General features: G+C 39.4%; 2 protein-coding genes, 1 long non-coding RNA gene and 1 pseudogene across 9 annotated transcripts in view; 1 reads left to right on the top strand and 3 right to left on the bottom strand.

Moving 5' to 3' along the window:
• The first annotated feature begins 1,617 nt into the window (after positions 1–1,617).
• SETD9 (SET domain containing 9) lies at positions 1,618–8,671 on the top strand. 3 transcript variants are annotated; one of them, XM_035014451.1, is made up of 6 exons: positions 1,618–1,745; positions 3,192–3,619; positions 4,764–4,887; positions 5,156–5,271; positions 6,381–6,486; positions 8,182–8,671. In XM_035014451.1, the coding sequence occupies exons 1-6, from the start codon at positions 1,648–1,650 to the stop codon at positions 8,267–8,269; spliced, it is 960 nt and encodes a 319-aa protein (XP_034870342.1). In that variant the 5' UTR covers positions 1,618–1,647; the 3' UTR covers positions 8,270–8,671. The 3 variants fall into 3 exon arrangements, with proteins under 3 accessions (XP_034870342.1, XP_034870343.1, XP_034870344.1); XM_035014452.1 differs by having other exon boundaries at positions 3,192–3,559; XM_035014453.1 differs by lacking the exon at positions 6,381–6,486.
• A 4,824-nt stretch (positions 8,672–13,495) lies between these two features.
• MIER3 (MIER family member 3) lies at positions 13,496–52,069 on the bottom strand. 5 transcript variants are annotated; one of them, XM_035014455.1, is made up of 13 exons: positions 51,995–52,069; positions 42,003–42,027; positions 38,637–38,782; positions 30,728–30,862; positions 29,348–29,468; positions 28,313–28,398; positions 28,047–28,119; positions 25,704–25,855; positions 23,340–23,421; positions 21,610–21,701; positions 16,461–16,588; positions 16,235–16,377; positions 13,496–16,129 (listed from the first exon to the last, which is right to left on the bottom strand). In XM_035014455.1, the coding sequence occupies exons 1-13, from the start codon at positions 52,052–52,054 to the stop codon at positions 15,672–15,674; spliced, it is 1,701 nt and encodes a 566-aa protein (XP_034870346.1). In that variant the 5' UTR covers positions 52,055–52,069; the 3' UTR covers positions 13,496–15,671. The 5 variants fall into 5 exon arrangements, with proteins under 5 accessions (XP_034870346.1, XP_034870345.1, XP_034870348.1 ...); XM_035014454.1 differs by having other exon boundaries at positions 21,610–21,704; XM_035014457.1 differs by lacking the exon at positions 51,995–52,069 and adding an exon at positions 43,481–43,533.
• A 7,165-nt stretch (positions 52,070–59,234) lies between these two features.
• LOC118016802 lies at positions 59,235–61,090 on the bottom strand (annotated as a pseudogene).
• Positions 61,091–63,349: 2,259 nt separating this feature from the next.
• The window catches only part of LOC118016804, an 11,046-nt gene continuing 2,306 nt past the window's right edge, over positions 63,350–72,089 (bottom strand). The window contains exons 2-3 of the long non-coding RNA XR_004680916.1: positions 63,563–63,682; positions 63,350–63,385 (exon numbers count right to left, since the gene is read on the bottom strand). This is a non-coding gene — a long non-coding RNA (uncharacterized LOC118016804). The remainder of the gene's footprint in view (positions 63,386–63,562; positions 63,683–72,089) is intronic.

The raw sequence follows: 72,089 nt of genomic DNA on the forward strand, positions 1-72,089 counted from the left end.
TGCTTGCGTGCTCTCTTGCTCTCTCACTCTCTGACAAATAAATAAATAAAATCTTCTAAAAAAATTAAAAACAGACCTACTATATGATCCAGGAATTCTACAGCTGGGTATTTATCCAAAGAAAATGAGAACACTTACTAGAAAAGATATATGCACCCCTATGTTCACTGCAACACTATTTACAACAGGCACAACATGGAAACCACTGAAGTGTCCATCAATGGATGAATGGATAAAGAAATCATGGTGTGTATATATGTATACACACACACACACACACACATATAGACACATACAAGGGAATATTACTCAGTCATTAAAAAGGAAACCTTGCCATTTGAGACAACAAAGATGAACCCTGAGGGTATCATGCTAAGGGAAAGAAGACAGAGAAAGGCAAATACCGTATGATTTCATTTATATGTGGAATCTAAAAAACAAAACAAAATAAAACAAGCTCATAGAGAACAGATTGATGGTTGCCAAAGGTTGCCAGGGGCTGGAGGGTAGGGGTTGGTTATAAGATAAGTAAGATCTGGGGATGTAATGTATAGTGTGGTGACTATAGGTAACAATACTGTATATATGAAAGTTGCTAAAAGAGTAGATCTTAGAAGTCCTCATCACAAGAAAAAAAAAATGTAACTATGTATGGTGACCAATGTTAAATAGATTCATTGTGGTGATCATTCTGCAATATATACAAATATAGAATCATTATGTTGCACATGTAAAACTAATATAAGTCATTATACATCAATCAATAATAAATAGGGTCTACGCAAAGTGGTCCCTTGTACTGGATGGACAACAAAGATGATTACACTACATGATAAAAATTTTAAAAACACTGGAAATATATATAAAAACTTTTTTTAAAGTATATTATTATAGGTAAATATTTTACTAGTTCTTTTGTGCCTTTTAAGTTTAGAGACCATAAAATCACTTTCTTTGAATGCCATTTATTAATACATCCTGGGACTGATTTGACCCCATTTAGCATATCAGGTAAATCTGCAGGATGCCAATTGTTTACCAACATCCTGTATTATATTAGAGTGAAATAGAGACTTTGGCAGATATTCTTTCTCTCCTTGTATTCCTTTTTGGAATTGAACAAATTAGTCCTAAAGCCACCTGCCTTTACCTGAATTTTCACTAGGTCCCACCTGTTTTCTTTAGACTTTTGGTTAGGATTTCACCTTCACTCTCAGGAAAAGAAGCGGAGAGCAGTCTCCGGCCTGAGGAAATGGCACCAACACATTTCTTAATAAACACTTAGGGATGTGAAGATACTTGCAAGGTCCTTGTAGTTTGCATCCACTGGAACTAAGCGGGGTCTAAACTTGTCCTAAGCGGGTGTGGGTGTAAATACACGAGCGAATGGAGAAAGTAAAGGGGAAGACAGGGCTTCCCCCAGCTCTACGCACCTCTGATTCAGCCAGCTGGGGTCAAAAGGGAGCAGCACGGACGCCGCCGGCAACAGGCTCCAGCGGAGTACCAGGGCCCCGGAGCACCGAACTGAAGGCGGAGAGCGAGGAGGGGCGGGACGGCGTGGCCTCCGCTCCTCCCCGGGCCGGGGCGGGCCCGAGACCGCGACCCACCTCTCCCGCGCTGCCTTCGTCACAGCGCCGCGGGACAGCCATGCTCGGCCGCCTGCTGCGGGGCCTGTGGCAGCGATGGCGCCGTTACAAGTACCGCTTCGTTCCTTGGATCGCGCTGAACCTAAACCACAACCCGAGGTGAGAGGGCGAGACCGGCAGAGCAGGGCCACCTTCTTTCAGCCCCACGACGCCACCCGGGCCGCTGGATCGGAGGCGAGAGGGCCCTCGGTGGGCGGAGCCTCCGGCGAGCGGAGCTTCGAGCGGACCGAGCTTCAGGCGGGCGGAGCTTCTGGCGGCCCGGGGGCCCGAGGCGGGCGGGCCCGCGGTGGGTGGAACCCGAAGGGGGCGGGGCCCGAAGTGGGCGAGGCCGAGGTTGGTGGAGTCCGAAGAGAGCTGGGATACTGACGAGGGCGGGGGGCCTTAGGAGGGTGGGGCCTGTGGCCTAATCTCCCATGGTACCCCGCGCTGCCAGACTTGCGAGGCGGGCGTTGCCCGCGGGCGGAGGCGCGTGTTCTCTTTTGGAGGTCGGTGCTGACCCGGGCTTCTGTCCCGGCAAAAAAGAAGAGGCTTTTGAAAAAGAACAAAGCTCTTAGGGCGTGAGAGTGCGTGGTCTTCTCTCCGCTAGGGCATAGTTAGGAGCTTGAAATTCCTTAGAGAAGCCAAACCGAGGTTTATCTGGTGAAAGCAGCCCAGCCTGGCTGTGAGGATAGCAGCTTGGACTGACGCATAAAAAGGAGCAAAATGCCACTGAAAGCACGTGGGCGTGTTGGGTTTAGAATAGTCTTTGCCTGAAGACCGGGACCTAGCTGCGTGGGTGGCCGGGGAGTCAGTGTCGTTGCCGGCTCTAGTAAGTGGCGTGCTAGTGATCTGGAAGAAGTTCGCGTAATGCTCGCTGAAATGGGCACACTAGCGCCACTGAAAGCCAGTTAATAACCAGAGAGCTTTTCCAAAGTTTCATTCGGCGGAAAAATGAACTCAGGGCCATCCTTACTATAGAATTGTGAGGCGGGAATTGCTTTCTTCTTGTTAAGAATTAAAAAAATACCATTATGCAAATAAAAATGATGCAGCCATTAAAGAAGTAGGTACTCCCTGGAGAGAATGTGACAAAGTGTATAATGTTAAATTTGTCTTTGAAATTACACACCTATAAAAAGAGCCATTCCAATATGAGGATTCTTACGTGATGTTCACATAATGGCTCTGTATGTAGTGGGAAAATACTAGCTCTGTTTCAAACGGCTTATGGCTCTCCCACTTAACAGCTTTAGGATGTTGGGCAAGCTCCCCAACATCTCCAAGCCTCAGTTTCCCTGTCTGCAAAAAGGAGATAGTGAATGTAAGGACCCAACAGCATTTGGTACACTTAGAGCTTTCACAAATGTTGGCTATTGTTAACATGGGTAGGTATTGTCCGGAGTTAGGTCACTAGAACTACCCCCAAACAACTCTTTTCTGAACGTCTTAGTTTCATCGTATTCAGACACGGGAGAATAATCATCATTAAGGCCAGTGACTCAGAAGGCATGAAGCCTGGCTTTTGTCAGTTGAAGGGTAGTGAACAGAAACTTTTCCTGTTTTCAGGACCCTCCGATATGTTCCAGAGGAATCCAAAGACAAAGTTATCTCAGATGAAGATGTCCTAGGAACATTACTGAAAGTTTTCCAGGCTCTATTCATAAATGATTTCAATAAGCAATCAGATATCTTGACTATGCTTCCAGAAACTGTTAAATCAAAATATCACGACCTACTGTCAGTTCAACATCCAAGGGTGAAACCGCTTGAATACAGACATGAACAGCAAAATACCTTTAAACCAGAAGAAATTCTTTATAAGACATTGGGTTTCAGTGTTGCCCAAGCAACTAGCTCATTGATTTCTGCGGGAAAAGGTGTCTTCGTTACCAGAGGATTGGTACCAAAAGGCGCGGTTGTATCTATGTATCCTGGTAATGGCACAGTTAGTGCTTTGCCAAGAGTTTCCTATTTATCGACTAATATAAGTTCAAGTAAATACATGGTCCTGTAATCCTTCGAGTAAGGGGTTGAATTGGAAACTCAGATTTCCACAGATTTTTAAATCCTGATTTGGAAATTAACCATAAATTATTTTATGTGTTAGAAAGCATCCTTGAGTATTTGTTGGGATAAATGCACTTTTAAGGAAATTTTTGTAGTTAATGTTTAAATGTGGACTATAGTATGGCCTACTTTGATAAGATTAATTACTTGGAAAGCACTAGAGAATAAGTCAGTTGGCTTACATAATTGGTAACTAAAGGTAAAAATAGTATGGGTTAAAACAGGAAAGACAGAATTTAAACCCATAAATCACTGGACAAAGACCTTCCTGCCATTTCTACACTTTGAAAGTAAAGCAGCTTCTTTGCAAAAAGGTCATTGACTAGAATGTTCAGGAGAATATGTTATTTGTTAAACTAATGATATTATTTGGTGTAGTACAAAAATGTGTGAATGTTTAAGTCAGACCTATATTTTCAAAAAGTCATTCTGCTATTTTCTAATTTTACATCCTTAAGCAAGAAAGTTGGTTTTCTCCTACACAACTAACCTAACTCTGTAAAGACTAAATAGAACAAGCCAGCAACAAATGAATACTGAAACAAATTTCATAAAATAGCATGCCTGGAACATAGGACAGGCCCAGCAAATATTTATTTTGTCCTTTAGTCCATTGCCAGTGAAAGGAGAAACAACCTGAATGTCAGACTCATTTATTCCCATTCTGTCTGCATTATTTTATCGGTTATTAACAAAATACATTTCTTAAAAGGCTTTTTAATAGATGTCAAATCACAGCCTACTTTAAAAAGCAAAACCAAACCAAAACAAAAAAACCCCGCAACTTTGTAAAACTGAACCTCAAATGTGGTGTTCACATTTTAATTAACCAAGATAGTCACATTTTATTTTGCTGTGTGAACAAGTTGGTCCTCCGCTCCTTACTATTGAGCACTCTTCAAAGGAGGAAAGTAGCCAAAGAGAATGTGATAATCTAGACTGGAGGTGAAATATTAGAAAAAAGGTAGAGAAATTAAATTTCTTTCATGTTATATATATGTTCCAGAGAAAGGTCCTTATGATGTTTATGATTTTTACATGTTGCTGTGTCTTTATCTTATTGTATAATAGGTACAGTATATCAGAAGTATGAGCCAATCTTTTTCCAATCCATTGGAAATCCATTTATTTTTAGATGCTTGGATGGGGTACTCATTGATGGAAATGACAAAGGAATATCAAAAGTTGTATACAGGTAAGTTAGTGCCCATGTTCAAATTTAATAGAGGACCACAGCAAAATGTTTATGACCACTAGCCTTTTTATTTTCAATAAAAATCTGTTTAAGCAGTTGCTAAGTAGCCACTCAGTTGCCCTATTGACTAGATAAAACTTCTTTAAGAAAAAAAAACTTTTTTAAAGAGAAACTGGACTTGTCAGTTCTAGGGTTAATTTTGTACTCTTGGATTTTATTGTAAGATATAAAAGAATAATCCCTTAGCTAATTCTTTCACCTGTTTCAGATCTTGCAATGGAAGGGATCGACTTGGTCCTTTCAAAATGAGTGATAGTACATGGCTAACATCAGAAATTTGTAATCCACTGGCTGTAGGACAGTATGTCAACAATTGTTCAAATGGTAAGTTGGCATCATGGGTCTGTGAAACAAGATATAAATACAACAGTGGTAATTTTCCTCTTTTGCCCTATGACTGAGTGCGAGAGGCAGTTAAATTTAACATCTCAGCTATTCAAAGCCCATAAGTAAACTATAACATTGTGGGAGCAGATATCAAAGAACCTGGGGAAGTAGTGATACACATTAGTTGAATAACTTAGTGTTTTTCTTCTGGTTTTGCAATAAATATAGGCAATTGATAACTGCTCTTCTGATCATCATTATTTTAGCATTTTTTTTTTTTTAAAGATTTTATTTATTTATTTGACAGAGAGACAGCGAGAGAGGGAACACAAGCAGGGGGAGTGGGAGAGGGAGAAGCAGGCTTCCCACCGAGCAGGGAGCCCGATGCACGGCTCAATCCCAGGACCCTGGGATCATGACCTGAGCCGAAAGCAGCCGCTTAACCGACTGAGCCACCCAGGCGCCCCTATTTTAGCATTTTTTAAATAGTTAACTTAGAAACCATTCTGTCAGTGCCTCGGTAGAGCCTAATAGGTTAAACTAGGCTGGTATCCCCTTTCTGTTGCTGTGTGCCTGAGTCACTTACCTTCCCATAGGGCTTGACTTGCCCAAAAGTTTAAATTTGATCTGGCTACATTTAGCATAGGTTTTGGTGTTAGGGAGTTGTGAACTTGAAACCTGACTCTTCTACTTAACCTTTAACCTTTCTGAGCCTCTGTTAATAATAGGGGCACCTGGGTGGTCAGTCCGTTGAGCATCCGACTCCTGATTTCAGCTCAGGTCATGATCTCAGGGTTGTGATATCGAGCCCCAAGTCGAACCCTGAGCTGGGCTCTGAGCTAGGCAGGCAGTCCGCTTGAGATTCTCTCCCTCTGCCCCTCCCCCCACTCACACATGTGCGCTCTCTAAAATAAATTTTTCAAAAAGTAAATAATAAAATACATATATTATATATATATATAATCTAGTAATGCCTGGAACATAATAGTGATTATTTGAGCATGTTCTTCTAATTTAGAAAACTACACATCAAGTGACGTAATTCAGTACTGTTTTCCACGACCTTATAAAATGACTGTTACTAAAAATTATATACTTATTCCTAGACAGAGCAGCTAATGTCTGCTATCAGGAATTTGACGTGCCTGCAATTTTTCCTGTAGAGCTGAAGCAATATCTTCCGAACATTGCATACAGCTGTGACAAACAAAGGTTCGTTTTTTTTCCTCTCTCCTGTCTTATGCTGTACTTAAAAAAACACATATTTTCTAGGGTGCCCGAGTGGTTCAGTCAGTTACCGACTCTTGGTTTTGGCTCAGGTCATGATCTCAGGGTCCTGGGATCGAGCCCTGTGTGGGGCTTCACGCTCAGCTGCTCGGCGAGGAGTCTGCTTGTCCCTCTCCCTCCCCCCTCTGCTCCTCCCCCAGCTCCCGGGCCTCTCTCTCTTTCTCAAATAAATAAGTAAACCTTTAAAAAAAACACAACTTGGGTAATTTTTTTAGTGAAAAATTATGACTTAAATTTTGATTTTCATCATACCTGAATGTGTTAATGTAGGCTTATTTGAAATTTAAAATTTTCCATTAACCTAGCTCATTCTGCTTCTTATTACCCATTTTTATTCTGTGTGGTACTTAAAAGAATCAACCTTAAAATTTTTTTCAAGTGATTCTGTTATTTTTCTCCTTACAAAATCTTCAAATACATTTTTACTTTAATCATTTTAAGGATCATGTTCTTCATTTCACTTGAGAGTACCCAGTTGAACAAAAAAGGCCAAATTACACTATTAGTTCTTTTGCCTATTTCACTATTAGGCTTGGAAACTTAACAATGAAAACAAGGTAAATATTCAGAAGATACATATTTGTAATGTAAGGTTTATTTTCTGCTCATTAAGTGGAAAGTCTACTGAAAGTATTCAAGTAACAATTTCTACATAAAAGTACTTCTGTAGAGTTCTTTATCAGCAGGGCTATAAGAAGGTATAATCATTATGTTAGGACAGTTACTAGCAAACTGTACTTTGTATGGGCCCCATTAAATCGTCCTTTTAAGATGAATGAGATTTAAAACTTAGACTGTTTTCTTTACTTAAAACTTGAGAACTTCTCTGTCTCTATTCATGTGTGTTCCTATAGCTAACAGTTGGGGGTTTTTAGCCGTATACTCTGGAGTATAGTGTCGTTACTGTTCAAGTATAGGAAACGTTAACTGAGTAGGAACATTGAAGGTTACATATGTCTTACAGTGTCCATAAAAGTATTTTTTTTAATTCCAATTTTTTTCTTTTTTTTGAGAGGGAGAGAAAGAGAGATAGAGGATGGGGAGAGGGAGAGAGAGAATCATAAGCAGGCTCCATGCCCAGTGTGGAGTCCAACACGGGGCTCGAACTGACAACCCAGAGATTAAGACCTGAGCAGAAATCAAGGGTCAGATGCATTTAACCGACTGAGCCACCCAGGTGCCCCAAAATTCCAATTAATTTTAAGTAATGTTTCCAGCTTTGCAGAATCCAAAGATACAAATTAATTTTAAAATGTTAAGCTATAATAAATGTCATTTTAAAATGCTTTTTGTGATACCAGTTTTGGGAGCCTGAACATAAAAACAACATATTCAGAAGAACTCGTCAGTTGTATAAAGTTAACTGATTTGTGCTCTTTTTAAATGATATGGAATAGACATAATGTACTTTACCTCATCAGGGAAAATAAATAAATAAATAAATAATAAAATAACTCCATCAGGGATAAGAGCTATTTCCTCATAGAAGGCAAGTAACTAGGACAGTAGTAAGAAATTTGAGTAAAATTGTGTCTATAAAATCTATATTGGTTATATTAAAAAATGAGCTTGGATCTGTTAATACTTACACATTTTCTATATTTTTCTTTTTGTTTTCAGCCCACTTCGATGTGTCATTCTTGTAGCGCTCAGGGACATCAAACAAGGAGAAGAGCTTTTCTCAAACTACTATACAATTGTCAGCTAACTATGAACTAGAAATTAGGTTTTCTGCTATTGAGTTCATTCTAAATGTTTTTTGTTCATCATATCTCTGAGTTCTACCTATACAACAAATATTTTGAGGCCTAATTGGAGTGGGAATTTTTTGTTTTTATTGATACTGTTTTTATGATAAAAGCTCTTTGCTTCATTACAATTTCAAATTGTCATACAATTCCGATCTTAATTGGCTTTCCCCTAAATATACAGTAGCTTATTAAATTAAAACCTACTGCCTGAACTTAAAATTTCAAATGTTCTTTTATTTTGTATATCTCTGTGGTGGTTTATAAAATTCCAGCCAAGCCATCATCATTTCTTGCACTGTTGATTTGTACAAACTTCTGTAAAAACTGTATTTTTATGTAATAAACTAAAGCAAAAAATATGTTGTGTTGTCATGAATTGTGTGTGTGTGTGTGTGTGTGTGTGATTTAAGGATTGTTTTAGCTAGGTAAGGGGGAATTGGAATTTACTCTTACTTGAACATTCACACACATACACAAAGTTTAAAAGAGTGAGAGAGATGGTTTTAGCATGGAAATAAAAGATAGTGGTGGTGGGAAAGACACGGATTCCCATTCTCTTATTTCAGTGGGGAGTGCTGACATTAGTGATGCTCCTGGCCTCTCTCTCCATCTGTTGGAGGAAGAGTGATTTCATGAGATTCTCTTTGGAGAAGAACTAGGCACCCATGGCCCAGACCCCTCTAGTTCCTTCTCTGTGGGCTGCCTGCCCAGCCAATGACAGTGAGTCTATTCAGAGGTGGAGTATTAGTGAGCTGACCTGGCCACAGCTCTGAAGCCACCTTTCCCAAAGAGTTTCACTCATAATACTTACTTTGATCTCCATCAACCTGACTCCTGCATCTAATTCTCAGTTCCAAACTTGGATGGAGAGGAGGGTGTTATTTATTGGACTCCTCAAATCCTAATGTGGAACCTCTATAGCCAGATTTTAACCACCTAAACTGCTACATTAACAGCTTTTCTCACTTCATTTATTGCAATTTCAGTAGTCTCCTAATTGCCTTACCTGTTTCCACTCCTGCTGCCTTTACAGAATGGATCACCAAGAAGGGTTCTTGTAAATGTAACTCAGATCTTGACCCGCCTCTGCTCAAAACCCTCTTATTACTCCTCATACAGTGGAAGAAATGCCCAAGTGCTTCACATATATGATAGAGCCACTCACTACCTTTTTTTTTAAAGATGTTTTATTTATTTATTTGAGAGGAAGAGAACACAAGTGGGGTGAGGGTCAGAGGGAGAAGTAGACTCCCCACCGAGCAGGGAGCCCAATGCGGGATTCAATGCAGGACTCGATCCCGGGACTCCAGGATCATGACCTGATCCGAAGGCAGACGCTTAACAACTGAGCCACCCAGGCGCCCCACTCACTACCTCTCATCTCCTGCTTATTCTACCCCAGGCGAATCTGCCTCCTAACCACTCCTGGAACCTGCTGGGCACACTCGCAATTCAGGCTTCTGTTCTAGTTCTCTGTGCATGCTGAGGTCTTCCCCCAGAGAGTCACATGGTTCATTCCCTCCCTCTGTCACCTTGCCCCACCAGCCTACTGAAATTTACAATCCCCAACTGCCAGCCCTTAAAATTCCCATTACACTTTCCTTTTCCTCTATCAGATTTATCATGTATGGATAGTAAATGTACATTTGTGACAGAATCCAATTCCTTTTCTCAGCCTCACTTGTCCTTTATTTGTGTCACCAAGATCCTGGGAAAACAGGGAAACTAATCTTATTAAAAAAAAAAAAAGCCAATCTGCTTAACCACTTGACCAAGAAGATCCTGTTACCCAGAACCTTAAGTAAAATACAGAAATACCTACTCCTGTGGACGTATTTGATGGGCTAAGGTATTTAGGATTGAACTCTTGCAATGTAAATAAATTTAAAACTAGTTCAGGAAAAAAAAAATGTACGTTATATAGAAAAAGATCAAATATGATAAAATGTCAATTGCTCAATCTGGATTTTTCTTTATTCTGTTAACTTTTGTCTTAAAAAGTTTTTCTTTTAAAGCTAGGGGCAATGGGGATTAACATAAGAATAAAAACAAAAAAACAAAAAAATACAAAGGGTGACGCCTGTGCACCCACCCAGGATAGCATAGAAGGGGAGTTGGGAAAAGTGTGGTCATCTCCAGGATTGGGGGTTGGTACAAATGTGAATATTAGTTTAATTAATAATAAAAAATAGTTATTTTTTAAAAACAAAAAACAAACAAAAAAATAAAGCTAGGGGCAAAGTCACCATTAGCTGAAGGGTAATTTATGTCTTCAAGCTTTTAGGGAATACCTACTATGTGAAGGGCCCTGGGAGAGTCAAAGAATAAAATATGTTCCTGCTCATAAAATGCTCGTGGTGGAATATAAAGCTTTCCTAGTATCATGATTTGGTCTGCACTGGAAGGGCGAAAAAATTTTTTTAATGTAACATAGATATTTTACAACAGAACCATCTTTCTTACTAGATTAACTGTTTAGATTTATAAATGGCTGATTTCATTTCTGACATCCTGAAATGCTTTTATGAGTTCTATACCAGAAAACAACTCCGTGAAGAAAGGCCTTACCTCTGTATAAACATCTCATCAAAACCGAGTTAACACAACAGCCTGTGTGTCTCTCGAAAATGAATGTAAACTAGTGTAGTAAACCTAGGAACACATGAGCACTCCTGATCTAGAACCACAAATTCCGTGCCCGTGCCCGTGCCCAGCTTTGTCAGAGAGTCTCCACAGACACACAGAGGAAAAGGATCAGAGAACACCTACCTGGATGGGAAATGGTAAACAGCGATACGTCCTAGGGATGAGGACATAGTGTATATAATGAAAAATCCAACCTACAGATTCTTTGAGAAATCAGAGAAGCAGCAAGCTCAAAGCCTATCATTGATGGCAATTATGGCCAACAAGGGTAAGGCCTACAAGTCACGAGAAGCTCTGCTCCCACAAGGCTCTCCTCCCTCCCCTAAAAGCCTCAAGTACTCCGCAGGTCTCACACGGTACGAGGCTGCTCTCTTGGCTAGAGCTAAAACGCTGGTGCTTGTCCCCACCTGAAGGCACTTCTGTGTATGTGTCCACCACAGAGGCCTGCACATTAAGGTTCTGTGGGGTCTGTGCATGAAGGAATGTAGTTTTAGACAAGTAACCAAAGCAGAGGAGTCAGAGTATTTGCTTTCATTTTATCCTCTTCGTGTCCTTGTATAAAATCTGGACCTTATATGCAATCTGATCACTGCATATTAAGAATGGACTAGATTCTCTCTCCCCCTTCTTCTGCCCCTCCCCCAATAAATAAATCTTACCAAAAAAAAAAAAAAAAAAATGGACTAGATAAAGCTCTGCTCAGAGCAAATGAAATATGGGGACAAACTTGTGAAACTAGGCTAAGACGAGATTGTCAGCTTCAAAAGATGAAGGTTTAAAGGTATTTCTAGAGTCTACTAAACTATGAATACTATGGAGAAGACTAGTTTACCATAAATATATTCTGTCAAATAATAACATCCGATCAAATTTCAGATAACATGTCTTCCTAAAAGACAAAGTTACCTAGAAGAGTGTTTAAACATAAAAGACATTGAATAAATATTTACTGAATTAAACTAAAAGTGTAACAAGCCTCACTTTGGGACAGCTGTTTTAGTACAGATGAAAATCTGTTGTAGAGGATTTAAAGAAAATTTATCTACCAACTTTGTCACTTACCTATCTTATTTACAATAGCAAAATCCAATTGAAAAGTGGTTAAGTATCTACCCATGTGTTATAGCTTAAGATTTATTTAATAAGTATCCAATTATGACAAATACTCACACGAACCAAGAAAAAAAAAGATTTCCAGATTTTTATTTCTGGAACTGTACACCAGGTATTAAAGTACAACAAATACAAAATAATGCTCAAAAAAATCAGTGTTTATGTACAAATATTAAAATCAATGCAACAATAGCAACTTCCTCTTGAACATCTGATACTAAAACTTGTTGTGATTGTCACTAATTAATCTCATACTCACAGGGTACTTATTTCAAACTGGGACAACTGGAATCACTGGTCATCTAAGAGGAATTTTAATATCTACCATATTTAACAATAAAACTAATAGTTTCCTCCTTTTAGTGAAAAAATTAAGAACTTTTTAAAAAACATAGTAATGTCAATATTTTTATAAATTATTTCAATTTCCATTTGTAGGCAATGTGCTTTGAAACTCTGGGCAAACAATCTCCTTGGTGGTCAGGTTTATTCATTAGTTTACATTCAAAGTTGAAATATTCACTAGAGACTTTGGTTAAATTAAATGGTATCACTATGCTCTATTAGATCTGATGTTCTCAAATATTTATGACCCTCAATTTTAAAATTAAAAAGGAAACAATTGCACAATTCTTTGACCTAATTGTACACACTTTAGTATTGTTTAAACAGTATTCTACATCCTTCAAGTAAATTCAGCAATTGACCATGACAAGAGGAAAACTAAACATTTAAAAAGCTAGCATGGAAAAGATGAAGTACGACTAACAAAAGTAAAGTATTGCTATAATCACAGCACCAGTTACACTTCTAAATGAATCCGCTGTCCTCTTCAAATTCCCTGTACATAAAAGATACATCAGCCAACAATGCAACAGCTCACCATGGATTTTTGGTTTGTTCATAAGAAAATAATGCGGCAAAAGAAAAAAAGAATTTATCACAGTTTGTTATAAGAATTGTGCTTAACACTTGATAATAAAGGCATTATTGTTTCTTCATGAAATTGCAAATCAGTAATTTTCATGCTCTCAAACGCAATTCTTCTAATAAACAGTAACAAATTCTCTGTTAAGATGCTTAACTGGAGGAAAAAAACAACCCAGTAAACCCAGCGTTCAAAAGAAAATTCAATAAATAGCTATTTTACATGGATAAAGTCATAGTGGTACAATTTATGAATGTCACATCAAACATGCACAAAAATGGTATTTATACATGGCAGAAGCAGTCAGAAAATATTGAATTAGATCTAAAAAGATATGAAGAATTTACATATATATACAAAAATCTTGCAAATTATTGCCTCATTTTAACAAGGAATTAAAAGTAAACGTTACCAGCTAGTTAGCACTCTCTAAGAGGCTAAAATCAGAATGACATTTAAAAATCTATTTAGCTGGAATTTATTTTTCTCTCATATCATTTTCTGGATTTTGGTCAAAAATCTTTATTTAAATAACTAAAGTGTCCATTCAACTTGCTGATAATCAAAACTTTAGATAAGAAACACTGTTTCCATCTTATATCAAGATCCCAGCAATGCATAGATAAACTGAATATGTTACTGCATCAGCTACTGAGAATGGGCATGTTCATTTAAGTGCAACTGGTATTAGCATTCAGTCATCTTTGTGTAAATTACTTTAGACAAACCAGCCACTGTAAACCCAGAGTGAAAATCAAAGTTATAACAATGGAAGATTATGGCCAGTATCTTACTAAATTATAAAAGGTATACTGATTTTTAACAGAAGAAATAAGGTTCAAAGTTTAGCACAACACCACAGCAATAAGAAGCTGAGAACTTGGATAAAAATATCTGAAAGCAACACAGAGCCCAGGCTACCCATTATTTACTGTGTGCATACAGGAATGCTAGACTTTAGATGTATAAATTAGAGACTGATTTTAAGTTATTAATTTAACTACTTTTGTCCACTGTGCTAAACTAAATTTTATAGTAAATATACTACTGCGTAAACACTTCAAAGCAATCTTCATTAAAACGCTGCAAAGAAAAAATAAGAATACACATCATCCAAAACTAAGGATGTCATTGCAGTTCACAGTTTGTATAATAAATACCCTCCCTTTCCATCACTACTAAGGTCACTACAACCTATCTACTCGTCAGCACAACCTTGAAGCGACTTATTCTTACAAATATGAGCAATGCAGCCAAACATTTAAGTTTTTTGCAAAGCAAGACAACTAGTAGAAATTGGAAATTAAGACGGTGCCCCCCCCCAAAAAAAACCCAAAGCAAAATTGTCTTAACTGAACTATAAAAGCAAACCTTATTACACCCTAATACTGTATTACGTATTGTTTGAATTCACCTTTTAACTTAAAGATGCATATCTAGAGAGCAAAAATGGCCAAAGCTTAGGACAATGGCTTCTCATTCATGATGTCTGGAATAAAAATAAAACTGAGTTTGAGATGCATCTGAACGTCTATCTCTTTTTAAAACTTAAAGTGGTAAAGTACCATTCTATTTCAGATAGAAACTCACATTTTTCTCACCAACTGTTCAAGCTAAACAAAAAAGTTTAAATATACTTCAAGGTTCTACTGCATTAAGTGTAAAATCTAGAAGTCCCTCCAAAATATTAACACTTTGAACTGCAGTGCTACAAACAACTTAAGAAATGTCCCAAAATGTAAACCATTGAGTGGCAACATCCTAGGCTTTGTGAGTCAGTTGCCTCAGGATAAACTAAATTATCAATGACCAGTATGATTTTCACAATTATAATCTTGACAATGGTGGACAAAACCCCAACTGAATACCACATCTTCAAATGCCAAATTTTTAGCCAATAAACGAAGGTACACAGAACTCTTCCCACAGTAAAATGACCGATTCTGTGTAAGGTAGCCCTGGTCTAGAATTTTAAAACAGGATCCAAGCAAGCGTCTTCATAATTTGCACGCAGTTCCTCGTGCTGGCTTCCATAAAGATGGACTTGCTGTTTTGTAAACTGAAGTGCTCTAGTTGAATAACATGAGAGAAGTTTCCGTTTTAAAAAAATCCTTGCATGTTTGTGCAGTTTAAAGAAACCTACCCCTGCTTTTATTTAATTAAGAAAATAAAACCAAAAAATGCTACATTGAGCAGGGATTGGGATCGGTACCTGTAAACATTGTTATTCCACTGCATCCATTACGGCAAAAGGAATTTACAGAAAAGAAGCCACTCCATTCAGTTCAGAACATCTGTGCTGGTTTTGAGCTGGTGGCCTCTGTCTACAGGTTTTAAAACTGGGAGTGAGGGCAGTGGGGAACAGAAAAGAATAGAAAAAGAAGGGAGTGGAGAAGAGGTACTGGGGGATGAGGAAGAGATAAGCAGAGCTTAAAGCTGCACCACAGAGTTCAATCTTAGTTCCCAACTCTGCTGATCATAGTTCATTTCCACATTTATGGATTGAAAAATGAAAATACTCTTGATAAATCAAGATATAGTTCTATACATACTGACATCACTGATGTCATAGTGAAAAGGTTCAAACTTCCAGTGAAAGACTAAGCAGACCTGACCCTTTCCTCAAGTTTATTGGTACTGCACACCCACTGCTTCTGGGCCCCCCGCTCCCGTCACTCAGAGGGAAGAGCGGCATGCTGATGCAGAGCATGGGCACTGATGAAACCATTGGTCTCGCTGGCAGACAGACTGCCAAAGTCAGCCACAGAGACGGCCATTTTGGCACTGGTGATGTGATGTGTGTGGTTTTCAAAGTCCACACCCAAATTATTTACAGAAACCTCATTCATAAAGGATTCAGGAACAGCAATGCCCATTTTCAATCTCTTTGCCGGTCTTTCTGACTCTTCACTGCATATGTTCATGGGGTTTAGCTCCGAGTGATAAAATCCAGTCTCAAATAAATTAAAACAATCACTTTCCCCATTGCTCGGCAGGGTGAGTAACTCCTCTGTTACGACAGGCACATGATTGACTTGTCCACGGGGTGTGTTGCCCAGTGGAGGAAAGCTATCATCCAAACAATTCACATCTGGGGGGTTGCAGACGGTTGCCACACTGTTGGTCAGAGCTAAAAAGAAATGGAAAATGGTTTAAGGAAGTGGTCCCATGTCATGAAACAAAGATGACACAATTTTGCCGTAGGCTAACAAACACAAAAAGATGCTCATTTTACCTGTCAAGTCACTGGCAGTGAAAGAGTTGAGAATGTTCAGCTGTTGATCAGGAAGAGGCTCAGGTCGATTAGAAGTTAAGGCTGAAGAATTTACTGTCGAACCCAGAGCTTCTGTTTCATCTACCAAACGATCCATATAGTCCCTGAAAAACATACCCCAGTAACTTCAAGACTGCCTATCACAGTTAAAAACAGAAGTCTCTAAAGTCAACCCCACAGTACTTACGTAACTCCAGGGTGATGGTTATATCGTTTCTTTCCAAATCTTGTCTGTTGAGCAAAGTAATCATAACGTTCAGATTTCTTCCACATATAGTAGAATGCTACACATTCAGCAACTGTTCTAGTTCTCACCTAACAAAAAAAAAAGTTAAAATTTTAAATAGAAACCAATAGACCCAACCCATTTTTCAGTAACTTCTTTTTTTAAAGATTTTGTTTATTTGACAGAGAGGGCGCGTGCGCACCCACACAAGCAGGGGGAGCTGCAGAGGTAGAGGGAGAAGCGGACTCCCCAGTGAGCAGGGAGCCCAATCGGCCTCGATCCCAGGACCCTGGGATCATGACCTGAGCCGAAGGCAGATGCTTAACAACTGAGCCACCCGGGCGCCCCACCTTTTTTTTTTTTTTTTTTTAACAACACTGTAGTTTCAATCCATGGGTCTTATTTTCTATCCTCCCAATTATAAATTCTGAACATTTAATAGTCAAATGTCATTACATTTACATTTTCAATAATAAGGATACCTTCAAAAGTTCAAGGTTTGTTATTTAAATCAGAATCTATTCATTTATAAAATGTGTATCCAGAAATGATCTTACACCTTTACTGAAAATCTTGAAACAGTGGCAACCTTTACTTTTCCTCACTGAACTCTCACTGTGATTCTGACAGCAGCAGCGTCCCTCTTAACCCTGAGGGGTCCACAAATGGGATTCACTGGCATCTATTAAATCCCAAAATTATATGCAGGTATACTTTTCTGGGGAGAAGGGCTGCAGCTTCATCAGATTATCAAAGGGTTCCATAATGCAAGAGAGATGCAGAACCCTTAGAAAAGGGAGCCGCACGCAACTGCATCTGCAGTTTAAGATGATTTGTTACCTAACGGCAGGGTGTTTTCCTTCAACATGGGTTTGGTTCACCACTCCAACAGAGTTTGGTAAAAACAACAACAAAACCATAAAATCTGAGCCTTGCCAACGTGGCTCCACATCCAGACTAGGGCTGCTCAAACTATATACAGCTACAGGTATGAGTTCAGACATACAGACAAAATTCTGTATCCTTATCTAATAAATACTTTCTCCACTACTTAATCAGTATCCAATAAAGAAGTTTCAGAGTCTCTATCCTGATTAGTGAGCATGACATGAGTTCATAACATAAGGAACAAGCTTTTTAAGCCAAGAAATAAAGTATACATTTCAATAAACATCATACAGTTTAAGTCTTTGTGGCAAACACAGGCTTTCTGGGGACAGAGACCTTTCCTGTCTTATTCACTGATGTACCTCTAGCACTTAAAACGTCTGGTAAATGGGAGAACTTAATTATTTAGGAAATGAATAGATTTCATAAGTCATTTTTGCGCAAAACTTATGTTTTATTTTGATTTGAACAACCCAGACTTCTTGAAAAATGTTTTATCTACTCATTAAATTAAATACTTCATCTCATCTTTGAGAAAACACTAGGTTTTCATACATACAAAAAGGCACTAAACTATTCAACATCTTACTGGAAGGTCTAGCAAATGCAGCAAGACAAGAAAAAAATAAAAGGTATACAAGTTGAGAAGGAAGAAATAAAACTGTCTCTGTTCACAGATGACATGATTGTCTAAATAGAAAATTCCAAGAATCAGCAAAACATTCATGGAACTAATAAATGATTATAGCTAGGTTGCAGGATACAAGGTTAATATGCAAAAGTCAATTGCTTGCCTATATACCAACAGTGAAAAACCAATACTGAAATTAAAAAATACAATACCATTCACATTAGCACCCAAAAATGAAATATTTAGGTACAAATCTAACAAACTACATGCAAGACATACATGAGGAAAACTATAAAACCATGATTAAAGAAATCAGAGATCTAAATAAATGGAGAAATATTCCACATTCATGGGTAGGAAGACTCATGGCTGTTAAGATGTCAGTTCTTCCCAACTCAACCTACAGCTTCAGGGCAATCCCAATCAAAATCCCAGCAAGTTACTGGGTAAGTAGTGACAAACTAATTCTAAAGTTTATATGGAAAGGCAAAAAAACAGAGTAGCCAACACAATATTGAGAGAGAAGTACAAAGTTGGAGGAATGACACTACCCAACTTCAAGACTTACTATAAAGTTATGGTAGTCAAGACAGCGGTCTACTGGCAAAAAAAGAGACAGATTAACGCAAGAGAATGGAGAGCCCAGAAATAGAACCACACAAATGCAGTCAACTAACTTTAATAAAGAGTAAAGGCGATGCAACGAAGGATAGCCTTCTAAACAAATGGTGTTAGAACAACTGGACATCCGTATGCAAAAACAAAAAAAAGAAAGAAAGAAAGAAAAAGAAAGAGAAAGAAGCTAGACACAGATCTTAACAACTTTCACAAAAATAAACTAAAAATGGAATATAGACATAAATGTGAAATGCAAAACTATAAAGCTCCTAGGAGAGAACATAGGAGAAAAGCTAGATGACTTTGGGGATGACAATGACTTTTTAGATGTAACACTAAAAGCATGATCGGTAAAAAAAAATCTGATTAGTTGAAATTCACTAAAATTAAAACCTTCTACTTTGCAAAAGACACTGTTAGGAGAATGAAGAGCCATATAGAGGGAGAAAATAGTTGCAAGACACACATGTGATAAAGGACTATTATCCAAAATGTGTAAAGAGCACTTAAAACTTTACAGTAAGGCAACAAACCACTCAATTAAAAAATAGGCTAAAGGCCTTACCAGACACCTCACAAAGAAGAGACACAGATGGCAAATAAGCAAATGAAAAGATAGTCCACATCTTATGTCATCAGAGAAATGCAAATGAAAACAACAAGATACACTACACAACTATTATTAACAGCCAAAATCTAAAACCCTGACAACACCAAATGCTGGAAGGATATGGAGCAAGAGGAACTCGCAGTGCTGGTGGGAATGCAAAATGGTAAAGCCACTTGAGCAGACATTGTGAAGGTTTTCTAAAAAACCAAACATACTCTCACCATAGAATCCAGCAATCCCACTCATTGGCATTTAGCCAAAGGAGCTGAAAGTCCATGCAAAAACCTTCACACCAGGTGTTTATAGCAGCTTGTAACTATCAAAACTTGAACGGGACCACGATGTGCCTCAAGCGGTGAATGGATAAACTGGTATATCCATACAATGGAGTAAAAAGAAATGTGATAAGACATGCACTATTATCAAGCCATGAAATGACACGAAGAAACCCTTAAATGCATAAGTCAAAGAAGCCAATTGTATTAAAAAATACAATACCATTCACATTAGCACCCCAAAAATGAAATATTTAGGTGTTTAGCCAAAGAAGCAATAAAGGCTACATAGTATATGATTCCAACCATATGACATTCTGAAATGGCAAAAGCATAGAGACAGTAAAAAGCCAGGTGTTGGGGTAGGGCTGGAGGAAGGGAGAGAGGAATAGAATGGAATTGGTTGTAGTACAAGGCATTTTTAGGACTGTGAAACTATTCTGTATGATACTATGTAATGGTACAAATCATTACACACTTGTCAGAACCATACAACACAAAAAGTGAACCATGGACTTCAGTTAATAATAATATATCAATATTGGTTCATTAATTATAACAAATGTATCACACTAATGTAAAATATTAATAATAGTGGAAGCTGTGTATATGGGGGAAAGGGGGCATATGGGAATCCTATGTACTTTCTGATCTATTTTTCTGTAAACCATAAATTACTCTAAAAAATAAAGTCTATTAATGAAAAAGAAAAAGGAATAAAATATTGACCTACCCACCTAAATACTTCAGAATCTTATGTTCCTTTAGGATGAAAAAAGATAATAATAAACCATACTCTAATGAAACTTAATTATTCCAAACTATTGGAATATACACATTCACACACACTTTTTAAAAAACTCACTTTACTTTTTAGAACAGTTTTAGGTTCACAGCTGATGTGAGCAGAAAGTACAGAGTTCCCACATACCATCTTCTGCTCCCAAATATGCACAGCTTCCTCCACTATCAATTTCCCACCACAGTGGTACATGTTACAATCGATGAATCTACACCCACACATCTTTATTACCCAAAGTCCATCATTTACATTAGGGTTCACTCAGGTATTATACATCATATAGGTAATGACAAATATATATTGACATATATCCACCATTAGAGTATCATACAAAATAGTTCCACTGCCCTAAAAATCCTCTGTACTGTGCCTATTCATCCCTCCCTCTATGATAAACCTTGAAACCACTGATCTATTTACTGTCTCCACAGTTTTGCCTTTTCCAGAATGTCATATAGTTGAAATCACACAGGAGATAACCTTTCCAGATTGGCTTCCTTGACTTAACAATATGCATTTAAAGGTCACCTCATGTCTTTTTGTGGCTTAATAGCTCATTCCTTTTAGAACTGAATTATATGCCAGTGTTTGGATGTGTCACAATGTATTTATCCATCCACCTCAAAGGACACCTTACTTGTCTCCAAGTTCTGGCAATTATGATTAAATGTGCTATTAACATTTTGTGTGGATATAAATTTTCAACTCTTTTGTGTAAATACCAATGAGTACAACCATTGGATCATATGTTAAGAGTATGGTTAGCTTTGTAAGAAAATGCCAAACTGTCTTCTAAAGGTGCCATACTATTTTGCATTCCCATCAGTAATGAATGAGAGTTCCTGTTGCTCCACATTCTTGCCAGCATTTGATGTTATTAGAACACTTATAGTTGGTTTTAGTATCAATGTTTCTTCTTTCAGCAACTGCAGTTCTGGCTGCTAAAGAGAAACATTTCTGAGGCCACAAACATCTGAATAGCTTAGAAAGAAATCAAAGTCAAGGAAAACGGGCGAAAAGTAAGACTACCTAGAAAACAGTCAATCCATTCTCCATGAGTACAGTGTAACAACTACGTATGTCAAAAGGTAGGTGAGTCCTCTATCAGCCACCCCACAAGCAGGCCGGGGCCAATCCCAGTCACGTGTAAAGCAATATAAGAAATGCTAACGTCAGGAAAGCATTAACAAATTCTTCCTTTTTTTTCCCTACCCAAGTGACTTAAAACTTATGTGCTTCTATTCACTGTCATTATTAAGCAATCTGTACTACTCTGCCTAACTTACCTTATTCTTCTGTATAAGATGAAAATCTTTTCCAAAAAGCATGAGTGCATGTTCAAAGCTCCGGCATTCTTCTTCTGTCCACGCAGTCATTCCTTCTAAAGAAATTAAAGAAACTTCATTGGCCTCAGAGCTCTTTTATATGAATTGCTAGTTTACTTTCAGTATGTTTCCCCTATAAAAGGCCGTTAACTATCCCTCTCTCACAAACACACGCGCGTGCACACACACACACACACACACACAGTTCTGTATGCAGGGGATTTCCGTTAGGATTACCAAAAGTAAGCACAATACAATCTTATTTAAAAATCAACAATACCAAAATATAAACACTGGGGTTTTCTCCTCTACATGGAAGGATAAGAATGTAATGTTTTTCTATAATTTATACGCATTGTTTTTCTGACTTTTTTAAACAATGAGCATATATTTTTTCAAATTAAAAAAAAGGTTATTTCCTTTATGACAGAAAAAAAAGCCTCATTTTGATATTATATCAAAACCATAGTGCTTTTAATTAAAGACCATAAATAATCAATACATATGTATTTAAAGTCAGTTTGCAGAGTACTACACTCTGGAAATCCAGTGGGAATAAGAAACAGCCCATGCTCTCAAGACTAAATCCCGTTTAACTTCTCAGAAGACGCTAATGTGAGTGACCTCAAATCTGTTTGGGGCAGAGGAAACCTGAAGTCCTTCATTCGAAGACAATGGGGACCAGGTCCCCATCAAGAGTAGTCCACCACAGGGTCGCCAGGGTGGCTCAGTCATTAAGCGTCTGCCTTCAGCTCGGGTCATGATCCCAGGGTCCTGGGATCGAGCCCCGCATTGGGCTCCCTGCTCAGCGAGAGGCCTGCTTCTCCCTCTCCCACTCCCCCTACTTGTGTTCCTGCTCTCCTGTGCCTCTGTCAAATAAATAAATAAAATCTTAAAAAAAAAAAAAAGAGTAGTCCACCATAAAGATAAAACATAGTTTGAACTAAAGTAAAAACCAGTATTTAGTTTTTGAGATTAGGAGAGCTTAAAAATAATTTTCTCAAAAAAGCAACTTTTATAAGAAAACATTTCAACAGGCTATCTCAACCTACAAGTTTAAATGTGCTGTTTTCAGCTTTTCTATTTTTCCAAATCACTTATATACTATTACTGAGTATTATTTCACTCTATATATACTTAATGAAAGCTATGGTGCATGCAATTATTTATATAATGACAAAACTACTGAAATTAAAGTTAACCATTTTCCCCGACACACACAAAACAAAGCCTAAGTATCGTAAAAATTTTATTACATGATTACTAAAAATACCTTCCTTGTAATAAATTCAATGGAATATATTATAATACATGTTTTTTATCTTTAATCTCCTTTTCATTTCCTGTTTGGTTTAAAAAAAAGAAAAAACAACTTTTCTTTTCAATGAAATCATAAAATCGTTCTTTTTAATTACTTTGGATATATTGTCATCTCTGGGGTCTGCTTTGTTCTGTAACTATTTCTTCAAGAAAGTGGAGGTGACAGGGGGGTAACTAATTTGTATTTGAACAATCTCTGGTACGTCTAAAAATAGAGGGCAAGAAAAGGAAAAAATTATTGGCTATGAAGATGAACAAAGATCTTACAAAAGTGTAATAGGACTGCTCCATCCTTTATAATACTTTGTTATTCTAATCCCCAAATGAGCATCCCCTTTCATTTCCCTCTCTTGATCCCAAGAGTTCCTCACCTTGAGATGCCTTTCCGTTGCAGCAGTACCTTTCAATTGCTTCCTTTATATTATGGTTACACTTGAGAAGTTCATATAATGCCTACAAGATAAAGAAAAAAAAAAAACACCTATCCAATAAAAATTACCAGAAATTCACACTTAACAACAGCATTAAAAGAAACAGACAAAAAAACACCAGGACTAGTAAGAGTCTTGACAAATACTGTCTGAAATGCTCTCTAAATGCAAGACATTTAGGGGTATGCTTGCCGAAACATTTAGTCTACTTAACTGTCCTGGTGATGGACTCTGGTATCCCAGGAGTTTGTTCATTTTCACTCTACCCCTCAGAAGTCATCTACCAGTATCGTTCCTTTTTTTTTTTTTTTTTTTTTTGCCAGGTCATCTGAGCTGGGCAATTTCCCTATTTTAGATGATTTTTTTCTAGTTGGGAAAAATTAGAACTATGGTCTTATTTCTTGGTATCACCTACTCCCTGTCTTTTAGAGTGTTAATAAGAGGGAACAGCAGCAGGCCTAGAATAGAAGGATGGGTACCTGCCTGAGTGACTAGGGTTTATAATGGTCTCATGGTCTACTATGAAGAGTGTCATTTTCTTAAAATTGGGATTTCTTCTCATTAAATCTGTTTGGAATTACAAATATACTAAATAGCAGTGGAGAGAACTTAACTGGAAGTTATTTAATAATCCACCTTCCCAAGTAATTTCCAAGAAAGGCAAAGATGGCTCAATATTAGTAAATCTATTAATACATCAATAGGCTAATAATCAGAACATAATCATTAAAAAACAATCCAGCTGCTAAAAAAGCATCTGATAAATCAGTATCCATTTCTAATTTTAAAAAGACAAAAACCATAATAAGTGTAAGTGGATGATTACTACCTTAGTATAATAAAGACAGCCTATATCAAACCAAGCACTGGTATTATTCTTAATGTAAAAACCTTAGATATATTACCTCCCATCAAAAGCAGGCGTCAAATCACTACCACTACCAAAAGTCTCTGAGAGTTATGGCTAATGCAGTAAGATAGTAATAGGAGTAAGAGATATAATAAATGGTAAGGAAGGAACCAAGGTATAATTCAATAATGACTTTAAGACTAGAAAGCCTGATAAAAACAACTGAAAAATTACTAGTTTCACTAGCTTGAGAAAAATTAAATTTTTAAAAAATTGGTATTTCTCTGTATTAACCGTATATAATTATTATAGATCCCATTAACAAAAGTATTAAATACACATAAATATTTAAGATATTGACAAATTAAGTTAATTAGATGCATGTGATGTCCAAACAAACAAAAACACTGAGTGATTAAAAAAGTCAAATACACAGAGAGTCAGATCATGTTCTTGAACTGGAAGGTTTAATGTTTTAAAGGTACTAATTCTTCCAAAATTAATTTACAGTTTAATGGACTATCAGTACAAAAACCCAGTGGGGATTCTTTTTGACAGCTGCAAAGCTACTCTGAAATTCAACTACTATGACTTCTGTATGTTACTTGGGAATTCAAGTCTGAATCCAACTATCTCTGGATATTCATTTCAGTTAGGATCATTGAGGCTAAAGATACAGAGTGAAAAGTATACGAGAGGGGCAAAATGATGTCAGAAGGCAAAACCAGGGGCATCCAAAAAAAAACCCTTAGTAGGCAATACTTCCAGCCCCATCCCACATACAATCAAGAGTATCCTGCAACTATAGGTACACAGTGCTTAACAAATGCTCCTAAAGCAAATTTATACAATCTTAATAGGCAATACTTTTCAACACTTCCTGAACAGAGTTCAAGAATAATCCAAAAAATACCTTTATTATAAAATCTAAAGTCCAACCATAGAGAATGTTTAAATAAGTGATATTACAGCTACAGGATGGACTATTCCGTCATCAGGAACGAGATAGTAAAGAATTCTCAGTGCCAAGGAAAATAAGTGATTCAAATTAAGATATGTGCATACACAGAGAAGAAAGGACCAGAAGAGAAAACGTGAAACAATATGGAGTAGTTATCACTAGGTCTTGGGACTTTTCTTAACCAGTGTTTTCCAAGTTTTAAAAATCTATAGAAAGAGAGATATCCAGTTCACACGTAAGAAATACCTGAATCACATATAAGAAAATCAAGAACGGTGCCTAGGTGGCTTAGTCGGTCAAGCATCTGACTCCTGATTTCGGCTCAGATCATGATCTTAGGGTTGTAAGATTAAGCCCCTCGTCACGCTCTGGGCTGGCGTGGAGCCTGCTTAAGATTCTCTCTGATCCCCACCCCCGTTCCCCCCCCCCCCCAAAAAAAGGAAAATCAAGAAGAGATTAGTTAGCTGCTGTTTCAACAGAAGTTAAAGTATACCTGTTCATTGTCCCTTGTGTGTGTTCCTGCAGATATCCTATCCATTATTTTTTCATTTCCAGTTCTTAATGAGGTCTCAACAAGGTACTCCTTAACTTTGCTCTCCAAAACCACACCAGGACGCCAAAGTAACTGGTCTTCATTTTCAGACACTGATAAAGAAAATCCCATTAACACATTAAAAATAGTGAACATACTCCTAGATGCATACAAACTGCTCTTCCTCTTCTTTGATACGCTATACACTGGGACAACTAACTTTGACGACAGCAGCAATTTGATTGTCTCGCGACCCACTGGTAAAGGTATAATTTTTTTTTTTTAACTTTATTAAGGGCCAAGTGGTCCAGGGGCTACAGCAAGCAGCTTTCTCACTGGCTGATTTACTATCCAATCAGAAGGCTTTCTATGCCTAGTGAAATCTAATGTAAAACCCAGAAGGGTGTTTTATATTCTCCTAATGAGGGGGTAAAAATAACCTGTATAAATTCTTTAATAGCCTCTTGAACTCTGCCTCTATGATGTGTATACAGGTTAAAAACTGCAAACAAATAAAACACACAAAAATAAATAAAAGCCAAAATATCTGCCAATGATGAAATACCTAAGAAAGGTAGATTTTTACTTTACTAATTTCCTCCCAAAGGGTGAATTTTAAAGGAGGATGCACATTCATCAAAAATGGAAAAGAATGATTAACAGTAAGAGAAGTAAACTTTCCAAAATCTCTTAAAGAGGTTGATACATTAATAAGCAGAGTGTCACTAAAACAAGATATATATATTATTAATGCACACATTGCCACCATACTTAAAGCTTCTACTTCACACACTAAAGTAACACAGATGGCCCAAATATTTATCCCATTGCTTCAAGTGCAATGCATTCTTCAAGTGTAGGATAAGTACTAAATATAGCTAATAAAATAATTTACTGAAAGCTCCCTATGTACCAGGGACCAGGATCAGTGCTTTATATTCACAATTGTGTGAGGCAGGCATTATCGCTCCCGGTGAGCAGGAAAGGTAAAAATAAAATGTGCCTATGAACCAGTAAGACTGACTTTTGATGTAAATTCCTCTCCTCCTTGTCATAACTGAAATAGGTAAAACAGTTTGGGTCTATCCCCTCTAAGGATAGAGAAGGTAGAGCTTCCCTCCTGAATGTGTACAAGTGAGAGAGGATTACATCCATTATGTTTAATCTAAGAACTGACGTGGCTGAGCATGTTCTGATGTCAAGGGTGTGTGTCATTTGGGTGGGGGGATGGAGAGGCTGGGTCATCTGAATATCAGCCACTGTTTTGCTTCCCTGGGACAACATCATTTCGAAAGCAGTTTAGGAAAACATTGTTATTAGGGGCTGCCAATGCTAACAACCCTAGGGTAGCCACTCTCCCCTTCCTTTAAATGGAAGATGACCTAACAGGGCAAAGGAAAAAAGAAAAACTCAGGAAGGGCTGTGTCGCTGTGCTGTGTTGGCCCCACGATGTCACAGGGACAAATCGACTCCTTAGGGAAAAGGTCAAATGCACACGGCCAAATCTATATGCTTCCCAAGTTCAGCTAGGGAAAGATACCTGTATTTTTACTTTCCACCACATTTTCGAGACCAGCTATAACTGGGATCTACCAAAAATGCGAAGAAAAACTGATTACACTTAAGTAGGGGTGTACAAAAAAAGAAAGGGAATCCTTGTGTTCTACCACCTTCTCTTTCAGGGCTTACACAGGAGAATTTCTTCTAGAGTCTTTATTCATCAAGAATTTTCTTTCCAAGAGATTTTATCTCTAATGTGCTCATTATCTCAGGTTATAAGATTCTACCCACTTCTACTAGAGTGGGATGTAGGTCAAGCAGATGCACCTGCAGAGGCGTTCCACTACCCTACCTGGTGCCTTAGCATACCCGTAAGGCTAAGAAGCACTGTACAGAGACAGAAGTGGTTCTCTGAGTCTCAGCGTTAATTCTGATATATTATTCCTGAGTCAGGCCCAAACTTTCGCTGACTCCAACTCTATCTTTATTCTGCCAAGGTTGATGGGCACCTGGGTGGCTCAGCTGGCTAAGCATCTGCCTTTGGCTCAGGTTATGATCCCAGCATTCTGGGATCGAGCCCTGCATTGGGCTCTCTGCTTGGTGGGGAGTCGGCTACTCCCCCTCCTTCTGCAGCTCCCCCTGCTTTAAAATCTTTCAAAAAAAAAATTAATGTATAATTACTTTATGTATAATGTATAATTAATGTATACTGCCAAGGTTGGTATGTAATCAAATAATTAAACTATTAAGGGATAACTTGGCCTACCATATATTATCAAAATCAAAACCAAAAATCTTACTTACCTTTCTCATCACCAACATACTCTCCAAGGTAAGGGGGAATCTCTGCCTGATACTGTAAACCAATCATTATTTCCTACAAGAAAATTTAGAAGTAAAAACAACTTATAAAAATATACTAAAAAACAAGTTCCAACTCATTGAATTACTACAAGTCAAAAGAAATTTCATCTTACAACAGCAACATTATCTTAAATTACTTCAGAAATGAAAAAAGCTACTTTAGTCCAAACTGTCTACTAAGTTATTATGATAGTAACTCAACTTACTTTCCTCAAATCTTCAGGTGAGTTACCACTGTCTGTTTCAACATCTTCAACTTCTGATTCCTTATCTCCATCACATGTAGTATTTGCTTAAAAAAAGAAAATTAAATTTTAAAAAGGTTTTTATTGCCTATTTTTGCAGCACGTGCCTGGCATGTGGCATTTTATAAAAAATCATTTGAATGAATGAGATTAGCACAAATATACTCAACTTCTTGTACTATTCTCACATTTTAACACTAGTCAAAACAAGAAACTGAAAATACTAAGGAAGTGTATGGTACCTTAAAATTTTTTGTTCTACGGTCAAATAGTTTGGGAAGGCAAAAGGAAAACCACTATGGTCACCTTAAAAAAGAACAGAAAGCAATAGAGTTCTTATTATGCTAACCCAGAATGGGACAAAGAGGTGTACATTAACTCCATCAAAATTATGTTTTTGCACACATACACCTGTATGTGTATTTGCATTTGTTAAGTGAATAGTTCTTCTATGACCAAAATACCTAAAAAATAAGCAAGGCTGCAGATAAGAAATTATTTCACTTCAAAGACCTTTTAAATATTACCGATATACATTAAGGGATAACACCAAGAACTAAAAAGAAAAAGAGAATTAAATAAATCACTAAAGACATAAAAAAATAGTTACTGAGCATCTGATGGTTTTCAAAACCAGGAGAGTAAAGGACCTTTTAAAACAAGTCCAAAAAATGTCCATAAAATTTCATGGCTGAAGAACTATGATTGGTTACGATAGCAACAGATGAATCTTGGGAAAGAAAATAGCCTTGCAAAACTAACCAAATGTTTTAGGTTTTAAAACGACATGTTGGTTCACCTCTATCCCAATAAAAAGTTATAGTCGTTATCAGGATTGTAATAGAACTGTATTTCCATTAAGTAAAACACTTAGAATATTCTGACGAACGATTTGTTTTGTTTTGTTTTAAGTCTGATGAGCTAGCGAATGCCATAAAATGCACTGGAGCCAGAGTATCAGTGTTACTACTCATCAGTAATGACTGAGCTTCTTACATCGTAAAGGCCTAGGGAAGAAATCGGAAGTTTCATGGGAAGTCACAGACGGTGTCAGATCATCTGCAGAAGACTGAGTTTCCTCATCATCACCCGACAACAGGTCTTTTGCTATTTCCTCCTGTAAGAATAAGAATGCAATGCTAGAGTTAGAAATTACTACATCTCATAAAAAAATTTTTTACTTAATAAAAGGAAATTAGACTTCATCAATTTCTTATTATTCATAAACATACAATGTATTATGATACAATTAAGAACTGTTGAAGGCCCCTTTTGAGAGAAGTAAATCTGAAATGCTCCTATAATTTACTTCATATACATATTTAATAACAATATTTAATTACATATAATATTTAATAACTATATTATACACTTAAAAAATCTGCCTAACTTATGCATAAGCAGAAAGCTTATCTGAACCTGCAAGCTAATTTTTAGCGAATTTACAACAAAAATAATCTTATGTCTAAGTGATTAACAATTAAACTCACTTTCTACCAACGTAAATAAATAAAACCAAAAAATGCCCCGAACTCTTCTCTTCCAATAATTAAAAAAATCTAACCAATGAAAAACTCTGACTAGAGATATAATTTTAAAAGCAAGACGTTTGAATTAACTTTTATCTAAGTACAGAGTCATCTGTGTGCCTGGTACATAGGCACTCAGTATTTGCCGAGTGACTACAGTCATTAAAGGTGTGGTACGTTAATACCACATCTGACTGAAAAGGGGAAACAACAAAACTCACAGGAAGAGGTGCCAAGATATGGATTCCTCTCCCTGTCTGAGAGTCCCTTTCCAGAGACCACAGAAAGCTAGCAGAGACTGTGGCTGTGTGAACTGCCCTCAGCAGGGACTATGCCTTCCCCACAACCAACAATGTGACAGATGTGTCACCAAGGCCTTGGCTGCTGTGGCTGCCTTCACTCACAGAGCCCAAGAAAACAGAACTTCTCCCCAACCACTCCACATCTAAGCCAGCTTGGATTGAAGGCTTCTGGGGGATTTATTAATCAATGCATTCAAGTGTTCAGAGGATCAAAAAAAGTTAGGGCAAAATCTAAGTTTAGATACTGTATGTCAACATAGTAAAGAAAAACTTTATGGGAGAACGCTCAAACATACAAAGTATGTTTACTTACTTAATTACTTACTTACTTAATTAATACAAAGTATTAAGAAGCTACTGGTACTTTTAAAGCAGTGTAATCAAAGCCAAACAATATTTAAATCGGTCACCAAAATGATAAAGAGCAATGGGTCAATAAGAAATTTACATTTCAGAAATACAAAATGCTTTTAATGAAAAGGAAACTAATAAAAACAGCCAATGGTAATGGATTTGGAATTTTTCTTTTAAATGCTTGTACTCACTTTGTCTAGTGTCATGTCTGGTAGTTCATCAGCAAGTTCACTTGGGGAGCTATTTGTACTGGAATTTGCCACTGCCGGAATTGCAGGTTCATAGCCATAGAACGCCAGTAAATCTTCTAAAGGCATGTTTCCTTCCTATTCAAGCCAGGGCACAAACATAAACTCAGTACATGTCACAATACAGAAGCACAGATAAACTGTGATGCCCTTAATGTTCATAAAACACATTATAAAAAAGCAGTATCAAATCAAAGCCAAGTTTTAGTTTTTCTTTTTGTACTACTGCTAGAAAATAGGCTCAAACAGTCAGAGCTATTATTAACTTATTAACAAAAGCCTAATGATTAACATCTTCATTTTTATTTCCAGCATCACTTCACTCTTTAAAAAATTCCTCAAATATTTAGTGATTTTTTTTGGTAAGCATTCAACATTAGTATAAAGATTTACCCTGAAAGAACTTACAAGTAATCAATCAATAACTTCATATAATACTCAGTGTGTTTCCTTGGATTTAACAGTTGAAGACCACTTGGTTTAATTCTTCATGTTAATTGGATGACAGCCAAAGGGCAACCACTTTTAGTATATGTGCTGCTGAAGCGAGCACCGAAGGGCAACTACTAACACCAATAATATTTATGTATTACTCTTCAAAATTATCCTTTCTATTACTAGCACCATATCTGTATTCTGTACAATTGTTTTAGGTTTCTCTTCCATAAACACCTACTGAAGTTTATTATCATTACGGCCATCTTACAGGTGACAAAATGGAGGCTTAGTTCTGGGTTCAAATTCCAGTACCACCAGTTCACTTACTGGCAGCGATGCTTTGATAAAAGTACATACTTTGGCTGCAATGTTTCCTATGTTATGAATACCTACGCTATGCCACATTTTGGCACCCTTTTCCCCCAACTAATCCATCTGGAAATACGTGGTGTATTTCCTTTTTAAAAATATCTTAATTCAACTACTACTATTTACAACTATTCAAATATATAAATACAAAATAATATATCTACAGACTAGTTAATTTGCTCAATATTTTAGAGATGTTTATGCTCATCTATTAAGAAATTCATTAAGCTTGCTTATAGGTTTCGTTTTCCCTTTAAGGCAAAATGCCTCAGTCATGAAGCAAAAGCATGAAAATGCTAAAACATGTCCTCAGCTGATCACAAAGTGAGCTGAAATGAGCCAGTGATGATTTCTAGAAAGCCGCTGTCAGGCTCAGAGGGGTGCCCAAGAATCTGGCCTTCTTCACCTTTACAGGTCTAGAACTTATATTTTTCACTGTGCCTGCTTCAAACAGATTCATGCTAAATGAGCTCTATAGAAAAGGTTTATGACAGAATGTGACTTTGTAAATTTGCAGGAGACATGTGCCTTTCCAGTGACCATACCAATCACGTCACTCATGAAATCCTTTCAGCTTGGGATTGGAATCCGTTAAAAAGCTGCTTTGGTAGCATGGAGTCAGCACAAATGGAGTTGGATGGTCAGGATGGACAGAAGTTCACCCATACCATGGGGAAACCTCGTGAATTCTTCTTCTCCCAAATCAAAGAACAGAACCCCTCAAATGTGCCCAGAACCAGATTCAGAGTCTCTCTAGTCCTGTTCCTTGCAGATTCCATGCAGCCCATTCCCTTTGGCTCATATTGGTTCTAAGAGGAGACTGGGTTGAAGCTTTTGCAAACCACCTGTCTGTATTATTTCTTCAAAACCTCATAGTTTCAGATTCTCTCCATGAGCTGGGGAGATGTCAATTTTCATGCATCATACACTAATAATCCACCTTTCCATCAATACAGCATTTACTGGGTCCTAGGTACTATGCAGAGGTTGCTAGCTGTAGATACAGAAATTTACAGAAAGTCCCTGCTCTGAATGAGTTCAAGTCTTAATGGAAGAAACTGGTAAGTTAACAATTATAATACAATGTGTTGATTGCAAAAATCAATTCCAGAAATGGTAGTATACACTGGTAGGTACAGAGAAGGGAAGAACTAAACTCTAGGAATAATGGCATGCGTGAGGTTAGGGAGGTGCCACATAGGGTGCAAAGACTGAGCTAAGTCTCGACAGATGAAGAGGTATTTGACAGATGAGGGCTGTGTACTAGGGACTTGTGGTGTGTCATAAGAAACACTGACTGAGCAGTTACTGGGTGCCAGTAGGCCACTGTGCCAAGTGCCAGTATGAAAAATAGGTCTTGCCCTTCTACAGAGTACAGTCTAGAGGGCGGAGGGGAGGGAGAATAATCACAATACACAAATATAAAACTGCCAATTACAATGAATGCAAAGGAAATAAATAGGGTCCAGAATAATGTAGAGAGTCTACTTTCTCAGGGTCAAAGGGAAGACAGAGCGTGTCCTTTACTCCCAGTGTAATGGGAAGTGAATGGAGACTAAAAAAAAAAGTGTGGGGGGGATGAAGGGGGAGTGCCATGACTTTATTTCTTCTTAAATGTTGGGCAACTACATAAAGAAAAGTTTGAGGAGGTGGAGAGACAAGAGAAAAGCAGGGAGACCACCTAAGGGTTTCATGCTGGATTAAGGTAGTGATATAAACATGGAGAGAAGTTAATAGATGATATATATTCTAAGGTGGAATCAAATGGGTTCCTGGATGTGGGAGTGAAAGGGAGAGAAATGTCTCTCCAGATTTCTATTTGAGCGACTGCCTATATGGTGGTAACTTTTACTGAGATAGAAAGGACTGAAGTCAGTTAAGCATCTGCCTTCGGCTCAGGTCATGATCCCAGGGTCCTGGGATCAAGTCCCACATCGGGCTCCCTGCTAGGCGGGGAGCCTGCTTCTCCTTCTCCCTCTGCTTGCTGCTCCCCCTGCTTGTGCTCTGTCAAAAAAATAAATAAAATCTTTAAAAAAAAAATAAAAAGAAGAAAGGACTGAGGATGGGTTTCTGAAGGAAACAAAAGTTCTGCAGAAGACACAAGTTAAGTCTGAGAGGACTATGAGACATCTAAGTAGAAGAGTCAAGTTGGCCAGCAGCCTGGTGTTCATTGAGGATCAGGCTGGGCTAAAGATATACATCTGGCATTCGTTAGCATCTAGATGATATCTAAAGCCAAAGAAGGCAAGAGGATACAAAGAAAAGAGAAGGGAATATATGCTTTATTAGAAGAACTTCCAGATATATTACCCTACAGGCAATGGGAGATGTCTGGAAAATTTTAAGCACAATATGCATTTTGAAAATAACATTCTAGGGGGAGTAGAAGAAGGAGAGCCTCAACTAAGGAAGGGAATTATCTGAGCAAAATTAAGAGAAAAGAATGTATTTCTTGACCTACTTGATAAAGTAAATGAAAGTGACAGAGGAGTCTAAAAGGATTGCCTGTTTCTGGCCTGCAAAGGCTAAATACCTATAGAACCGTTATGAGACAGAAACATCAGAAAACTTGAAGGTGGACAGTGGGGTAGTAAATGATAATTCAAGGCAAAAGCTGAAGCAATGGGCTTGAATGAGATCATCCAGAAAAGGCATACAGAGTGAGAAGACAAAAGCTAGAACTCTGGGAAATGCCATCAATTAAAATGTGGGCAAAGAAAGAATGGCCCATAAATACCAGAGAGCAGAACTAAGAGAAAGCAGAATTACATAAGCTAAGGAAGAAGCAAGTGTGGAGAGACCAGAGATAGTCATTTTAGGCCAAATATCAAAGAGAAATCAAGCGAAATAGAGAGAGGAATTCTCTGTACCTGTCAAGCAGGAATTACTGGTGATCCTACAGCCTACTGGGAGAAACAAAGCTGAATCGATGGAGGAAAGTACATGAATGAACTGAATAGAGGGGAGAGAATACATACAGTATAAAAAGAGAATCACTAAGGGCAACACAGGGTTAAAACAATTTCTCCCAAATTTAGGAAACATGAGTAGGATTCTCTATGCTGATTTTAAAAAATAAGTGGGAAGGAAAGACTTAGGGCAGGAGGGATGGAATTAGGAGTTAGCTTAGGATGTGGCATATACTCTTGGGACAGTAGGGAGAGAAGAATGAGTATAAAAGTTAAGTTTGTATGTGTGGGGCACATAGGAGATTCCAGGTAGTCACTCATGAAAACCCCACTTTCTCTATAAAGACACAAGTACAATCATCTGTTGAGGAAGAAGGTGACTATCTTAGTGGAACTTCATCAACACATTCAAGGAATGACACTAGTTACCTAAAGGGAGCTGATGATAAAATACAGAAATTACTTGTACTAAAAACTTGTATAGCAAAACCAGAAAAGGTGAATCTAATCTCTGAAGCACTTCACAAGTGAGCTATTAGACCTATTAATAAAGGACTGTTCTCTGAAGCACAAAATAAGTTTTTAAAAAAATCAAATGAGTAAATCTCAGTCTCTGAGATCTGTGGTGGCTAGATCAGCGTAGAAGTTTGATCCAGCACCTTATCACAGGTAGAGAATTTTTCTCTTCTTTTTCTCAGGTATTTTGTTGACCCTATTTAAATTTTAAGGGGCATATTTGAGTCTAGTCATACTTATAAATGAACTATTTTCTAACTCAAAGGTTTTATATCAGGAAGAACATAAAATCTAGAGGCAGAGGACTCATTAACTGCTAACCATTACTGTAGGCAAATCACCTAACTCCCCTCACCTACATTTCTTCATCTGTAAATAGAAAAGTATCATAATTTCCTTGATCCTATGATGCATAACCTCACGTGCCAGAAATTCGGATGCATCCCATTATCAATGTACACATTTCCCATAGTACTGTTCTTCCCTGACTCCATCTATATTACTTCTTTAAATCTATGGTACATTTCACAATCAACAAGGACTCTTAACCAAGGAAATAATGCTAATACTCATCCAATACACCTGATGGTGCTCCTGCATTGATCAACAGAAATTGTCCGAGTGAAGTGTAGGACAATTTTCATATGACACCAGTCTGATATCTTAAAATATGCATTGCAAAACAGTATACATATAGTTTTAAAAAATTTAAAAAAAACAAACAAACCGGGGCGCCTGGGTGGCTCAGTTGGTTAAGCAACTGCCTTCGGCTCAGGTCATGATCCTGGAGTCCCGGGATCGAGTCCCGCATTGGACTCCCTGCTCAGCGGGGAGTCTGCTTCTCCCTCTGATCCTCCCCCTCTCATGCTCTCTGTCTCCCACTCTCTCTCTCAGATAAATAAATAAAAAATCTTTAAAAACAAACAAACAAACAAACCCACAAAACAGGAAGAATCTATACCAAAGTGTAAGTGGTAGAAAAGGTGATTTTTACTTTCTCATTCCACAATGAATATCATCAAGGGAGAAATCTACGTATTATTGTAAAGAACTTCTCTAAAAGTTATAGCTGGAGACTATTAAATTAAAACCTCACAAAACAATAACATGAATAAACTATAGTAAGACACAATGTAAACCTTATTTTATACATTTAATAACATAAATCTAGTCACATAATGTATTCTCTATACCAAAGTTCTACTATACAAAAACTGTTTTTATCTCTTATTTTTAATACATACTGTACTAAAAATTTGTAAGCACTAAAATACAGGCCATATTTATAGCCTATAAACTATCCAGTTTACTATGAGTATAAAAACTTACTGTAATTTCTAAAAACAAACATTAACATCAAGCCCCTAAAACTGTGAACATTTACAAATACCTAAATCAAAGTTCCAATAATAAAAGGTGAACAGAGTACATTAAATGATATAGAAATAATTTTAAATTTCCTCTATAAACGATTTTTACTCTTTATATTTGTGTCTCTATCTGCTATTTTGTATTCAGTGTCATGTTTCATTAAATATCAACAAAGAATAGAGACCACATCTACATAGTTAAGCTTTACTACAGATAAGAATTATAGTTCGGGGGGCGCCTGGGTGGCTCAGTCGTTAAGCGTCTGCCTTCGGCTCAGGTCATGATCCCAGGGTCCTGGGATCGAGCCCCGCATCGGGCTCCCTGCTCCGCGGGAATCCTGCTTCTCCCTCTCCCACTCCCCCTGCTTGTGTTCCCTCTCTTGCTGTGTCTCTCTCTGTCAAATAAATAAAATCTTTAAAAAAAAAAAAAAAAAGAATTATAGTTCGGAGGAAGTGGGCAGTCAGTCACTCTTAGAAATAGCTCCTCTTACCAATTGTTCAGTGAGAGAAAGATTAGGCTTCTAAGTGGAGATACAGTTCTTAGGTCTTCCCTAGAATCTGTTTAAAGATCACCTGTAGTTTTCTGTCCCAATTTCCAAGAATGTCATAAAATACCAAGAAGCAAAACTGTCCAAGTACAGAGAAGTTGAAATATTTAAAGACCTCTAATTTTTCTGAATCTTCAAATTAGTGATAGATATCATTACAAAGCAAAAAATTAATTACCAGTGTTTATTTTTTTAAGATTTTTATTTATTTGACAGAGAGATAATGTTAGCTGGATTATATAATTCTCAATTATTCTAGGCTACCCATTCATAAGAGGTAGGAAGAAGTGCCCGAATAAAGCCAAGCAGAACTCAAGACTCTTGGACATCTTTTATCAAAAGGCAGTATTTTATCAAGACCCCTGAAAGGATCAATACCTAAAGCTTTTCTTAAGTATTTCCCAACCATTTTATCTCTATATTCTCAAATCTGTTTGGCTATAAGTTGGTTTTGTTTTTTTGGTTTTTTTTTTTAATGATTAAATCTAACAGCAATTGTGTTGGATTAATTTGTCAAGTGAATGAACATGTTTAGAAATTTTCAGGTCTACCAAAGTAAGCCTGGAGTCTAGATCCTGAAGACTGCCTCTGTTTCCCTGTATATTAACATGAAGGGAGAAATGCAATAAGAATTCATCTCTGCCTCACAAAGATAGCAGAAGAGATTATGTAAGAATGTGTCTTGTCTCTTTGAAGAAAAAGAGGTATAAAAACTCAAAGGATTATTATTATTATTATTCCTGAAAGCTTTCGTTATTCTGGGCTGATCAGAAATGTGCAAATAAGGTTAATTTATAGATAAGTATAATCCTACATTTTTCAAGTGACCCCAATGGAGACCTCTCTCTGTAGTCCTGGTATAAATATGTGTTTAAAATCCAGTTCATTTCCATTTCTATTGATTGTGGGTTAAAGAAGTTATAAACTACATTTACTCTTGCCAACTTTTTAAAAGATGGCTGAGGGGTGGAAAATGGGACATTACTGTTTTACAATTAAAAACAGAGTAAAACTTTTTCACTTTCAATGTTCTTTTAGTATTCTACCAGATTACAAGTTATTTAAAGGAAAAGACTTCTCCCTGTATCTACTGCAGTGTTTACTTAAACTCAAGTGTGATGCTAAGTAGAATAGTGTGGTATAATGCACTGGGCTGGGCTACGATTCAGAACCAAGTTTAGGGCCCACAGTTCTCTATATCTCATTATTCTCATCTGTAAGATGACCACATGTACCTACTTCACTGTGCTCCAAACACTTAAAAATTAGATTAAGAGATATAAAATAATTTTGAAAAATTAAATAAAAATCTACTTATTAGGCTTTCCTTCAAAATAATGAGAAGATCAGTGACAGTACATAAAAGTTAGGTCAAAAACAAAGATCCTGATCCTGTTTTTATTTCAGACAGATTGTAAAATAATTTATAATAGAATTTCAAAATCTTGGGCGCCTGGGTGGCTCAGTCGGTTGAGCGACTGCCTTCGGCTCAGGTCATGATCCTGGAGTCCCGGGATCGAGTCCCGCATCGGGCTCCCTGCTCGGCAGGGAGTCTGCTTCTCCCTCTGACCCTCCTCCCTCTCATGCTCTCTGTCTCTCATTCTCTCTCTCAAATAAATAAATAAAAAATCTTTAAAAAAAAAAAAAATTCAAAATCTTTACTGTAAGTTTGCTATTAAAATATGAAAGTAAAATCCTTTACCTTTTCTAAGTCTTCAATTTCAGAACTGAAGTTTTTACCCTCATCCATCATTTCCTCTTCTTCAAGAGTTCTTTCATCATCATAGTCATGGACCAACATCTCAGCAGTGGGGTCAAAATCATGATCCTCAGAAGACAAAGACCCAACTGGAATGAAACAAACAATCACTTTACACATTCACAACGTTACTTACGAGAAAATAATTTGTGTTCTTTTGCCAGTTCCTTTTAATGTTTATATGTGAGCTTTATTAAATGCATTTACTATATACTTTTTTTTTTTAAGATTTTATTTATTTATTTGACAGAGAGACACAGTGAGAGAGGGAACACAAGCAGGGGGAGTGAGAGAGGGAGAAGCAGGCTTCCCACTGAGCAGGGAGCCCGATGCGGGACTCGATCCCAGGACCCTGGGACCATGACCTGAGCCGAAGGCAGTTGCTCAACAACTGAGCCACCCTGGCGCCCCGCATTTACTATATACTTAACAGGTTATAAGGACCATACAGTTCTGAAAAGATATCTAAATCAGCAAAAGAACAAGGCAGAGTAATTTAAAAACTTTAATAAGAAGTCCAGTCCATGAGAACAGAACTTATAATGGCAACAAAGTGATTTAAACGGAGGAGTCCTAAAAAAATGTTCTAAGATAAAAGTCAAACTTGTTTGTCAGTTAGTTTAATGCATTTGTCTAAAAGCAACAGAAAAATGAAAGAAGGATTATTAATGGAAGATTTCAAAAGAATCTGTTATCCACTAAAGCTCAACACTTCAGGCAAAGAGAATACATTATGTTACCCAACTTGCAACCCTCAAAGGTACAAAACACAATAGAAATCTGGTTCATGAAAAAATACAAGTTTTTGTGAAGCAACTATACAGCAAGTCAGTCTCTAAAAGTAGTATGTCACTTTTCATGTCCATAACTATATTTCAAGCTCTCCGCACAGGCATTAAATTGTAAGAGCATGCTTTTCTTTGTACGACTAATAAGGTAATTAGTTTTTAAGATTATGTGAAGGAAATATAGAAAAATCATATCTGCAGGTTTTTGGAAGATGTATCCTGCTGCAAGTTGTTTTGGCCAATTCATACTGGTTTATAAAATTGTAATGCTTTTTATAAGCAAATGTGAAGTCAACAGGATACTCTGAAAACAAAGTTGAAAAATGAGTAAGATTCATAATCCCAAGAGAATGAAATCGAATCTATGAAAAACAGAATTTTCTGTTTTACTCTAGTATCTAATTCAATTAGACCAGTAACTCTCGAAGCAGGGAAGCAAAGAAGTACCAGAATCTTGGAGTAGAGGAAGGGTGAAGTGGAAGGAAGTACATTTAACATAAAAAGTTTGGTCTGTTTTTAGTAAAGCTATTTAGTATTTTAAATTTCAAACACTTAAGGACAGCATGAGATCATTACCAAAACACTGACCTACACCAAGGATTTTTCACTATGAGAAAAAATACAGACATCATTCAATGATTTTGATTCTGAGTTTGGAGAACTCTAATCATTAGTCCTAAAAATAACACAATTTCTATGGAACTTAATTCTTTAGGAAGCTTACATTATGATGTTATTTTTTTAATGTTGAAAGATATTATCTGTTCATTTTAAAACCTGTTGAAATACAGATGGTTTAACTTATTTTTAAGGAGAAAAATGAATATTTATTAAAGAGCTCAAAAGCACAACATCCACTATTATCAATTTCCTATTTTGAGGAATTCCTGGAAACCTCTGTGGTATATAAAGTGTCAGGGATGAAACAGATGGTAACTTTTCCACCTCTTTAAGGCAGAGCTCTGTCCTCTTTTGTAATCCCCACATCACTGGTCACAGTGCTCTTCCCTCTTAAAGTGGAAGGTATTCAGTTAAGGGCCAGAAATCAAAGGGCCTATGGGTCTACTCCTGGCTTTGTCCCTGGCCTGCTGAGACCTGAGGCAAGTCATTTAAACTTTCTGGGCCCAGGTCCAGTTTTTCATTTGTAAAATGCATAGTGTTGGCTGAGATGACCTCAAGAGCCTCTTCTAAGCTCTAATATTTTCTTTAAAATTGGCTAAGTGATTAAAAACAGGTTATAAAAGTTTTTTAAAACACCAAAGCCACGATGTCTTCTTGCTCTTTATTTAGATTGCAACTTCTTAAAAGCAGACAGTGATGCAAAATGGAAAAATTCCATTATCATCCAGATGTTTGGCATCATGTATATAAATATTCTGTTCCTGAAATCAGTTATGACAAAGAAATGTTTGTCTCAAAATTACAAAAACTTCTTAAAACAATTTTTTAAATGTAAAGATGTAGACAGCTATCTGAAAAATAACCACAAATTTCTTCTACTTGGTGACTATTTTATAATACCTTGAAGGATAATCAAGTGAGACCTTAAAAGTCAACTAAATGCACAAAATAGTATGCAAGGAAATGGGCTGTTCACTCTAAGGCAACATGTTGCAACGGAGAATTTGGGAGCTTTTTCAGGCTCTATTAATTAGGTGACTCTCAGTAGAGAAAAAGTCTTATCAAGTGTAAAATAAGGGACCTGGAGTAGTTCAGAGGTACTTTTCCTGTAGACTATCAGAGGGAAAAGAGACAGCCAAAAAAGGGCTGGAAAGGGGGTGAGAAATTGAAACCAAACTGTCCTCTCATGAAGGGACTCAGGGGAGCCAGAAACCCCAAACTGTATGCAATGATGCATACGTGGAGAGTTCAGGAGACAGTCCCCTGCGTTCATCAGAACCTGACAAGTGTTTCCCATTTCAAAAAGGTTAATCACTACTCGATGATCTAAGGCTGCCTCACCTCAAAATTTTGTATTATCACTTTCCTGTGACAAACTTGGAATTCTGTTTCTTTTAGGTAGCTTTACTGGAAAATTGAAACTCTCAAGTTCCAATTTTAATACAATCTATAGTCATTTCTCAATTGTGAAAAATTTAGGAGACAAAATAAGGAAAGATGGGGAGTAATCCCAAATTTTCGACAATTTAAAGAGTTGATTTCTCGAAAAAGAAAATCTAAACTAACCTGGGAAAGTTAGTGGAAAGTTAATTTGAGATTAACTGTTTCAGGCTTGGAGGAAAAAAAACGGTATGTGATAACTGAAGATATATTACTTAAAAAGAACACTTGTCTGTTAGCAGCTTTGTAACTAGTTATTTTTTTCAGCATGAAAAAAAAGAGAAAAGTGTAACTGTTCCTTCCTCGAACAACTGAATTACCAAAATGTACGCTGAAACTCTTAAAAACAATGAAAAAACTCGCAGGACAAATTTTTGTGCGAAAACCTTTAGGAGTAGATCTCTGAGCCCCCCACATTACCCTCTGGGACCCACTGAAGAGGTAAGAAAATAGGACAAACCTGGGCTCGAACTTCCAAAAGAAGCCTAGAAGAGAGAAGAAAACGTGCGGTTAGATCGCGCAGCCGGGGGGAAGAGGCAGCGCAGGCAACAGGGCGCAGAGGAGGCGGAGCCCAGAGCTCCTCCGCAGCTGCCAAAAGTACAAGACGTAGCTTCGCTCCAATCGCTCCCAGCCCCTTTCGGGCCCCTCTTGGCTGCCTCGCCTTCCTCCCCGAGTCCCCAGTGTGCAAACTCGCAGACCCGGGACGAAGCCCAGAGTCTAACAGGCAACTCCAAGCCGCCCCTTGGAACTCAGCAAGTTACAAAGCGGAGAAGCAAAACCCAGAGCAGTCGCCTCACGGCATCGGTCCCCAGTGCCCGGCATCTCGGGAGTCCCCCAAATCCCACCCGGCTCTCCACGGACCCAAACACCACCTCCCAAAGTAATACCCTTTCCTGGAAGGGAATCGTCCTCCGAGCACCTAGTCTACCCCTGGGGCCCGAGAGCCCCAATTCCGAGGCTGTCCTCTGACCTGAGCGCAGGCCAGCTCGAAACTGGACACCCGCCCCCAAACCAAAGCGCAAACCCCCCATTCTCTCTCCCGAAACTGGAGACGCGGCCCCTCAGTCCCAGAGATGCTAGTTCCTTCCAGGGTGTTCAGTCCTTCCCTAGGCCCGCCAACGAGCCCCTATCCCCAGCGAGCTGCAGCCGAAGGGGCTCCTGCTGCGCCACCCCCTCCCCCCAGCTCACCAGTCCCGGGGGACACGTCCAGGGCAGCTTTGCTCGCCCGGCCTCCCTCCTTCAGCCCAGAAGAAAGTGGGGTTACCGAGAGCCCCCAGAGATAACGTCGAGAGTCTTGGACTGCCCCCTTCACACCCAGGGGCTCCCCCACCTCCAGGGCTGCGGGGCGAGGAGTCCCGCTCTCATCCCGCGAAGCTCGGCGGCCGTACATCCCGCTTGCCTCGGTGCCCGGAGCAAAGTGGAGCGTGAGGCTCCTTGGCGCCGCAGCCCGGACCCGGTGGGCCGGGGGCACAGAGCGCTCCTCCCGCAGGACAGTGGCGCAGCCCGCTCCCCGCTTTGCAATCCGGCCGCGAAGCGGGGGAGGGGGGGGCTCGGCCGGTTTCCACCCACCCTGGCCCTAGAAAGCAGCGCGGAGGCTCCGGCGGCCCGCGTCAGCTGCCCGGGGGCATGGCACGGCGCCGTCCCCAGGCCGGGGCTCGCTGCCGCCGGTCGCCACCTCCGGTCCGGCCCCGTCGCGCAGCCGGCTCGGGGCCGGAGCCGCCGCGGCCTAGTCCCGGAGGGAGACCGCTCCCGCGCCCGCTCCCGCCCCCCGGCCGGCCCCGCCACGGCCCGCTGCCGCCCCGCAGCCCCGCCCCACCGCGCCGCTCCCCCGTGGGGCCGCGGGAAGGGCCCCGGATCCCCCACGCCGGCTCCGGGGGCGCGGGGGGCCGCCGGGCGCCCGTTCTAGCCCGGCCGCTCCTGCCCGGTTTCTCCGCTCACCTCCGCCATATTGGTACCTTTAGGGCGAACGAGCAGCGCCGAGCCCAGTCCCCGGATGGGGCGCCTGAGCCAATCGCAGCCGCCGCCGCCGCCGCCGCCGCCGCGGTCCGCCCGGCACCCGCCCGGCGGCGGAGGCGGCTCGGCCCCTTATAGGGCAGGGCGGCCCGCGACGCCCCCGGCCCGCTCGCACGCCCACCCCGCCCGGAGCCCCACGCCGCGCCCCGCGCCCCGCGCCCCGCGCTCGCTGCGGACGGCCCGATGCGCACCGGCGCTCACCCGCCCTTCCCCTCTCGGCTGGAGTAAAGTTCCTGCCGAATCGGAGGCAAGTGGGGGACGAATGGAAACTCGGGCGTGGGACGGACCCACGTCCAGGCAGTCGAGGCCGAAGAGCCGGCCGGGGCAGCGGAGACTCGACGGACGGACACGCTAGTCCGGTAGGACGCGGGGGAGGCCGTCAGGAGACGTGAAGGCACAACTCGACAGACGTCCCCCAGTGAAAAGAAAGGAAGTGATCGATGCAGTAGACCGATGGACAAGAGAAAGCCCCGGAAAATGGGAGAAGTGACTGGTGGACGGCAGGGTCAGTCCAGAATGAGAGGACAGCGACCAGGCACTTTGCGGTTTCCCCGAAGAGACCTGAGGAATGCGGGGTGCAAACCGGCATATCCTGGCTGCTGGAGTGGCCGGTGGAAGTGGTCATTTGCCACACAGGCTTTGGAAGATAGCGACAGTACAGAAGAACGGGCAAAAGATCGACAAGGCAAAGAATTTGAAGAGACTTGCACAATTCAGAGGAGACATTCATAAAATATAAACTGCGCATGTACCCCCCAAATTAGAACAATCCTAGGGGTTATTAATTGCTAAATAGTCCAGGGGATGACCCAGGGGTACACACTTGATAGGCCTGTAGAAGAGCAAAATAGTATATCCGAGGCCCTAAATTGAGTCTCAAAAACTCTACCTCCACCCCAGAAGGCCAAACATTTGCTTAGGGTCAAAAAGAAAACTAGTCCTGTGGGCAAGTGGATGGGTGGAGAAGGGAGAACAAGGCTTAACAGACATACCTACTCTTAGAGGTGCCTTCTGGCCATTTGCTCTTCATTGGGAGAGGTAAGTCTAACTCCTGGCAGATCCATATCCACACTGAACAACTTTAAGCAAAGTACACACATTCACTAATAAGTCATGGGTAGCCCACAGAAGTAAATCCTGCAAGTTCAAGTCATTATGTCAAGTCGACTTGGTATAGGATTGTCTTGAGGCAGGAAGCCAGAAATAACAATATGTATGGAAAAGAAAGTTAAAAAATGTGGAAGAGAAAAGTCTCCTGTAAGGTCCATGGATAAGGCAGATGCAAATACTCAGAAAAGTATGGCAGGACCCTACAGACACTTGCAGAGGAGAGTGATCTCGGACATCAGAGTTCTTCTCCCAATTGTTGCTAAAACATGTCATATTAAATGACAGAATTGAGGTTTTTGCTCACAAGTTGAGAACCTTTCTAGAAGCTGAAATTTTCCATACTTTTAATCTACACACGACAGGTCTGCTTTTATGCTGGGGTCACCTTTGATTCTCCACTCCAAGAGAACATACAGATGCTGAGGCTGAAGACTGGATTATGGATAGGAGGGGAAAGAGTTACTTTCAACATTTTGGCCAAGGCATCTTAAAAATTAAAGTTACTCCATTGGTAAACGTTATTTATTTATGGAAATTTTAGGGGAAAATCACTTCAACCATTTCAAAACATCGTAAAGACATGGAAAATTACACTTTCCCTGCTGTGAAAGATATCTTTCGACCTTTTGTCCAGCCAAAGCTGAACTTTGAAACCAGAGGCTTGGCACACGTTGTATGTACTGTCCTCAATGAGGCGTTTAGAGTTTTCAAAGTTAAAAAAAAAAATGGCTTGAAATTAAGTGCAAGTGATTAACTTTAGAAATGTTGCAGTGAGCATGCCCTGTGGACAGAGCCATTAAACAGTGTCCTGATCTGCTTGCCCACAGCATGAGCCACCATAGACCAAGTCAAGGATCTGAATCACAAAGAAAGTGTCTCCAGCAGCCTGCCTTGTACTTAATACTAGGGAAAATGTTTTCTTCATAGCAAAACTTGGCTAATCCAAACTATAAATGCAGTCTTAGATTCCATTCTGCCATGCCCAAGAGGTATAGAGACTCTTTCATTTGCATGAACTTAGAGTTTCTGCAGATACTTTTTTAAAAAAATAAACTGTAAAGATTCCATATAGGCATTTGTAATTTTGACTGCTTATATTCTCATAGTTTATGTAGTCTGTGTCCAGGGTATTAAATAAGGATTCATAGAAAAATAGTGAAGCTAAATAAATTTTCAGTTTAAGGAAGCAGAGCTATTTTCTCACCTTCTAATCACTAGAGAAAAAGTTTATTGCCTAGTCTTACATAACACATTCCTTTTACGATAAAGTGTGTAAAGTCTACCTATGTACATGGATCTTTCATTCTTTTTGATGACAAGACTTCCAGGAGTTGGTAGAGAAAAAAAAGTCTCGTTGTTCCAGGGAGTGGAATAAAAAATCGCTTTTTACTGTTGTTTTTATTATTCTGTCACTACACAACGGATGGCATTATATAGAGAACAAGTCCTATGCTGGACACTGGGCACTATAGGATCACCGTAAGATTCCTTGTCTCTCAAAAGCTTATAGTGTAACTGTATTCTTGTATGTGGTGGATGGGAACAAGAGGAAGGAAAACTCAAAACTGAAACCGTGGTAACCCTTTAAGGAGAACCAAAATGTAACAGATCCTCCAGCCATCTTTAAAAATGAAGTAAATCAGCCTGGGTGGCTCAGTGGGTTGAACATCCAACCTTGGTTTTGGCTCAGGTGATGATCTCAGGGTTGTGAGATCACGCCTCCCCACCCCCCTACCTGTGGTGGGGCTCCTTGTTCGCTCAGTGGGGAGTCTGCTTGAGATTCTCCTCTCCTTCTCCCTCTCCCTCTCCCTCTGCTCCTCCCCCAATTTGTGCGCGCGCTCTCTCTCCCATAAAAAAAAATTTTTTTAAAGAAATAATCAAGAAAAGTTTATAAATGTGTACTTTCAGACATTTTACAAAAAATAGGTAAAATAAGAAAATGTAAATATGAAAAATGAGGACCAGGAGGTTAATACCAGAGAAAAAGTTAGAACAAGAATATTCAGATAATGAGATGTAACACAATATGAGAGTTAAACCATAAATTTGGCTTGCAGCTTTCTGAAGAAAAGGCAAATAAATAAATAATTGCAATTAATTGTTTGATTTTCATTGTCTTTGGAGAGAAATATACAAATTCTTCAATGGCAACAAAGCTTTTTCAGCACACTTTAAAAGAAATATCTTGCCTGAGCTACACAGTAACATAGTAATGTAGAAGGAAATACCCTCTACCAGACACTCAAATGCATTAGCAGGTTTTACAACACTATTTCTTTTAGTGACCATTCATGAAAGTTGAGAGTACTATATGGCTGTATGACCTACTGAAAGCAGTTTTAATAGGGCCACCATAATGCAATGCAAATATTTAGCTTTCTACAGATTCCATCTAACCCAAGGGAAAATAATAGGCTATCCAATGTTAATGTCTATGGTAGTTAGGCAGGCATAATGAATGGGTGAAGTAGGTTAATATGAAGGCAAAAATGGGGGCAATAGCAAACCAATAGATAATAATCCTGCCTAAATGGGGCAGCCACAAACTTAGACTGGCTCTTGCCCTATAAGGATGTGGGCCCAGTGCTTCCAGACATTTCAATTTTCCAAAAAGAACTAGAAAGTCATATTTTTATGAAATCTGTTTTTTAAAACTTGTCAATTAAATTTTTAAACACAGTGTAGGCCAAATAAGTCACATTAAGTAAATCGTGCTGTGAGCTTCCAGTTTGCAGACCCTAACATAGAATATCCAATCAATATGACCTCTCAAAATGGTTTCAGATAAGACTGTAATGCCAACAATTCAGCTCTCCATTGGATTAAACTACTTGCATTTTTTCTAAAGATATCCATTTCTCCTGTGAGATACTCAAATATTTTTTTTGTTATAATGAACGACTAGTCTCTGAGAAGACTAATGCATTATAATAAGTTTTGACTAAGCAAAGATTGCTAACAGAAGGGAGATGCTCTTCAGAAAAAAAAAGAGTATTCACAGAGATGAAAAGAGAATGAATCCTTAGTTCATTACAAAGATGAGAACCTGTCCACAGACATGAGAATCTATTTGACCCATGAGTCAAGGCTGTCCTTAAAATATGATGGAGGCATCAGGCTAACACACCTTTGTAAGGTGATCCAAATTAGATCTTCAACTCAGTAACTTTAAATTTAAGGGATATTCTCAAAAGAATTGTGAATATTTATACCCCTTTGCACATATCCAAGTCGACATCTAATTTTTCCATTGTAAGTTTAAAGAGTTGCAAAGGATATACTTCCCAATGTATTACAGTGGTGGTAATTAAAAAACAAAAAGCCTTTATTTAACACTTTAAAATGTATGCAGTGGGGGGGCACCTGGGTGGTTGAGCATCTGACTCTTGGTTTCAGCTCAGGTCGTGATCTCATGGTCATGGGATCCAGCCTGGAGTGGAGTCTGCTTGGGATTCTCTCTCCTTCTCCCTCTGCCCTTACCCCCCTCAAGTAAATAAATCAATCTTTTAAAAAATAAAATAAAATGTATGCAATGGAATCTAAATACCATAGCAATTTGATATGTCCATCATTCTTTTCTATAAATAGAGAATATATTTCTTCTTTAACAGTTGGATATTTTATAATTCCTTTTTCTCTCTGAACTCATATTCCCATCCTATTTTATCCCACTGTAATATGCTTAAGCCTAAAAGTTTTCTTTAAAGATTTTATTTACTTATTTGACAGAGAGAGAGCACAAGTAGGAGGAGCAGCAGAGGGAAAGGGAGAAGCAGGCTCCCTGCTTAGCAGGGAGCCCGATGCGAGGCTCAATCTCAGGACCCTGGGATCATGACCTGAGCCAAGGGCAGACGCTTAACTGACTGAGCCACCCAGGCGCCCCAAGCCTAAAAGTTTTTTGGTGATGCCCTACTATCTTTTTCTACAACAAAAAATATCTCTATAAATTGACACTCAAAGTTAATAATTTCCCTCTAGATTTAAGTTATCAGTCCAATTATTATTTTTAGTCCTATTATTAATTCACAATTGATCAAAACAATATACCTGTATTACAAATTTTGATTAAAGCTTATTGAATGAAAATCAAAACTGCACTGAAATCAATCTCTTAGTAAGATGAATGGGACCTTAAAAAAATTAGTTCATGTACCTGTGGATACATTTTACAGAATACTAGAATGAGAACGAGTTTAACATTGGTTCCATTCTTTATGTGTATAGAAATAAACTCTGAGAAATCATATACATACAATAAGGGCTTTGTTGTTAAACCATCACTGAATTCTTTGAACCCTTAGTAATATATCATGTTGTGATCTTCCATCAAACATTATTGTTAATAATCTTACACTGTTATTTTGATTGTCTTCAATTTTGTTGAAAGTGAAGACTTAAAAACTACCTTATTGCAAAAGGATTTGTTACCCAGTCCTTAATGGTCCTTCACTATAATTCACTTCAATCTTGATGAATACCAAAAAAGACTTTGCCAAGACTTATCAAATGACTGATTGTAGTGGTTACTTTTTTTTCTCTTAGAGGCACATGTTTAAGCCAATACACTCAGAAAAGGGAGGGAAAATGGAAATATTCTTAATTTTAATACTTTCTTGTCAATTTTAAAATATTGTATTTTAAAATAAAATTGTAAAATAAAATTTTTAAATATTTTTTAAAAAATCCTTTTTATCTTGTCACATATTTTAAATATATTTTTGTCAAAACCATGGAGCTGTAGATTCAGCCCATTCAGTTTGTGGAAAATATTTGCCAGGCAACCCAACTAGCAAAGACTGTCCCCTTTGTCAAACCAAACTGCCAGGTCAGATTTGCTTTCTTTCAGAGAAAGTCTGACTTCATTTTCCAATTCTAATGAGTGTGTTAAATCATATTTTGAAGCATATTAAAAACCACTGGGTAATAAATCACAAAACATGTTACTATAAAATAGATTACTAAAAGCAGGCAATTCAAGATTAAAATGATGTAAGATCTAATAGAATTTATTCACTGTATCATAAGTTATAAAGAATAATCAACATGTAGTTCCTCATTACTTCATTTATTTTCATTCAGTGCAATGTGTAGCTAAAACTGATAAGTTATTTATATTACAAGGGATGTGGTAAAAGGCACAGTAATCCTTTGGCAAATGTGTACATGTATGTATTGAACTTTGGTGTTTGCTTTGGAAAAAAAAAGAATTAGGAGTAAAAAATCAGAAATACTCCGCTAATTTCATTTGTGTTCAAACTTAATATTTGATGATACAGAAAGGTATGTGCTGCTAAAAATAATCAGTCCAGGAGTTAGCCTTTCTTTTTATTTTTAATAGGAAGTGGGAAAATATCACAAGATGAAGTGACATAAGGATTTTTATCTGTGAGTTTTATCAAGTGTTCATAGATATATAGAAATCTGAAGAAAATTTTCAGTTTCCTTTCGGAGACATGACCTACAATGTATATTGAAACTACTTGAAAACACTTGTTTAAATAGTGTTTACTATTGCCTATCAATGCTGGCTTTACTTTGCTCTTTCCAGAGCCCTCCTTCAAGAGCAATGCATTTTTTGACAGTGGTCAGGAGAGAAAATAAATAGTCACTAAATGAAAATTATTCTGCCTCTCACTATCTACACTCCACAACATACTGTCTGATATCAAAAAATCCCAACAAGGACCAAAATACTCCATTCCTCACACCATGCTTAACCTAAAAAATATATGACAGGAAGATTTAACATGCATTAAGTAAGTTCTATTAGCTTATTATATATCCTTCATTTTAAGGTGTATTTCTAAGAATATGCCTTGAGGGGCGCCTGGATGGCTCAGTCGTTAAGCATCTGCCTTCGGCTCAGGTCATGGTCCCAGGGTCCTGGGATCCAGCCCCACATTGGGCTCCCTGCTCTGCAGGAAACCTTGCTTCTCCCTCTCCCACTCCCCCTGCTTGTGTTCCCTCTCTCACTGTGTCTCTCTCTGTCAAATAAATAAATAAAATCTTAAAAAATAAATAAAAATAAATAAAAAATAAAAATACACCATGAAGATTTCTTCTTATATCTTAGTAACTCTAATTGTAAAAAAAAAAAAAAATTTCACTTCTCTAGGTCAATTGACCAAAACAGAAAACAGGTTGAACAAAACAACTATTTAAGTACTGACAAGTGCTTCGTAATTCTATGTTGTGCTGTGTTAGAATGGAAACCAGAAAGAGTCTTAAAAAAGCTTAACTTGACAATTTCAGAATTTCAGCACTAAGTAACAGGCAACCAGTTTGGAGAACTGGGTTTGCAATGGAATGCACAGGGCATGGATAAACAGGGTCTTCTCTCAATGGAGGATCATTATCATCTCCCAGGGTATTAGCAGAACTAGACTTATAAATTATCTTGAAGAAGGAATGCACAATTTAAGGAATACCAGTGACTTTGCTCTCCATCCCCCCAATGAATTTTCTGGTGTTAGCTTGAGATGAAAGACTTGCATCTTCTATACTCTTGGTTGGCTTTTCAGAATGTGAGCATCTTGCTGTATTGAGTGTAATTCTGGTGTTTAAAGGTATGGGGGCAGAGGTATAGCATGGCCTACAAATACAAGCCAACTTCTTCATCTGGTGTTCAACTAAAGAGATACCTATTACTGAAGGAAAATTGACTCCATTGGACTTTTTGAGAGGCTTTATGTCTACTTCCAGTGTGGTAGTTTCCTAATGCTTTCTTTCTTCAGTTCAATTTTTAAAAAAAATTATTATAGGGGCACCTGGGTGGCTCAGTCAGTTAAGCATCCAACTCTTGGTTTCAGCTCAGATCATGATCTCAGGGTTGTGAGATCAAGCCCCAATCTGTCAGGCTCCAAGCTCAACAGGGAGTCTGCTTGAGAGTCCCCCCTCGCTCTCTCCCTGTGCTCCCTCTCTCTTAAAAAGAAAAGTAAATAAATAAATAAAATTTAAAATCATTATTATGTGGGTGCCTGGCTGGCTCAGTTGGTGGAGCACACAACTCTTGATCTTGGGTTGTGAGTCTGAGCTCCACGTTGGGTGCAGAGATTAATTCAAAATAAATAAAATCTTTAAATAAATAAAATAATTATTATGAAATGTTTCAGGAATATCAAAAAGTATGCCATTTAAATAGCTTTTTATCTTTCTTTTTCTTCATTTAGTTTGCACAAACTAAATGTAAATGCAGTATGATTCCACATTATAAGCATTTATTGAGTACCTATTAAGTGCATATTATTTCATATAATCCTCCCAACCACCTTGGAGGTGGATATTATCTCTATATTATAGATATAGAAACTAACAGAAATTAAAACTTACCCAGCTTGCAAATGACAGAGTTAAATTTGGGCACCAAGCTGCCAGAGCTCTTTTCTTCATATCAAGATGTCAATGGGGAAACCAAGAACTACTAAAAAAAAAAAAAAAAAAAAAGCATTTAGTTGAAATCTTGGTAATTATGAATGAGACTAAGAAAACGCTTTTGGAGGAAAAAACATGCTAAACTAAGGGACCCCATTGGGATTAAGCCATGAAACTGGATAAAAGAAAAAATGTGTATCTTACCAACTTATCGTAATAATCATTCAGTTAGGTAAAATAATCTGAGTTATATGGTGCTTCAAAGATAGCAAGCCGAGAGGGCACAGACCATGTCCAACGAGTCCCGCTTTGAATACACTTGGCCTAGCACACCACTTGGCACATAGTGCACACACACAGTAAACATGTGTTGAATGAATGAATGAATGAGGATCTAGTCCAACTACAGCCACTTCCAAATGACCCAAGGTATACAATATGACGGTAATAGGCAATGTGTCCTACTGCATCATTTGGAAGGGTGTTTTAGAGGCAGCAGTCATTCACTCATTAATCCATTTACAAATCACTTCCATTCCTGGCCTTTGGTTGGATTGGGCCCACCCATGCAATGCACGTACCAGGAAGTCCAGCCAGGGACACGGGCCCTCTGACTCACGGTGCATTCAGGCAGCCCTATTGCTCACCTGTTCTGACTTGTTGTGGTCCCTCTCCCTCCCCCACCTCAGACGCCTAACTCCCCGTGATATCGCAGCACAGAGTAATGTCCCTCAGGGCCCCCTTACTTTTATGACTCACTGGGACATGCTTCTTTGGCTTTCACCCCCTGCATTCCCTCTGGAACCTCCACTCATCCAGAACTGCAAGTTTTTCCTCGTCCACACAAGCCACCTCAGCTCTACCTGGCCTTCCATCTGGGAGAGGAAGGGACATATTGAGCTCGCTGTGCTGGGATCTACAAAACCACAATGCAAAGCAGCTCTCCTCACGCACCAACTTGTATTTCAGCTTTTGAAATACTTATACCCTAACACTTATCTTTACACACAAATGAATCCTCCCCACCACTGAGTGGATTTCTAGCCAAAATGACCATGTCAAAGTGTGCAAGGACAAGTCTATTCTTTTTTTTTTTTTTAAGATTTATTTATTTATTTTAGAGAGAGATAGTGCATGAGCACGTGGGGAAGAGGGGCAGAGGGAGAGAGAGATTGGCAAGCAAACTCCTCACTGAGCACACAGCCTCATATGGGGCTCGATATTACGGCCCTGAGATCACAACCTGAGCCAAAATCAAGACTAGGACCCTTAACTGGCTGAGCCACCCAGGTGCCCCAAGAACAAGCCTATTCTTTGGCAGAACTTTTAGACATAGAAAGGATTTTCTGGAACTGGTTATATCAGAAGCATTTATGAGCTGTATTAGTCTGCTAGGGCTGCCATAACAAAGTACCACAGGCTGGGTGACTTCAACAGCAGAAATTTATTTTCTCACAGTTCCGTAGAGTGGAAGTTCAAGACCAAGGTGTTAGCAGGTCTGGTTTCTCCTGAAGCCTTTTTCCTTAGCTTTTAGATGGCCACTTTCTTGTTATGTCCTCACATGGCCTTCCCTCTGTGTGCACGTATCCTTGGTGTCTCTTTGTGTATCCAAAAGTCCTCTTATAAGGACATCAATCAGATGGGATTAGGGCCTACCCTAATGGCCTCATTTTAACTTAGTCACATCTTTAAAGGCCCTATCTCCAAATACAGTCACATTGTGAGGTACTATAGAATTAGAACTTCAACATATGAATTTGGGGGGACACAATTCAAGCCATAACATGTGCCCCCCTCAGATTCTTTCCACCCAATCTGCCTCTCAGACTCACAGTTTCTGCCATGGATGACCAACTCCATGTAGGGAACTGCATGCTGGTATCTGGCTTCTTCTGCCACTTCTGTACTCGGACAATACACCAGCTGCAGAGCATGGAATCTGGCTTCTTGAGTAACTACTGGAGGGGCTAGATGGTGTAGGGCAGAAACATGAAAGTTTTGATTCTATATGAAACAAATTTGCAGACACGGGAGACTGAAGAGTGTCAGGCAGTTAAATTTCCTCTCTCTTTCCCTTGGATGGATGACTCTGGGGTACTGGTTCTCCAAGCAACCTGTCTTGAGATGTCCAGTGTGGTTGAGTAGACCACACCTGCTCAGCCCACCTGCTGGGCCTCCTGTGACCTTTTCATGAAACAATGACCAACATAATTATGCACCACCTTGCATTGCTTCCCGTCCTTCCCTGTTTAACTTCCTTTTTTCCTCACTCTTGTTGCCATGGCTTTGCCATCGCCAATTATCCCCAAATACATCATCACTTAATCCTTGCCTCAGGCTCTGTTTTCTAGGGAACCCGCGCTAGACCACTGGCACACTTGACAAATGAAAAATGAGACAAAAAAAAGTCCTGGTAATTAGAGACAAATATTGACAAGGAATCTTGGGGCTGATAGTGCACTATCAGTTAATCAAGAACATGGTCCTGCATGATATATGTTGAGTTCAGAAAACTCATCATCACTCTTAATGAAATATAAGATTAGAAAGTATATCAGTCAGTTCAAAATAGAAAAACAGAAACCATTCTAAGAATTAAAAGAGAGGAAATTCAAATAAATAAATAAAAATAAAAACTAAAATAGAGGAAATGAAACCACGAATTGGTTGCACAGGTCCTGAAAGAGCTGAGATTCCAAACAGATGACTGTCAAGTTATCCGGAGATTTGCAGAAGCAGAAAGTGCTTCCAGTCCTAAGCTGGAGAAACAAAGAATAATCAATGTTACCACAGCCCAGGGGCCAGTGAGTGGGGGGAGCTGGAACTAGGGTGTGCTTGCCTAGCCAGAGCTGTACTGGGGATGGAACCAGAGACAGAGAAAGAGGGACAAGTATCCTGGCTTCTCTCTTCCTCTCTGTGATTTTCTGCCAGTGCCTCCCATTACCTGAACCCAAGAAGAAGCCAGCTGACCCAGGAGCCTGCAAAATGAAGCTTGTAGGAATTGCTGCCCTTGCCCTATGGAGGAGTTCAAGGGAATTAATGGCACAAGCTCAGGACTGGCCCAGAAAACAAAGTAGGTTAACTTGGAGAAATTGTTAGATGTCAATAACTCTATGGGGCAGGGAAGTGTACCTTGGGAGAAAAAGTATAACACAGATACAGCATAGTGGACATCGGAATAAAACAGACCTGGGTTTAAAGGTTACTGGCATTGATCTGAACTTCTGTTTCCTCTTTTCAGTCTGTGTTGTAACCCTCTTAGAAAGAGTGTGTCATACTTTAGAATTGTCCCACTGAGGGATGTGGAAGCTGGAATTATATCCACCAATTCCCATCCCCATATGAAGCTAATTCCTGGCATTACCTCTCAGGGACTTTTGTCCTGTCCTTCAGGAGGGACCGGCCCATTGTCTCAGCCAGATAACATTCTTGGGCAGAGAAATGCAGGAACCAGGTGTGGGAGGTGCCATCTGAAAGTGGCTTCGGGACTGACTGAGGACTATGGATCAAGCATCAGCAGCATCTACTGTGGACGGATAGCTGGAAAAGCTCTGAAGATCATATTAGACCACAATCCAGCCTTAAATCAGCACCATTGCACTTTCATATTTTCCTAGACCAGTACTGACTTCACTGACTAATACCCACACTTAGAAATACATTTTTGGCATTGTGACTCAGTACACATGTGTGCATGTATATATACACATATACAACTGAAACAAAAGATTCATAAAATTATACTTACTCTAAATAACATATACTCTGGGATTTTTCCATTTCATTAGATTTTTTTTAAACAAAGGTTGCAAGTCTTGAATTGATTTCATGACCCTCTAAAGACCATTGGTTCATAACCTAGCTATGCAAAGTGTGGACTCCCGCCACAGCAAGTTAAAGAACTGAAGCCAGAACGTAAATGAGCTGTGTCATTATATAAATAAAGTCATTAAGCACTAAATTCAGTTGACATTCTTTCATAGCAAGATATTCTCAGTGAAGAAAGCAGTATGTTGATTGATACGTTATAAAAGTCAAAAAGAAGTTTTCTAACATTTGCCCTTTCCTGTTGCTAAAAGATCCCTAGCCCTCCAAAGTCTTGTTCAGTTATTTCTCGGCGTCTCTGAGGAACATCTCTGATGCTGTCATCAAACTACATTTACAGAAGGTCCCCGCCCTCCCCTCAGCGCTGATGGCTAGAAGCAAGCGTGAAAACCACTGCCCACTCCTTCCGCTCACCGCTGCAAGGAAGACCACTTGACCCATACTCCTGGCCTCCCTGTTCTGCTGCCATCTAGCCTAGTGGAAACGAGATTCGAGTTCCCCCTCTGCAGACGAAAAAGAGAAGGAAAACTGGGTCCCCACTACGACTCTGGTTTCCAGGTGTCCAGGTTGCAGATGAGTTCTGTGAAGCTACCATCTTCCAGGATAGCAGTCCTCAAACGGGAGCACCCTAAGGCAGTGGTTCTCAACCAGGGGTATTTTGCTCCCCAGGGGCACGTGTGCCAACGTCTGAAGACCTTTTTGGTTATCACAGTGCGGTGGGGGTGGGAGGAGGGGTTGCTACTAGGGTTTGGTAAGTAGAGGTTAAGGATGTTGCTAAATATCCTACAACACACAGGACAGCCCCCCATAACAAAGAATGAAATGACCCAACATGTCAAGAGTGCTTGGAGGGAGAAACTGCGCCCATCAGTGCGCGTCGTCTTCCCTGCGGCGAGCGGGCACGGACTGTTGGCGGCAGGCTGGTTACACATCTTTAATTTCCAGGTGTACCGTTTCCTGACCTTGGTCTGCAACAGCCAGCCAGGTCTCCTTTCCAACCTCCCTCTCTTGGTAACCCTTCTCCCAAATCCCAAATATGCATGCCCACGTATAAAACTTAGGAGGTACCTAAGAAAGGACAGGTGGAAAATGGCTGGCTCTCTCCTGTGCGGAGGGAGAAGCGGTGAGGCGGTCCCTGGGGGCAAAACAAAAAGCTTCGTAAGAACATGAAAGCATCAGTGCCTTGTTTCATGCAGGTAACAACCGTCGGGCACGTCTCTGAGTTTTATGCCCCTATCTATCTGTTTTAGAATTAGAATCCAAAAGTAAGATAAATCCATCACAGGGAGACATAGGAACACGTTTATATGAATTGATGAATGAAGACCGACTTCTTCTGACTGCAAATTCAATCTGGCTAATTGGTTTGACAATGAAGACTGGCTTTGCCATTTAGATACACAGCAGACATTACCATAAATGAAACTGGTTAAGTCTGCGGGCCAAAGTACACTATATAGTATGCCAGAAATGACATCTTTTGCAATTCCTTAGATTTACAATAGAAAACTTTTCACATTAACTTAAAAATGTGAGAGGATGGTGATACAAGTCAGAATATTGGTTACCTACAGGAGGGAAAGGGAAGGTATCACTAAAAAGGGAGCAGGAGGGAGCCTGCTAAGTACTGGAAATGTTCTACATCTCCATCTTTGTGGTGATAGTGTGAGTGTGTATAATAGGAAAAGTTCACTGAGCCGGTACACTTAAGATTTGCGTATCTTAGAAAAGTTATATTTTAATAAAGACAACAGCAAAAGTGAAGGGGGTTTTCAAAATTCTTTTGTGAGACTATTCAAGCAAAAAATTTGCAGACCACTGTTGTAGGAGACTGAGAGGACTAAATTTTCCTAAAGCCATGGTCCAAAACATGTCTCTCCTGTCCTCTACCCTCAGGACCTCTCCTCCCTAACATGTCTCATTTTCCTCCCAAACTCCTTTTTTAAAAAATTAATTAATTAATTTTTATTATTATGTTCAGTTAGCCAGCATATAGTACATCATAAGGTTTTGTTGTAGTGTTCAATGATCTATTAGCTGCGTATAACACCCAGTGCTCATCCCAACACATGCCCTCCTTAATCCTCCCAAATTCTTACACCAAGCCCCCAGAAGTCTTACTCTGTAACCACCACCTCTTACATCCTGAACCAGGTCCCTGGGCATTTCTCTCCACCACCTGCCTTCACTGAGATCTGCTCCCCGCCTTGGTCTTCCCTGCCCAGCCCACCCAGGACACCACCCTTTCAGACTGCACAAACCTAGGGTCAGGAAGAGAGGTCCATGTCCTTGATCCTCTGATAGGAAGCCAGGATGCTCCCACCTCTGAGAATCCTAATATTCATGATACTGTCTTCATTCCTGGTCACTCTCATTTACTGACTACCTGACCACTGCCCTTCACCAATGGACGATCCAGTGTACACACCGCCTTCTCCACCCTGATCCCTGCTATTCTCTTGGTTGCATTTATACTTGAAGAACAGAAGATTTTAATTTTGATGAAGTCCAATGTATCCATTTTTTCCTCTTATGGTTGGTACTTGTTGTAGCCTATGTAATTTTTTGTCTTCTCCAAGTTTTCTAAGACTTTCTCCAGTATCTTTTTTTAAAAATATATTATAGTTTTAACTTTAACATTCAGGTCTATGACCCATTTTGAGTTAATTTTTATATATAGTATGAGCTAAGGGTCAAGGTTCTTTTGTTTTCAATAGAGATACACAGTTGTCCCAACACCATTTGTTGAAAAGCTTTCCCCCATTGAAATAACTTGGCACCTTTGTCAAAAATCAACCGGATATAGACATAGATATAGATAGATAGGTTTTTGATGGTATATATATATATATATATATATATATATATATACACACACACACACATATATAAATCTATTTTTTCACTCATATATATATGAAAAATTATATATATAATGCCAATTACTAGGCTCCATGTTTTGATTCATTATTCTATATGTCTGTCATAAGACAATTCTTGATGACTTATAATAATATAAGATTGGTAATAAATCTTGAAATCAGACTGTGTAAACCCTTCATCTTTGTTCTTTTTCAAAATTATTTTGGCTATTCAATATTCCTTATTTCCATGTGAATTTCAGATTCAGTTCATCCGTTTCTACAAAATGCCTGCTAGTATTTTGCTTGAGATTGTGTTGAATCTATAGATCAATTTGGAGAGAAATGACATCTGAGCAACAGCGAGTCTTCCAATCCATGAACATGACATATCACTCTATTTACTTAGGTCTTATTTACTTTCTCCTAGCAATGTTTCATAGTTTTCAATGTACAGGTCTTGCACACCTTTTACTAAACTTATGCTTAAATATTTTATGTACTTTTGATAGTTTTTTTTTTTTAAAGAAAAGAGTGGAATTTAATCTTTATTTACAGGACACTGCAAGAGAGGAGATTCCACATAGAAATAAGAAACCCATTGAGAGGAGGAGCTTCATACAGGTTGTACAGTTTGGAACTCGTCAAGTAGAGTTTCGTTGTAAAAAGTGCTACAATAACAAAACACATTTAAAAAGAGTTCTCAGTAGAGAAACAGTAAGACAAACTTCTCCCAAACAGAGTACACAACAAACAACGTTCTGCCTCAGCTGTACAATCTAAAAGTTAGAGGTCCCGGGAGTGCCATCCTAAACTTGGAATGTATAGTCTTCAGAGGTAATTTTTGGCACAACATTCTGATCTTCCTCTTCCTCTACAGAGAAATACTTCTCAATCAAGTTTAATGAAGCTTTGTACACAGGCTCATTTTCATGGTTTTGTAGAGCTTCAATTTTGTCCAAACCTCCACATTCTTCAATCATTATACTAAGTTGCTCAGTTTCACCTAGTTTCTCAGCAGCCTGAAAGATGTTTGAAATGGCATCCAGAATAACCAGAATAATTTTGGTATCTTTTGCAGTTACGGGGTTCATCAATGGTTCTATTACGCCACAATGAACGAGGTATACAATCTGTTCAACTGTCCCACCACTTGTATAGTTGGTCACAGCCCAGACAGCTTCCTTTTGTGTCTTAAAGTCTGCCTTAGAGAGAACACCAATGAGGAATGGGACTAATCCATGATTCACAACTTGCTGTATCTGGTCCTGGTGGCCAGCTCTGATGTTTGACATTGTCCATGTAGCTTCCTTCTGAATATCAGTTTTGGGGTTCGTTAGGAGGCTGGGAAAAACAGCAAGTGCTCCTGCATCTATTACAACCTGAGTCTGTTCATCTGTCCCAGTGACAATATTTCCTATGGCTCTTAGCGCAGCAGTCACAATGGGCAATTCAGTAGCTCCTAGAAGCTTCATAAGCTGGGGCACAACTCCTGTTTTCACAGCCATTTCAATCTGTTCATTTGGACCATCAGTAAGGTAGGAAATGGCCCAGCGGGTATCTGCCAATACTTCTGGATCATCATGATGCAGGAGATGAACTAAGGTAGGAAGAATCTGCTCAACAGCATCTAATGGGGGTGCAGAATTCTTGTTGCGACAAAGGTTTGTAAGTGTCCAAGTAAGGTTACGTAAGTAACCACATGCTAAAGATGACATATCAGGAACTGCAAGGAGAGCCAATAGTGGTTCAACTGCACCATACTTGATAACCAAGTCTCGAAAAACTGAACCATCACCTGCAATGTTTCCTAGAGCCCATGTAGCTTGTTTACTGATGTGGGCATGGGAAGATGCCAACAGAGAAATGAATGCTGGGATAGCACCTCCATCTACCACAGCCTTGGTCTGTTCTGACGTCCCAGAAGCAATGTTAGTGAGAGCCCAACCAGATTCAAACTGAATGGGACTACAATCAGTTCTGCCCAAGAAGGACACAAATTTTGGAATCAAACCAGCCTGGATTATGTTGTCTATGGGGGGCTGTTTTTCCCTAGAAAGCAGCTTCCTAGTAGCTTGAGTAGCCTGGAGCTGGCTTTCCAAATTGTTGCTATTTATGCCTTTGACAATGTTATCAACAGACCAATTTACAGTGCCCTGGTTGTTGCGGTTTTCCTGTAGTGGAGAGGTAGCCTCATCAGGAAACAAGCTTACGTTTCTCCTTTTCAGCATCTGGTCGTCCTTCTTAGCTTTCCTCAGCTCCACATTAACTTCTATTCGGCGCTGCCTCATTTCTGTACTGTCTTTCCCCTTGTTCTTGAATCGTTAAGGCGGGCAGCTGGTGAATTAGCGTTCTCGTTGGTGGACATGGTTATGAGACAAAGGGAGAAAGCTACACAGCCGCTCAGGCTTCCACAGGAGGCAGTCCAGGGCATGCAGTCTGCGGGTCAGCTGCCCTCAAGATGTCCACCATGGATCACCCCAAAGACGGTGTGTCTTTGATAGTATTTTAAATGGCATTTAAAATTTTCACTTTACCATTGATTGTTGCTAGTATATAAAAATTTAATTACATTTTGTATATTGACCTTGTATCATACAACTTTGCAAAATTTATTTATCTTTTTGTAGCTTTTGGGCAGATTCCCTTAAATTTTCTATGTTCACAAATATGTCATCTGCAAATAAAGACAGTTTACTTCTGCCTTTCTGATCCATATGCCTTGTTCTTTTACTTGCTGTATTGTGATGGCTAGGACCTCCAGGAGAGTGTTGAATAAAAATGTTGGGAGTATTTATTCTTCCTTGTTCCTGATATTCCTGCAGCAAAGCATTGCATCTTTCACCTTTGTGGTGGTTTTGAAATATATTCACAATTTCTCTTACACTCCTCCCCTCAGAGAGTGCAGTCTTTTCCCCTTCCCCTGAATGTGAGCAGTAGTTAGTGATTTCCTTCTAATGAATAGATTCTGTTGGAAAGGACTGTGACTCCCAGAAGATCAGATCATAAATGGCATTGTGGCTTCCTTCTTGCTTTCTCTTTTTCTTGGATCACTTACTCTTGGGGAAGCCATTTGCCAAGCAATGGGAACACACAAGAAGACTTATGAAGAGATCCATATGGTGAGGACCTGAGGCTTCCATTAAATAATGAGTAAACACCTGAAGGCTTGTCCCAACAGCTTTGTGTATGGGGCTATCTTGGATGCAGATCTTTTAGTCCTAATCAAGGCTTCAATTGACTGTAGTCCCAGTTGATATCTTGAATGCAACATCATGAAAGAATCTCAGTCAGAACCACTCTACTAACCTGCTCTAAAATCCCTAGCCCTCAGAAATAGTAAGATGGTAAGTGTTTATTGCTTAATTTTGGGGGGCAATTTTTTACACAGCAATAGACAACTGATATAGCCATTAAGTATCATGTTTCTTGTTTATGTCCTTTATCAAGTTAGGATATTTCCCTTCTATTACTAGTCTGCTGAGAGCATTCATTTTGAATGACTATCGAATTTTGTCAGGTACCTTTTCTGCATATATTGAGATGATCATATTCTTTTTCACCTTTATTCTGGTAACATGGTGATTTCCAATGTCTTTTCAACCTTTCATTCCTAGGATAAACTTTATCATTTGGTGCATCCATACACTGAGAAATATCAAGCAGTAAAAAGGCATGAACAATTGATACATGCAGCAGCATGGATGAATCTCAAAAACACTCTGGTTCCATTTATATAAAATTCACAAAATGGCAGAACTAATCTAGTGACATAAAGTATATTAGTGTTCGCCTGGGGCCAGAAAATGGGTGGCAATTGACAGCAAAGGACAGGAGGAAAGGGTGATGGAGATGCTCTATATATTGAGCATAGTAGTGGTTACAAAAATGTATAACTCATTGATCAGTACCCTTAAAATATAAGTGAATTATATCTCAAGAGAGTTGATATTTAAACGTTTATGCTTGAGAGGCACCTGGGTGGCTCAGGCAGGTAAGCATCTGACTCTTGATTTCAAGCGTGGAGCCTGCTTGAGATTCTCTCTTTCCCTCTGCCTCTGCCCCACCCCACCACACACATGCTCTCTCTCTCTCTCTCCCTTAAACAAACAAAATAAAATAAAAGTTTATACTTGAATTCTATAAAACTATATAGGTTAAGAATGTATTTCCTAATCATGCCCATTAAAATAAAAATGTTAAGAGAGTAGGTATAGGTTATCTTTAAACATGGTTATCTGTGTTACAACTAATGCTAGCAATATGGTTAATAACCACAGTGAGGGAGAAAACATCGGCCCAGTTAATGGGTTTAATCTATTCCCGAATCTAAATGGTTGTTAAGTAAAGGCTTCTGCTGTGTATAGAATTGTTACTGAAATAAGTGTACTCACTGAGCCTGGTTTCCTAAGGTAAAATTCAAGTATGCTTGAGAAATCCAAACCCAAGTCAATTTTCCAAGTCAGAAGACTCTACTTAAGTTATCCTGGTCTAAGAAAACGGGGTTAAACAGAAACACAATCCATGACTTTTCTGATGGCTTTTCTCTTTGTGCTGACAGCATTTCCCCTTTAGCTGTGATAATACTGAAATCTGTCTTACCCTCAACTAGGACTCTTCAGCCTGGAACACACAGAAATGGTACAAATGCCAACAGTTGTTTCTAAATAAACCAGTCATAAAAGAGAAGTCACTGATAAGAGAAACGATTAACATTATCAATTGTAAGTTACTGTCAGTAAAAACAGTTATTCATTATTACCATACCTAGTGCAGGGAATCCTCTCCCTTATCTTTCCCTTTGCAGAAAATAAAAAGAACAAAGGAAATGAGAGATTACCTCTCAACCGAAAATTGCACTGGCCATGTCATCATCCTTGGCACACTCAGGTTGGAATCCAAAATGATTGTTGTCCCCAGGTCAGCCCCTCCTCAGCCCCTCAGCTGGTCAGTCCAGCAACTGGAATATGAAAGAAAGAAAAGCGTTACTGTCAGTCACATTCAACCTTCTTCTTTCTCTATTCTTTTCTTTTGGGGGTGGCATCTGAGAACACCAACATTTTCCTTAGTGGGGGAGGTCAAGGGCTAGTTCTGCCAGTGTGATAGAAAACGCCTTTTACAAGAAATCAAAAAATCCCTGAGATCAAGGAAATGCAGGACACCTAAGGTTAGTGAGCCGAACAGGAGCCAGGAGCCAATAGTGAGAATGAGGGAGCCATAATCAAAAAGACAGATATGAGGGCGCCTGGGTGGCTCAGTTGTTGAAGCGTCTGCCTTCCATTCAGGTCATGATCCCAGGGTCCTGGGATGGAGTCCCTAGGGAGCTTGCTTCTCCCTCTCCTCCCTGCTTGTGCTCTCTTTCGCTCTCTCTCTCTCTCTCGAATAAATAAATAAATAACTTTAAAAAAAAGACAGAGATGATAGTGAGTGTTGACAGAGATGGGGAATACTGGAACCCTCATATACTGCTGGTATGAATGTAAAATGTTGCAGCTGCTTTGAGGAAAACCAGTCTGGCAGTTCCTCAACAGGTTGAATAGTTACCACATGACCCAGCAATTCCCCTCCTAGACGTACACCCAAGAGAAATGAAAACGTATGTCCACACAACTTATACACAAACGTCATAGTGGCATTATACATAATTGCCAAAAACTGGAAACAACCCAAGTGTTCATCAACTGAAGAAAAAAACAAATAAAATGTGGTATATTCACATGACAGAATACAATTTTGCAATAAAAAGGAATGAGGCACTGAAACATGCTACAACGTGGATGAATCTTGAAAACATTATGCTATGTGAAAGAAGCCAGTCACAGAAGAGTACATATTATATAATTCCATTTGTATGAAATGTCCAGAATAGGCAAATTTATCCATACAGAAAGTTAAATAGTGGTTGCCTAGAGCAAGGGAGGGGGTGGGAAGGTAGGTGGCACATAGAAGGACTGGGGTTTGCTGTGTTTCTTTTTGGGGTGATAAAAATATTCTAAAATTGATTGTGGTGATGGCTGCCCAATTCCGTGAATATACTAAAAGCCATTGAATTGTACATTTTGAATGGGTGGATTGTATGGCAGGTAAATTACATTTCAATGAAGTTATTTAAGTGGGCGGGGGAAGAACCATGGGACCAGGGCAGGAATGGAAAGCCCAGGAGCTAGCCAGAAGGGAGGGTTGAGAGAGAGAGTAGGCAGGTGGGGCGGCCTGAGGCAGCTCTCCTAGGCTGGTGCTGGGAGTTGCTGTTGCTGGTGGTCTGTATTTGCAGCAACACAAGGGCAATGATAGGTTGAACTGAATTTAAAGGACCAGGGGTAGGCTAGACGTCTACTGTTTTTAAAACAGAAGACTGCTTCTATACTCGCTATTCAAGAATTCCAAAGAGGCTGCTTCTGTGTTCAGGTTTTTTTTAGGGGACAGGTGGTGGGCACTACGTTGATCTGTTTATTTAGGTCTTCAGAGTCTGGAAGCTGAGTTACTCACACTCAGTTTGAGACACCTTATCTTCATTGATCCCATGTAAGGCCTTTTTTTGTATGTTCCTTTACGTTTATTCCTTTTTACTCCCATAATCTACCCAAGCAACCTTTCTAATGGGCATAATGAACACCTTTTGGTTTGTATGTATATGCTTGCATACTGAGGGTTACTGTTTTGTATGCATGTGTTCTTACATTTAATAAATATTGTTGTGATAGATGTTTTAGTAGGGTCTGCTTACAAATTTCCACTGTTATCTATCTTTTAGCTAGCTGTCCTTAACACTGCACCTGGTACCTAGCAAGAGCTCAGTAATTGTTAATCATTAATAATTCTAGACCAGTGGTTCTCAGCCCTGGATAATCTGTGCCCCCCTTCCCCCTCTCCCCTAAAAAACATTTGGCAATGGCTGGCGGCATTTTTGGATGTCTCGACTGGCGAGGTGGTACTAGTATCCAGTGGGTAGAGGCCAGATATGCTGATAAACATGCTACAGTGACCCAGACAGTCTCAAAACAAAATGTCAAAAGTGCCCAGGTGGAGAACCCTTCAAGAGAACAGGAACCATATAGGTGTTCATTCACGATTTTATCTCTAGCACCTAACACACCTCATAGTCCATAGTAAGTATTCAATAAATATGTGTTGGCACATTCATGCAAACTGACTAAATGGGTGAAATGAGTGAGGGTACACCCTCACAGTCGGGCTCCAAGACTTCAAAGGGGGCACAGACCCCTTTCCCGGAAAATTAATCCAGACCACTTATGCAACTTAAGTGTCCATCAACAGATAAATAGATAAGAGGTGGTGTGTGTGTATATATATATATACCATATACTCCATATATATATCCAGCCACTAAAATAAATGAAATCTTGCCATTTGCGACAACATGGGTGGGCCTAGAGGGTATTATGCTAAGTGAAATAAGTCAGAGGAAGACAAATACCATATGATTTCACTCATATGTGGAATCTTAAAACAAAACAAATCAACAAACAAAACAAAACAGAAACAGACTCATAGATACAGGAAACAAACCGCTGGTTACCAGAGGGAGGAGGGGTTGAATGGGTGAAATAGGTGAAGGGGGTTAAGAGGTACAAACTTCCAGCTGTGAAATAATTAAGTCATGGGGATGTTATGTACAGCATAGGGAATATGGTCAATAACATTGTCATAATGTCGTATGGTGACAGATAGTAACTGGACTTGCGGGGATCATTTCATAATGTATAAAAACATAGAATCACCATGATGGTACATCTGAAACTAATAGGATATTGTATTTCAATTACACTTCAATAAAAACAAAAGAGAACAAAACACAAAGAGCTAGTATGTTCCAGAGAGACCGGACCAGAACACAGGCCAGTACTCTTTCCACTAGGATACCCTGCTACTAAGCAGGTTCTTTAAAGACACATGAAAATGATTTTGATAAAGTAATACAAAATAATCACATTATCAAGAGGGTTGGCATAAAAGGGAGCCGCACAGCATACATCCTAAAGACATTTTTATGCTCACGTTCCAGAATGCAAAACTAGGAAATCATCAACGTACACAGCTAGTTGTCTTTTCTGTGCTTGGAGACGTTTCACAGAGAGAAGTTTTGCATGTGGTCCCGAAATTTCTCTGCTCATTCCAGTTTTGGCTCTTCTTTTTATGGCACAGATCTACACAACAGCAAATGCCATTACCTTGAGTTCACGCATGACTGTCGCCTGTGTCACTCTGTGGGATTCAGCCAGGCCTGGCAATACTCACGGATGGATGGAAGGGGGAGAGGCAGCGGGCCTTGGATGTATCTTGGTTGGTCCCCAGGGTCAAACACAAGGGAGGGAGAGGGAACCGAGCAGCTGCAGCTGCAGTGAATTCTGGTTTTGTGCGGGGCAGGCGAGCACTACTGCAGACAGCCCGAGCAGGCGTTTGAGAGGGAACAGGAGCCCAGCAGGCACGTGAAGCACAGGAATGGGGCATTCAAAGTGGATCACCCTTAGAAATTCAGGACCCCAAGCCAGCAGTCTGTCAGCCCGGGGGATATCTTTGAATCTGATTCCTGGGAGCTGGACCGGCATGGCCAAGGATAAGAGATGGGACATCAGCCAGGTTATTGACAATGGGCTCAAATCCAGAAGCCCACATTCAAGAAATGGAGCCTGTGAAAGTAGATGGAGAATTCAGGAACCAAGTAGGTGCTGCCGAAGGATCCCTATGTGGGTCGGTCGTAGCTCAGCTGGAGTAGAAAGGCTGCACAGTGGGGAGAGGAAAATGAAGAAACCAGGCTTCAGACTGATCAAAAGGAGATGGGGGGTTAACAACTGTCAGGAGGCTGTGGGATCTCTGACGGTTCCTGTCGCCCCATTATGAGCACAGTAACAGGCACACTGGAGTCTCTGGGTTCCAGAACATTCCCTTCCCATAGGCTGCCCTGGAGTAGACTCACAGGTCATACATACCACAAAACTATTATTAAAAAGAGAAAGGAAAACTTGGGCAACTTAAATATTTACAGTATTTTCTGCAGTTGACTGTTAGTCAACTTCTTTCACTCTCTCGTGCCACCTTGCACCAGCACCAGCCCATGGAGTTCTTTCTACACAGCCAGCCCTGACCTTCTAAACGTGTGAGCCATCTCCTTGAACAAAGCCCATCAGAGATGTCTACATAGAGAGAAGATGAGACAAACAGAAGGAGGGAGGGAAAAGGGACCAGCTCTAAGTGAGGTCTGAGATGGAAGAACACTGAAAAGGAAGTTGTATAAAGAGAATGCAGGTGTGCTCTGAAGCATTTTGTGGTACGATTGAGTCACCCTGTGTATAAATCTTTTCAATGCTGATCTACAGAGAAACGAATAAATGAATGGCCAAATGAGTAAATCAGTGAATGAACCAAAGAATCAATGGACTGATAAATGAATGAATGATGATGATAGGAAAATGGCAATGAGCAACCATCATTACACAAATGTGTGAGTGTGTGTGTGTGTGTGTGTGTGTATGCAGAGGGAAAAGATCAAAGAGTTGATGGGTGTAATCAGCACATGGAGGGGCTACTCAGGCCCTGATGGAGGGATTGATGACAAACTACAGGAGACTGACAAGCCCTAAAGTGCCTTGGAAACCCTCACCCCTAGGATGGTGACAGACATGTGTGGCAGGTGCACCCTCATAGCTGGCAGCTGTCATGTTCAACTCTCCCCTTCCCCCATCCAACCATGGGGTGTGGAGCAGAGAGGCCCAAGCCAAAGGACTCACCACTTACCCAGTCCTTTGTCCAACAGTCCCTTATGTTAATTCCTGACAATACGAGAGAAACAGAAGCACTCACAGAGCATATAGGTAATGCTTTCATGCAAAAGAAATCCTATGCCTCTGAAAGACCAGCTACCTAGCATTGGCTACACTGATAAGTCTATACATGTGCCACGTGATGGATGGTGAAATTGAGTCTATACAGAGTGAGGTGACCTCCAGCTGGATTTTAACTAGCCAATCCACAGGGGAATAATGTGTCCTAATGACCTATGTGGCTGACCTTTACAGAGTGAATATCGAGTTCTCAACTGATAGAGGGGGTGAGTACGAGCATTACCTGGGGAGCTTTGTCAAACTTTACACGCCCAGGAGTCCTAGCCCTGATTCTGTTATTCCCTGCCTGAGACAACAGCTACTAGATAGAGGGCAAGGAACTAGATCTGAAGTTGTTTGCGTCCAATACAATGCCTACCACTCAGTCTCTGCTGAATAAATGGATGAATAAATCAATTTAGTTGTTTTTATAACCACAGAATTTGGAGTCTGGAGAGACCTTAGAGTTCAGCCAAACATCTTATTTAATGACAGAAATAAGGTCCAGAGTGGTGAAGTGACTTGTCCAATATCACACATTTAAACACTTAGCATGGCTACTAAAATTACAGGATTATTCAAAGTAGTATAAAATGTAAATTAATCAGCAAACATAACTGTTTTCTACAAAAGGCAAAGCACCAGTCTGAGAGAACTGGTCAGATGGTCTGATTAAGAGGGAAAAAAGGCATGATAGGATCACACATCAAATGTGGGATACAGGGGCCATGGATCTATCCTATCTTTAGGTTCTTCCCCTCCACAGTCTGAAAAGCCCTCCTGCCAACTAAGCCTTATCCTACAACTCTAAGCCTACAGAGTACAGCAGATGGGCATGGTTTATCAGGGAAGTATCTCCTTTAGCAAGAGAAAAGGAACCAGTGTCACAGGCCAATTCGGTGCTTCACAGAAGAGTCTGAAAGAGATGTTCATTAATTGGGAATGATTTAGATGAGATTCCATTTCAAGACATATGATCTCTATTATGAAAACCCTCACCACCATTGAAATGTCTTTTCCTGAAGCAACAGCAAAGTCTTAAGAACATGGCTATCGATTTCAGAGGAAAGGCTACTTATTTCTACTGTGAAGAGCCAAGAACTCACTCAACACTGAAACAGCCACAGCTTTTTCATTGTGCAAAGACCAAAATAAAAACCACAGCCTCTGCTTACAGGTTAAATTCTTTTTAATCCTTCGCACTCCAAGGATCTATACGTAAGTCTACTTGGCTTTAGGTTGCCAGAGAGCAGGATGTTGGTAAGCAAAAACACCACCAAGAGTGACACTTTCCATGGGGCCACTAAGACACGACTTAATGATGAAGCATGATCATCTTCTTGGACTGTGCTTTGGTGACTGAGCAGCCAGAAGGAAACACTGATGCGAAGGGAGTGCACCTCTGTCAAGCAAATGGCCCAGTCCTTTTGATAGCAGAGGCACTTTATGAAACTGGGCTCCGTAAAGAAGTTCCATCATCTGTCTTCGGATTTTATCCATCCAACCATCCAAATGGTTTAAACCAAAATCAAGTATTGCCATGTAAAATATTTTAAAAATATGTGTGTGATCCTGATTAAAAACGTTTAGGGCAGCATGCTCTTAGCCTCTATATTTCCAAAAATATCTCTCGCATATGCCAACAATTGAGCCCACAACCCGCGTTATCTGTGCCTTCAACCACTTGCACTGTCCTTCATCTTTGAAGCCAGCTGTTAAAGGGCATTAAGAGCGAGGTCACTTAGCCTCCACAGAGGATCATTTGACAATGCCACACAAAGTCATCTGCAGATACAAGGTAATAGTCTTTGCAATTGTGTGTGGCCTTGCACCATTGCACAGTGTCATTGAGAACAGACAAGTCATCACGGAGTCCTTTCTGAAATTAAAAAATGCATTCTACTGCCTTGTTTTCCCTGAGAGAACTGATTTTGAAATCCACCAGTCACATAAGATTTAAAAACCTTCAAATGGCATGACTTGCAATATATACAACATTCCATGAGTTCATCCTAAGATAAAATCATCCCTCATCCCTCATATTTTCATCTAACTCTGGTGTTAACAGTTAAAATAACAAAATTTTAAGGAAGTTTTTAAAAATCATTTAAGTACCTAAGCAAATTTGAAAATAAAAAGTTTCTTGGCCAGAATGATTTCCTCAGAATGTTAAATGCAACACTTAGGTTAATATGGGTCCATGTGTCTTAGGTTAATATGTATTTAACTGCATCCTTCCACGCAGACCTTGACATAGGAATGTGTGGAAGAACGGCAAGAAGCCTGTCCTAGGCTAACATCTCATTTTCCAAGGAATTTCCATTGTAATAAACCCACTCTAAAAATATTTTGTGGTGAGAGATTGTAATTCTAAGTAATGGGACATTTTCTTCTTATAGCCCATGATATAACAGTTAAAGTTGGCAAACCCTCCCTTGGTCACACTTACAATCAGCTGTTGTTTGGTCAAGGCCAATGAAATTAGGCAACCCTGCACTAGTTGTAAGAATGAAATGTTAAATTAGCAATTCCGCTTTAATGAATTTATGTTAAGAAAATAAAGATATGGGGGCGCCTGGGTGGCTCAGCTGTTGAGCGTCTGCCTTCGGCTCAGGTCGTGATCCCAGGGTCCTGGGGTCAAGCCCTGCATTGGGCTCCCTGCTCGGTGGGAAGCCTGCTTCTCCCTCTCCCACTCCCCCTGCTTGTGTTCCTGCTCTCACTATCTCTCTCTCTGTCAAATAAATAAATAAAATCTTTAAAAAAAAAAAAAAGAAAAAAGAAAAGAAAGATATGAACAAAGATTAATATACAAAGATATTCATGGCAGGATTTGTCTTATAGGGAAAAATTGAGACCAATTTTAAACGTTCAATAACAGGTCACTAAACAGACCATGATACTGTCATAAAAAATGATGATTGAGGGGGACCTGGGTGGCTCAGTCAGTTACACGTCTGCCTTCAGCTCAGGTCATGACCTTGGGGTCCTGAGATTCAGCCCCTTGTTGAGCTCTGCTCAGCGGGGAGTCTGCGTCTCTCTCTGCCCCTCCCCTACCTGCCCCCCCCACTCATGATCTCTCTCTCTCTGTCTCAAATAAATAAATACAATCTTTAATAAAAAAATGATTGAAATGTAACAATGTTTACATTAAACATTGAATAATGGAAACAGTTATAAAATACTAAGGACAGATGAGCTTATTTTGAGAAAAAAAATTATATACAGAGAAAACAGTCCAGAAGAATATATGGTATAATTATGGGTTATGTTAACTTTCTTCCTTCTTTCTAAGTTTTCTAGAATAAATATGCAAAGACTTACATAACTTTATTTTTAAAAGCCCATTTTATAGAAAAGAATAACAATGTCAGAGGCCAAAAATGCTATTTGCCAAATGTTTGTCACAGACATCCACAAGCCCTCCTTCCTACTTGAAAAGTCAGGATGCACTAACAGGATGAAACAGATAGCCCCACATCTCATGACTAAATTCAATGAGAGGTTAGTTTTTATAAATGCAATGGTCCA

The sequence above is a fragment of the Mirounga leonina genome, unplaced genomic scaffold, assembly GCF_011800145.1.
Source record: "Mirounga leonina isolate KUSES-001 unplaced genomic scaffold, KU_Mleo_1.0 Mir_168, whole genome shotgun sequence".
Lineage (NCBI taxonomy): Eukaryota > Metazoa > Chordata > Mammalia > Carnivora > Phocidae > Mirounga > Mirounga leonina.

What these genes read in the sequence shown, in the direction of transcription:
- SETD9 (XM_035014451.1), top strand. Translation starts at nt 1,648, where the DNA reads ATGCTCGGCCGCCTGCTGCGGGGCCTGTGGCAGCGATGGCGCCGTTAC. An exon ending in AACCTAAACCACAACCCGAG is followed by an intron (nt 1,746 to 3,191) that starts GTGAGAGGGCGA and finishes TCCTGTTTTCAG; the next exon opens with GACCCTCCGATATGTTCCAG. An exon ending in TACAGCTGTGACAAACAAAG is followed by an intron (nt 6,487 to 8,181) that starts GTTCGTTTTTTT and finishes TTTTGTTTTCAG; the next exon opens with CCCACTTCGATGTGTCATTC.
- MIER3 (XM_035014454.1), bottom strand. Translation starts at nt 52,054, where the DNA reads ATGAAGAAAAGAGCTCTGGCAGCTTGGTGCCCAAATTTAACTCTGTCA. An exon ending in TTTTGGAAGTTCGAGCCCAG is followed by an intron (nt 38,783 to 42,002) that starts GTTTGTCCTATT and finishes GTTTCATTCCAG; the next exon opens with TTGGGTCTTTGTCTTCTGAG. An exon ending in CACCTGAAGATTTGAGGAAA is followed by an intron (nt 28,120 to 28,312) that starts GTAAGTTGAGTT and finishes ATTTTCTTGTAG; the next exon opens with GAAATAATGATTGGTTTACA.